We start from the raw sequence: 72,089 nt of genomic DNA on the forward strand, positions 1-72,089 counted from the left end.
TGAATGGAGGACGATGCTAGACAACTGAATGGACAACCGGTGGAAACTAGGGTCGTATGCGGACAGAGAAGGGGGCACTCATGCGAAGGCTGAAGTGTAAACTCTCCGCCTGCAGGACAGTTCTCTGCACAGCAGAGGGTCCAAAGCCTCTAAAGGAGATGGTTGTAATAGCTGTTATCCATGGCTATTATGTAAAAATTTGAATTGATAAACCCCTAATCCAAGGTGTGACGCGACCCGTGCCGAGGGATGAATGGTGGAGGGGGTTCAATAAATTCTCTCGCCGCAACGGAGCCTGTGGAGTACCAGGGCGTCCTCCACAGCAATTTGCCCTTGCTGCATCAAGCCGGTCACTGATGCAGTGGACGATTTCTTACCATGCAAGCTCATTCTGCCGAAAAACAAAGAAACGAATGAGGTGGAGAGTAGAGTAGGGGAGGAGCAGGACTTGAACGATGCGCTAGTAGAGGTTCAGTCCTGATCCTTGTCTATCCTCAACACGCCGACTCGTTGTGAGTTGACAAACGAAGATGTGGCTCCAACTCTCTACTCACGGGTCGAGTTCACTCTGCCTGATCTTTGACTGTGTGCTTGAGGGTGGGCTGAAACGAAAGGAGAGCCGAACAGTTATGGCTGTACAATCGCTCAAACAATCTATAAAAAGAATATATAACGCCGAGTACCTACCCCTAGGTTACTCAAAAGTTGCCGAGTCTCAATAAGAGAGATCTCAGCAAGCTTACCGGTCTTGCGATAGGACATTATCCGAGTAAATATCATCTTCGGAATCTCAGTTTCGTACAAGATGATATTTAACCTCGGAACACTTGCTCTGCTATCGTGGAGCACAAATAGTACGCAGACTGCAGTATCTCAAAAAGGGGAGATCTGGTCGGCGTCGCCGATCAGGATACTAGGTTCATAATCCTAGTCATCCCTGACTGGCACATGTCTCTCACCTGCTATCAGCCTGTCACTTCCTCAATAAGTGATAAGGTAAGGTAAGCTTGAAGCGTACAGTAAAATAATAAAACGGGGCATACCACAATAGTTCAAAATAATGGACGCACTAGTAAGAGTACCCATCAGAGGAGAAGAACCCGCGATTTTATCAGCTTTTTCCCGATTTTGTCAGCCTATAAATTTTGTTTAACTTTTGTGCTTTTAAACATGATTTATAAAACTTTGTAGCTTGCTTGAAACTATTCTGATTCTCTAGGGAGAGTTTTTGAATAAAATAATGCCTTCTTGCGAGTAATTCTGGATCAAAATTAGGGTATTTTTATAGTAAAAATTCTATAGTTCCTAAACAAGCAAAGATAGAGCAAACAAGCAAACCATATTCAGCAATTTTGTGTATTTTTACTAATTGTACAACTTTGTAAAACAAGAAAAAGTCATACAACTACTACAAAAACAGCTAAAAAAGAAAAACTGATTTTAACGATTTTCATTGATGAGAAATAGGGGTTTTCTAAGAGATAGAAGGTTTCTGCCTTCAGTAAAATTTCTTGTAATAATATACTGTAAAACTTTGCAGAACACTTCAATGTGTTATATGGAAACTGAAGAAAAATAAATTTTTTATTGCACTTTTATGGGGATTAATCAAAATTTGAATTCCACTGGACGATACAACTTTTAATTTTAAGAAATTCTTCCAAAGGTTCCATAAACCTAAAACCAAATTTCCCCACTCATAGCTAATGCGCACCAAAAAAGGTTCTGGACACAGTTTTGTGTTTTTTTTGAAAAAAAATTTCCCCATTTTGTCAGCCCAAAATCAAAAACATTCCATTAAGAAGACTGGCATCTCTTCCTCGCGCCCATAAAAAATGATAACACAGGTCTGTATAAAAAAACTGCATAGGATTTATCAACTGATTTTTATAGATTTTTGTCCACTGAATTCAGAAAAAATATAAAAATTGTCCATCACGTCATGTCTTCATGCAATACTTGTTGATTTATCTTGAAAGTTGGTTTTAGACATAAAGCAGTAGAAATATTACCCCAATGTAATTTAAATTAAAAAAATAATTTTTACATCAGAATTTTTTTTTTTAATGTAAACCCTCCATGTTTTGGAAGAAACCCGTATATGGTGGAGAAACTACGGAGAATATTATTTTAAAGATTTGGTGCGCTCAAATACACCCACTTGCGCGCAGTCGACTGCATTGCCTTATAGAAGCAAATTCGGTAAAAGTCATGTATGAAACATTTGTAGAGCTGAATGCTATTTACAGCCTTTCTGAATTGCGTACTTCACTATTTTTTGTATTTACGCAGTGATAGTGTTGCAACTTTATCCTTAGCGCAAACAAACGTTCAAAAAACAAGCTTTAAAGGCCGTTTCTATTATAAATGGAACAAATAATGCACTACTCTGTTTATCAAAATTCTAGATTAGATCTAGATTAGATTCTAGATTCTAGATTTGTAGAGTTGAATACAAATGCTTCATATATGTTTTTTACAGATTTTGCTTCTGTAAGGCACTGCAGTTGAATGTGCGTAAGTGAGTGTACCTGAGTACAGTAACCCTATGTTGAAGAGAAAAATAAATAGTAAAGATGAATTATTTCAGCCTAGTAGTATTTTTCCTGTATTTTAGGTAAAAAATTACAAAAATAATTAAAAAAGATCTTACTTAGGCTTTTTATGACGAACCTGTGATAATAATTTTTCCATCTAATTGTGACTTTTCCATATAAGAAGCACAATTTGCAAAAAATCTGTACGTGATGGAGAAAAACGGAGATAAGTTTTGGATTCAGCACTCCAAAAAACATATAATTTACCTAAAATATCTCATGCATCTGAAATTTTTTTTGTAGACCTGTGTAATTAACAGAAGCAACAGTGCACCACTCCCGACGAAAGTTGAAGCTGTGTGTACATGTATTAGTGGGAAAAGATGTGTGCGAGCGTGGCAATACATTGCGTACGTGTTTGTGTACATCCATATTCCAACATGTATACACACACTAGTATGTGATAGTTCAACTTTAACTCGGCAAACAGCATTGTTACTGTCTTGTTACTGTCCCTCGACTTTTGGCAGAGTTGCCAGTCTTCTTGATGGGGTGTTTTTGCCAAAATTCAACATGGGGCTGACAAAATCGGAACATTACTGTAACACAAAAATCACATAAAACAACCCAAAAAAAATACCAGGAAAAATAATACGAAAATAGTTGAAAAAATGACATTTAAATAATATAAAAACTAAAATGAAAACGACACTAAAAATGAACGAAATAAACATAAAAAATAAACCCGAAAAATAACACAAAAGATGACATGAAATATGGCACAAAAATGACAAAAAAATGACACCAAAATAAAGAACATAAAGAGTAAAACAAAAAATAACACAGAAAATGACACGAAAATGAATACAAAATGACAAGAAAACGCAAAATACAGTACAAAATGGAAGGAAAATGACACAAATGACATAAAAAATAAAACTAAAAATGACACAAAAAAGGACACAAAAATTACATGAAAAATGGCATCAGAAATAACACAAAAAATATCATAAAAATTACAAAAACGAAAAAGATGGCATGAAAAATAGTACAAAAATGGCAAAAAAGGAACACTAAAGTGACATAAAAAGTTAAACGAAAAATTGCTTCATTCACTAAAAATGGCACAAAAAATAACGCAAAAAATGATACAAAACATGGCATAAAACACAAAACAAGAAATGAAAAATAACACAAAAACAGCATAAAAATGGCAGAACGGGGTCAATCCCGGTGTAGCAGAGGTTGGAGAACTCGCAAACTGAATATATACACCAAGCATCGGCAAGCAATTTTATCACTCGAGTATTGACGAAAAAGAACGGTTCAATTCGCCACAGGGAATGAGCCGATATATTCACGCTTCATCCCGAGCAGGAGTGTAGAGCAAAATAATATAAAAACAATATTAAACTGTGTTATAATGCTATATTTTGTTATTGAATAGATATGGAGATACATTGATAACACATTTTGTTATTGAGTAGATATTTAAAACAGCGGTTGTAAGATGAGTTTAATAACTGATTTTGTTATTATATCTTATTTTGACCTTAAAATGACATTCGAAATATTTCATTATTTTTTTTTTAATGATTAAAGAAATTTTTGGATTATAAATAGGTACTTTAATTTTGATATTATTTTTTGTTATTTTACCAACTATGTCAGTCAAAACAAGATCAAATTTAGACATGAGTTATTCGATTTCCATAACACATTTTGATATTATTTTGCTCTTCGCTCCTGCTCGTGCAAAAGTGCGAAATAAAACATTTTGTTGCTTCAAACGTAACTAACACTACTTTAAACTATTCTCTACTCACGGTAATACTATTTAGGACACTTTCTGGCATTCCCCGGTATATTATATCCATTAAATCGGCCGCGTTCAAAGTTCAACATTATTCAACAGTCTTCAGAGAAAAGGTATATATAGGGTGTTAGGTAGCTTAGTGCAGATATTTCAGAGGGTGCTAGAGGTGCCACATTTGACGAAAAAAATCCTTCTACGCATATGGTGGAATCTCAATCGTTACAGAGTTATTGAACATTTGTAGTTTTCGATTCTGTTTGTCTTAAATTATCTAGTACAAAAACAATGCTAGATAGCTCGATTTTATTTCTTTCGTTCGAAAGCTGAGAAAATTTTGTACTGAAAATTGCTTTTAATCCGCCTACTTCATGAAATTTAGTAACTTTTTAGCAGCAAAAAGCTTTGAAATCAGTGTTTCTCTAGGCGTTTTTATCAAATTTTTCCCAAAACGCGTGATAAAACTGATTGCTTTTATTGACCAATTTGAAGCTCTGGTACCGTTTTACAATTCATTCTTGGACGTGAAACGCCTATCTCTTTTCGTTTCGTTGTAAATTCATTTCAAACGTATGGTTTTGGGTGTTGAATTACTATCCGAAAACTGCACGAACTCATACATCACGCATAGGACACTTAATTACCGCATGTGACAAAAACAATTTGACACGTCTGTAAAACAACAACGGCTCCAACAATGGTTTTCATAAATTTAGGGTTCGCGTCCACTTTTGCCTGCATAATCCAGCAAACCTCAAGCCGCCAATTTGCCGGTCTACTCAAAATTCGGTGCTGAGGCAGATTATTTGGTTCTTGAACGAGCTGTTATTTGGAAATTCCTAAAAAAAACAGAATAACATTATGGGTTTCTGCAGGTTCTGACGAAACATGCTACCTTAAACTTTTATCGACTACTAGTTCTGATGAAACTAGAAAGATTGATATCATATTTCTTCCTGCTACATATTGCAGCGCTGTCCTATTTTTCTATGCCCATTTACGATTGTCTTAAACACAGAAAGATCAACAGAACCACAATGCCCGAAATGTGACCTTGCCATTTGTTTCGTTTTCTATACGTGATAAAATCATTGCTCCACAGGATCACACACATCGTAAGCATACGCAGGCAGGCAGGTTTCCGATTGCGCATCTGACACGACGATCTGGTCTGGCCAGACTGCACGTCGCTCCTTCCACATTGTATTCTGTATTCTGATCACAAAGTGGAACAATGCGAACAAAAGGTAAAGTTTTCCAAAATTGTACAATTTAGTCTATTTTGAGAAAAACACTGCGGAACGCAAGGTAACTCTCAGGTAGACAAAAGGGAGAACTTCACGTACGTACAAAGGTGCGAACGAACAAAAGGTCCAGCTGACATCGAGCTGAACTACAGCAGGGACGATTGGATGCCATGCTCAGGCTAGGTTGTAAGAAGAAAACGGCACTTCCCTGAATGTACAACATCGCTTTTCAACTGACAAATAAAACTGGCGAAAAGGGATACACAAACTATATAGGTTGGAAGGATGATTCTGAATACCTGATTTCACGCTAAATCTAGTCTGAATAGGAAATGGACAGAATGTTGCAAATCCAGAACGCGCAGGGATATCGCACGCTGAGATGAAAATGCCGGAGAACAAAAGCGTTTGGGCTAAATCCTAATATATTCGTGATCATGTAGTAGAGGTTAGGATCTAGGCGAGTAGCAACAAAATCGCGATTGCTAGAGGAAGTTTTAAAGCTTTTCCAATCAGGCAATTCGTAGAAATTTTTGATAATCTATAACAGACTAATCGAAATGATTGTCAACCAGCACCACTGCTACTCAGCGGTCTCAACTGTATCGCGTATTTCACCGGAACAACATTCCCCCATTCTGGTTTGGTCGTTTCGATTGTTGATACTAGTCCGGCTTTTGTTATTCGCGAGCATTCATAAACTTGCGCCAAGGTGTGTACCGAACACAGAAACTGTTTAGTATGAAGCATTTATGTTGTATCATTTTTAGGTAATGTTTGCTTTTGTGATGCGAACAATGCACTGGAAGTTGATGCTTTTGTCGAGGGTCATCCCTCCTGATGTGCCCATTTGGACAAACAAATAAATTAGATGGATGGTAATAATAACAATTGCAATGTGTGCCGTTCTGCATTGTTGCGCGGGTTGCTCGTAATTGCTCGTGAAATCAACCTGAATTTAATCCGGAAACTTGCTGGGCCCAAACATGTTTGGATATCCACGTAGAATGAACTCAAATTGCCTGCCAGGCGGTTGACAGTTCGTTTAATTTATCTCGATTACTGGCGGGAGCAGCAGCAGCAGCAGCAGCAGCATCAGAATGCAAAGAAAAAAGAAATCGGCGGCTTGTTCTTCTGCATGCAGTCCATTTATTTTTTTTCGGGAATAAATCTCAAACTGAAATCCAACACGAATCGCACCAAACCAATCATCGGCAATTAGCAGGAAAATTGCACTGCCGAGCTCGGGTTCTTGTGAGCCCTCCCCGAACAGTGGTTTATTTTGGCATGCCACTAAATCACCGCTAAAGTCCGTGAAACGTGTTCCGAACCGCCGAAGTGGAATGCATGCATATACAGAAACACTCGCAAACTGTCAGGAAAGGGTAGCCGTGGATCACACGCGGTGCCAGCAAGGAAATGATTCAAAATGTGTGTATTCAAATGAAAGGATAAATCTTACTTGCTGCTGCTTGATCGTGGTTTGGAAAGCGAAAGACGGTCGGAGTTTGGGCAGTAAGTATTAGTAGCGCAACTTTACTTTTTTGGGTTGACCTGGACTAGCGAATAATCCGTTGGCTTCAGTTGTAATAAAAGAAAAATACAAATGTACGTAGCCAATAATAAAACTTTTACAATTAAAAGCAACTAAATTCAACTACAACGTTTGAACTGCTAATTGGTTTATGAAATAAGACGAAAAAAATCATTAGAAATAATGTTTTGCCTTTCTACTATATAAATATATAGTATAAAGGTATAGAAATCACTTGGAAAACCGGAAATGGAAAGAAGGTCCTGCGGGCCGAATGTTATATATCATTCGATTCAGTTTCGAAAACTGAGCATTTTCTGTGTGTGTGTATGTATGTGTGTGTGTGTGTGTGTGTATGTGTGTGTGTGTGTGTGTGTATGTGACGCTTTTAATCTCACTCACTTTTCTCGGAGATGGCTGGACCGATTTTAATGTTCTTAGTGTCAAATGAAAGGTCTAGATGTCCCATTGGTCGCTATTGAATTTCATACTGATCGGACTTTTAGTTCAAAAGTTATGTATAAAAATACGAAAAATATGGGACTCCATTATCTCATAGGTTCCTTAACCGATTTGAACAAAATTGATTGCATATGAAAGAGGAGCCTTGCAAACCCTTAACTTCCAAATTTCATGATGATTGGACTTGTAGTTTGAAAGTTACATAAAGAAATGTGAAAAAATAGTATTTAAAACATATTTTTGAAACATATAAACATTAATTCAATGAAAAACATCACACATTTTATTATTATTTGAAAATTACTGCTGAGATCTATCAAACGAAACCGAGTTATTTAAAATCGGACGGTTCATTCAAAAGTTATTCAAACTTTAACACTTAAGCACCGTATATTGAACCGTTAAAACGTGTGAAATCAAATCATATCAATCAAATGTTGGTTGTATTCAATGTGTGTGATGTATGTATGTGTGTATGTATGTATGTATGTATGTATGTATGTATGTATGTATGTATGTACGTATGTATGTATGTGTGTATGTATGTGTGCAAGTGATTACTATTTTCAATTTTTAAATTTGCATTGAAATTCAAGAAAAGTGAGAAACAGGTCAATTGTCTGAAGTTTTTGAAGCCTCTTAGTGGAATACGAACTCTGAAATTAAAGAAAAGAAAAAACTTTTACCGACTAAATTCCACTATTTATTATTTATTCGCGACAGATACGTATACGCTTTGAAATAAGACACTGATGAAGCCTGCACATCGTAGGCGAACTACGTATCTGTTGCAAATAAATATTAAGTAGCGGGATTCAATTGAAAAGTTTTTTCTTTTCTTTGCTTTCAGATTTCAATTGTCATTTTCTTCACTTGATTTTACTCACAATTGTACAAGAAAAGCAAAAAGCATGTAGGTCTAGTGGTGTATAGGATTAAAAATACTAGTGAGTTGATTTTTCCAAACAAAATTATACAAACTTCAAACAAATTTTCCGCATCAATAGAAGCTCTTTTCTATCAATAGATACTAGAGTTTGGGCATGTTATATGAAAAATAGGAAGTAAACGTTGCACGGTAATAATTTTATAAGATTTGTTTTCGTTAGTGACATTTTCAAGGATAGATGTCTTATGTCATGTATCATGTTTTAATAAATAAATAAAAAATGACAAGCACTTGAAATCATATCGATCATATTTCCCATTCTCAAGCATGTTTATGGCGCAGCTTTTGCACTATTTTTTTTATCTCATCTTGTTTCCCTGTCCCTCTTATGGGATACATTGTAAAAGCGATGCGACCAAGCTAATGACTATCTTTTCATGAAAGTACATTCAAAAGAAGCTTAAGTTTTGATTTTCATGCAAAAATAAATATTTGAAAGAGCGCCAGCTAATAAAAATTTCACTTTCTCTTTTATATCTAATGCTCTATTCAGTTATTTTTTCTAATTCAGATACCTATATTGCAAAATTGAAGCCAAGCCAACTAATAGTAAAATTTTGAGATGAATCATTTTGTTGTAGATATCCTTTTTCTTCAAAAGCGAAGTATAATGATAATTTTTCTGAACTTTTGTTTTTCAAAGATGCTAACTTTTGAACGCATGGTATTAATATCAAAATATCAAAAAATCTGCTAAGAACACATATTTCATATTGTCAATTCGAAACATGTTTCGTATGTGGCTCTGAAGCCCGAAAGTTAAGGCCGTCTGTAGATCCGTTAGAGGGTTAATTTCTAATTTTCTATATATGTTCATTCAAGTCTACAAACATTATATTTTTTTTATAAATCACGTAAAAATTATAAAACTAAATAAGGTGTTCATCAAGTAACATAAATGACGCTTGCAACTATTTACGCACCCAAGGAAAGAAAATATAATTATTCTACGTATTGGACGTTGTGAATTTTACTGGCAAATAAGGATTTTGAGGAATACAGAACGGATATTTAAAAATAGAGTCAAGTTAATTATAGATGCTCCTGAGAAACTAAATAATGATTATTGTGGCAGTAGAAAGGCTAGGTCACGCCGCTAGGTGGATTAATTCGGGTTTTTTTCATTTATATTAACTTTAACAAACCTATATGTTGCTAGGGATGATTACTTAAGTTAAATAGATCTGCATACCTTCACTGGGCTGAGTGATTGTACGAGTGTGGGGCACTCACTGTTGTTTGGAAGTTATTGAGCACTTGAGAACCCACAGAAATGAGCCGCGCATGTTCTTATGCTTCGCTCGAGGTAAGGTAGATTTGAGTAAGCATGTGAAGTTTTTATTTGGTTATAATTCGAACATTTAATACACCTAAATCGTATTACAATATCTAACTAACGTTTCGTCGGGCATTCTGAACACGTGGCCAGCCCACCGTAGCTACCTTCACTGTATTAGAATATTTGTATACACTCCATTTTTGATTTTGCCACCAAGTATTGGTCGCCGAATTTTACTCTTAAAAACCTCAAGCGCTCGTTGATCAGCTTCCTTTAGCGTCCATGATTCGTGAACCCGGATTAAAGTCCTGAATAGTGTTCGGTAGAGTGCCAGTTTTGTACGTATTTACAAACTAGAGGATTCAGCTGGCTACGTAATCAGTAGAAAACCCGATTCGCGGCTGCAATTCGTCGTTTTACTTCGCAGCTTACAATGTACTCACGTGATTAGGGATGGAAGATCAGTGATTTTAATAAAGTCTGTGATAATGACAAGCAGTGAATCTTTAGCGTTGATCACAAGATCTTGTTCTCTGAACAGTCTCAGCAGTTGATCACAGTGCTACATCTTACCTAGCTGCGAGAAAAAAGGTCACAGATGTTGTTTGTATTGTGATTCATACGATGCACACAACCAATCGTCTTTATCTGTTATATTTCTCAACGCAATCATGCAATGAACATGATCTGACATGAGGTTTGTCATAATCTATACGGATCGCGACAAAGTGTTTGTCGCTTACAAGTAGTGATGTCAATGAATCTGAATCTGATCGCTCCTATGATCTTGATCGCTAGAAGCGATTTTTTTTCATCCCTGTATGTGATACGAATATATCAAGGTATATGAATTCCTCTTCCAGCTCCATCTCGGCAATAACACCATTTGGACTCTCACCCCAGATAGTATTTTTATATGTAGATAAAAGTTACAAATTAGCTATACGTACAGATATGGCATATCCGTACTATTTCGGAGGCGATTTACGTAACTAGTTGAGCCCGAATGGTCTGGGCTGGTCTGATTTAACACCGAGCATATGATATCGCGACAAGCAATCGAGTTGAGCAGGCGAGTCGAGCAGTAAAACCATGCTGTTTATTCAAGCAGTCCGGTTGAGTAGCTGAGTCGAGCAGTTGAGCCGAGCAGTCGAGTCGAGCAGTTGAATCGAGTGGCCGAGTCGAGCAGTCAAGTCGAGCAGTTAAATCGAGCAGTTGAATCGAGTAGTCTAGTCGAGCAGTCGAATCGAATGGTTTAGTCAAGCAGTCGGGTCAAGCGGTTAAGTCGAACAGTTGAATCGAGCAGTTCATTCGAGCAGTTGAGTCGAGCATTTCATTTGAGAAGTCGAGTCGTGCAGTCGAGTCGAGCAATCGACTCGAGCAGTTGAGTCGAGTAGTCCAGTCAAACAGTTTATTCGAGCAGTGGAGTCGAGTAGTCCAGTTGAGCAGCTAAGTCGAGCAGTCGAGTCGAGCAGTCGAATTGAGCAGTCCAGTCGAGCAGTTGAGTCGAGTAGTCCAGTAGAGCAGTTGAGTCGAGCAGTTCAGTCGAGCAGTTCAGTCGAGCTGTCTAATCAAACAGAAGTCAAGCGGTTGAGTCAAGTAGTTTAATCTTGGAGTCCAGTCGAGTAGTTTAATCAAGCAGTTAAGTTGAGTAGTCCAGTCGAGCAGTTGAATCGAGTAGTCTAGTCGAGCAGTTGAGTCGAGCACTCGAATCGAACAGTTTAGTCAAGCAGTCCAGTCGAGCAGTTGGGTCAAGCGGTTCAGTCGAGCAGTTAAATCGAGCAGTTCAGTCGATTAGCCCAGTCGAGCAGTTGAATCGAGTAGTTAAGTCGAGCTGTCGAATCAAATAGTTAAGTCAAGCAGCTGAGTCGAGCATTCGGATTGGGTGGCTAAGTCGAGCTGTTGAATCAAGCTGTCAGTTGAGTCGAGCAATCAAATCGAGCAGTCCAATCAAGTAGTTGAGTCAAGCAGTCGAGTCGAGCAGTTAAGTCGAGCGTCGAATCGAACAGTTGAGTCAAGCAGTCCAGTCGAGCAATCAAATCGAGCAGTCTAATCGACCAGTCTAGTCGAGCAGTCGAGTCGAGCAGTCAACCAGTTAAGCAATCGAGCAGTCCAGCAGTCGACCAATTAGGTGGACTTGACAGGGACCTGTTTTTAGTTACCGATAAACCTCTTATGACGTCCTGTCAGAGACCTGGTTTTTGGTACAGACATAAGCGTCTTATATAAATATATTATATAAATAGATTATAAAAATAGATGAGGAATAATTACACGCGATACATCTATTAACCCTTTATAAGGCAGTGGCAACTATATTGCCACCAACAAACATTTTTTATTATGCTTCTATAATTATATTGATGTCATTATAGACGCAAAATAAATATTTTTCGTTGGTGGCAAAATAATTGCCACGGCCTTATAAAGGGTTAAGTATTATAAGTATTATATATCCGATTAAGCGTGACTCGCTCTGTACCGCCATACAATTCTGTGTTGAAAATCGTATGTGTGCCAGTTATTATCATGATATACGATTGAATATCAGCGTGGGTGCACTTTATTAACGCTTAGTTGCGATTCCGAACTTGTTAAGAGTTATTTACGGTAATTTTCAAGTATTCCCCTGAATTCTCAACACACATATAAGGTCTTCTACGAACCTTCATCAGTTAAACAGGTTGCTTTAATTTTTCCACCGCTACCACCAACTCCAGGTTCTGCCTTTCTACCGACCCTGTAGTACTTGTGGCACTTGAAAGAAGTGCCTGCAATAGAATCTTCACGGAACTTCCTTTCTCCGAAGTTTGGTCACCAAACCAAGCGATCTCCACTCCGAGTCGATATAGCTCTCGAGCGAGCAAGCCAGCTCGTGCCGTCAGTATACTTCCTTACCAGGGTCGCTAAGATAGGTCTACCTTTTTATACATAGCTTGCGGAATACAGCATTTCATATTCAGCTACTCGATTTGAGACAGACGCTGTTTGAGCCGCCCCTCGTCCGTGGAATCTGCTGTTGTTGCTACACAATTAGCGAAACCATAGCATAGGGTGCTATGGCTATGGCATCGGTGCCTGCGATACATCATTCGTGCCTGGTGGCCTGATAACTGGATATCCAATGAGGAACTCCATCGTCGGTGTCATCAACGGCCGATAGCCACCGAAATTCGTGAACGTAGGTGGAAGTGGATCGGACACACCTTGAGGAAAGGAGCGAACGAGGTTTGCAGAGAAGCACTAGACTGGAATCCACAAGGACAGCGTAGAAGAGGCAGACCCAGAGGCTCATGGCGACGGAGCTTAGCCTACGACATCCAGGCTGTAGACGAGAACCTGTCCTGGCGACAGGTAAAAGCCATGGCGGGTAACCGTCAGCAGTGGAGATCTCTGATTTCATCCCTTTGTTCTGCCGGACCGGCGGACATGAACACGTAAATAAGTAAAGTAATAGCATAGGGAGCGAGTTCTTCCGGAGAATACATTTTAATACTGCAACCATTTTCAGTAGGACGTTTCTCAAGAGACTCAAGAAGTCTGTTTCGTTATTATTTCCCACACGCGTCAGAAACTGTGTTCGTCGCACGCGGTAATCTAGTGTGCTATGCGTGATGTATGCAGTTTCCCGATACTAATTCAACACCAAACACGATATGCTTAAGATTAAATTGCAACGGAACTAAAAGTGATAGGCGATTAACATCAAAGAATGAATTGCAGAACGGTACCAAGTAATCAGTTTCATCACACCTTTTTAGAAGAAATTTCATAATAACGCCTTTAGAAACACTTATTTCCAAGCTTTTTGCTTCTAAAAAGTTACTAAATTTTTTGAAGTAGGAGGTTTAAAAGCAATTTTCAGTATAAAAACTTCTCAGCTATTGAATGAATGTAGCAGAATTGAGCAGAAAGTAGCAGAACAGAACTTATTGTATAGTAAAATTTAGTCGCATACATTATTTGAGCATTTGGTTCTAACTATCTCTTATAGTATGGAGGATGGTGGTCCTATGTAATTATTAGTAAGGTTTTTCATTGATTTGTTATAGCCGTTTATGTTTATGAGACTTAACAGAAGGTTTAAAAGTATGGCCAATATTGATATCGATTCAAAACGATAATCAAAGTCTAGGAGTCTCGTTATACTTATTTAGAACTCAGTTAAATCCTTTATTGAAGGTTTTCACTGGGTTCAAACAATGAGTTTTAATATGCTCGTAAATACCCATACTAAACTAGATTGTATTTTATATTCCATAGGAGCTTATCGAAAGAGTCTGACAAGATCGTACAAAACCTTTTCAATATATTTTAATCGTCAATTTGTATGTTGCTGTCTAAAAACAAAAAGGTTTACTATCTACGGTTTTATAGCATAGAAATTATTCCTTGGGAAGAAATATGAGAAGAACAGTTAAAGTTTTGCATTCAGATTATCCCGATCTGTTTGGTTCATAACGTCCATAAGAAGATTTTCGAAAGAATAAATAATAAATTTTCAGTAGATTCCGTAGTTGTGCAGCATATGCGCAATAAATTTTATCATGCATATTGATTGGTGATAGGTGGTTAAAATCAAAACCATCCTAGTTGCATTTTGTGACATAAAAATAGATTAATAACAACTTCTTTTCTGCTCACAGTTTGCTTTGATACATTTTTGTTTGTATTTTGTGTATTTTTTCGACTCTAAATAATAGCCATGACTGCTTTGCAAATTTCTCGGGACTTGTCTAGGCCAACTATACTCCGTCAATTAACAAAAGAACCAGCAAACCACCCAGCCCGGGGACTTGCAACAGTTAATAGCAGCACAACAATGGACGACACGTGCAGGGAAAAGAATTGCCATTATTTAGCGTAAAACCTGAAGACTATCCCATCTTTCTCAGCAGTTTTCGACAATCTACCACTACTTGCAAACGGCTGCACATAACCGCATTCGCATTCAGAAGTGACTACGTGGACGAATTCTAGAGCCGGTCTAGACTTGCTGCTACTATGATCAGGACCGGTGCTTCCCTTAAGCAAAACAAGCAGCTGCTTGGAGCCCCAATTCGAGGAGGCGCCATTTCGCCTACAACTAAAAAAACTGCAGCATTAAATAAATAAGTGGTTAATATAAAACTTTCTTCCTTCATACAACCGGGATGACAAGTGGTGTATCTAGAGTTACTCTCCGCTGTATTGGGTCCTGGGCTATTCGTTGAGGATCTCGACACAAGCAAATAGGCATCAACCTGCTCGAGTGATCTAGTAAGCTGGGTCTTTCTATTCCCAAAGGCCCTCATACACGTACGAACATGTTGTCCGAAAATGTTGATGAATTCATGTTCGGTCAACACTCTCGCCTGTGTATGAGCGCCATGAACCAAGCAGGCAGAAAAAGATGTTGGGCTTGTCGCTCGACCTGAATGACCCGCCAACATTTTATTCGTTTCCAACCCAACATATGCGCACGTGCATGGGGCCCTTAAGGCCGATGAAGGTCTAGAAGAGAGCAGATTCACTGTACGGTCATCCGGTATCCGGACGTGATCGACCCATCGTACTCTCTCAAATTTCGACAAGTGTACTTTGAGAATCATACCAAGTAGTGCCTGCAGTGCATGATTCATACGCCTACGTCATTCTCCGCTTTCCGTTTGCACTCCACCGCCTCCTGATGAAAATCTATTCGCAACAAAACACAACAATCAAAACACTCAGATAAACGTGGTGGAAAGTGGCATTAATGATATTAAATTATTTAGAAACTTTTCGGGAGAGACTTTCGAATCTCTTCAGTATCCTCAATCAGCAGATTCATCTTCGATGAAGTAGCAAGGTATGAGGACGAAGTTTCTGAAGTAACAGGAAATATAAACCGAACTTTTTCGTTTTTGAAGGTTTATCATTTTAATTCAAGAAACCGACAATTATTCAAAAGAAATAGCGGTTGACTGTGATCAGTGTTGCGAATCCCACACTTGTGTGGGCTAATTTTCTTACACACGCGTACTCGTTCTAATGAACACGCCGGCATAAGCATTCCTTTCCTCTTGTATATTCATGCACTGCAACGATTTTTGCGAGTGTGTATTTAGCTAAAAGCCACGGGCGTCACTCTCGCACGTCATTGCAGCCTGAGCAACTGATACCGATCACTCGCGAGAACTCGCACTCCCACCCGCGTGTAGATGTAGAACCGAGAGGGTAAGATGAAGAAGAAAACAAAAAGTAATGCAAAATCTGTATCCCAGTGTACAACTAGTTCTCACGGGCAGCTGGTTGCTCACGAGTTGTTTGCCTTGTGAGTGGTTATGCAGAAAGACGCTAGGAGACTGTACGTTTGGGAGTGTGTAGGTAGTAAAAAGGCTGCTCACAGTAACCCCGGCTGTTTTCGTTTGTTCTGGGGGCGCCATTTGAAGAAATTGCGTGGAGTGACAAATTGGCTAGCGCCGGCCCTTATCATGATGCAAGCGTTAATCGACATGTTTCTTCATGTGTCGGCGCCTAGGCATGACCAACTCGATTAGATCAATCTTCCGAATTTGGTTGTGATGTGGGAACCCGTCGAAAAGCGTTCGGGTACGATGCCGCATGATTGGGTCGCTTAAAAAAGTCGTTTTCAGACAGCAAATTTCTGAGACATTCGGCATTTTAATGCCAGGACTGGTGAATGCAGCCATTAAAGTTGCGTTTGACTTCCCCGGGTCTGGTAGATTTTTTCAAAGCTGGGCAAGAGGAATGAAAAAGAGATAGAGTCCTTGCACGCTTAGGAGTTCACAAATGGAGTTTGTGTTCATCAACGAGGGTTCACTGTTGGAAAACTCCGTCACCAACAGACTTAAGGCCCACGAGTGCACTTGTGAGTTGTCGTGTAAAGCTTGAAGCATACAAATGCAATTGCTGGCTCCGGCTGCTCCGGAGGAAGAATACCAATTTATTATACTGGATTGATTGGCTGACTTGAACCGATGCTCTCGGAACAACAATCACCAAGTGGTGGATCAAAAAGTGTACACAAGTACTGAAAATGACGTTTCAAAGACATAGAACTTTGATTGAAAGATCCCCACTAATTATTACATTTAGCAATAATTTTTATAACAACATTTCTCATCCTAAAACCTGACAAGAATCCTTCCTCGACATGCAGCTAGTACCAAATATCCTTAACAAATTGTCTTTCTAAATCGCTTAAAAGAATTGTAAACAAAAGGTTGTGAAGAATGAATAATGGTAATCTCCAACTTGCGAATGCCCTCTATCACCACAGAAATACATTCAACTTGTTTTCATGAGAACAGAAATTGTCTTAATGATTGCTCAGAAATGGTTTTCCGAAAACAATTGAACTGTGTGCTTAGATTCATCTCATAATTTCACCTTAATGATTAATCAATATATCACGGAATGATTTTAGATTATCAACGGTAAGAATCAAAAAGTTCGATGGGAAACAATATTTAGCCCTCCACTATGAGTCTCGCTCAGAGGGTCGCCTTTCAAAGTGACTTTTATACCTCTTCACAAAAAAAAAACGACAAACCGATTAAACCTCTGGGCTAATAAAATGGACCCAACGGCTACACAGCAATATGCCTTTTATTTTATATCGCATCCCATTCTAACTGCAAGTCCACCCCCCGAACCTGGTCACCCCACCGCACCCTCAGTCCCACGCGCGGGTTTTGGGATGCCTCCTCCCTCCACTCGCAGTCGGTCACCCGCGATGATCGCTTCCCTCGATCAGGCGTCGCAAACGGACGGACATCATGTAGCGATTTAAATTGCTACTGAAATGCCTGTTTTGCTCTTCGGGTGCTCCGCGCAGTGTATTATCGTTTTATTTTTTAATTTCTCGGAGGCACCAATAAAATGGAATCCCGTCGGACACAAACGATTCTGCTGCTGCCGGATTGTTGTTTTGGTAGCTTAGGTTGTGGAGAATTGTTTTTTTTTATTTTCTTCCTCAGTTTTCGCGCACCAGCTCTGCATGCAATTTTCTGTTTTGGCTTCTTCTCGGGAACCAGCAAGGGGTCTTTCTCGACTCGAAAAAGGCGAAATTTTCCTGTTTAATATCATTAGTTCTGACTGCGAAGGCTTCTTGCCTTCATCTTTGATACCGCTGGTGGTAACTGGAACGACTTGTACGACTTCTTCCTCACATACTCAGGCGCTCAGGATCCTCCAACCCACTGGCGATGGTGATGGAAGAGCACCGTAATTAGAAACCTAGAAGCCCACTCGAGAAGCGCCATTTTCCAGCACGATGGAGTTAAAAGAGAAATTATACAATTATGCGCTGTTTATAGCGCTCATTATAATTACACACCTCGTGCTTTTATGTTTTTAATGTTGTGAGTTTATTTTTCGCCCGCTATTTGTCGACATAACCAGCCAACATCATCGCCTCTCTAACCTCCAGCACGCAGGCAGGAAGCCTTACGGTTCCATCGAGCTCAGCACGAGCTGCTGGCTATTTTTCCCCCCAGAGCTCATAAGTGGTGCCTTTTATCTGGAGGTATTTAGCAGTGCATTACAGAACCAACCAGAACCGACCGAACAGTGTGATGTTTTGTGCAACGGCGTGATGCAGGAGAAATCACCCTAGCTGTGAAAGCAGGTGCTTTGAACGTGTTCTATTGCATCTACTGACTGGTTATGCGGTTAGTAGTCTGATTGATGCTATAATGAAATGAAATCAAATAAAAAAGGAAAACCCATGAGCAAGCTCAGCCCAAGTCAGCTTGTTGGATGCGTAAATTAAATTTACCAATGATATGATGATGATGATGTTACATGATACGAACGCCTCTCGAAGTACTAACAACTTAGTAAACTCGCGGTGTCACCCAATTTGTGTCAGAAGTAACACCGCGGCGCGGCAGCAGCAGCAGCATCATTCAGAATTTCCACGATTCGCATCGGTGGGCTCTTTGACGCGATGAGTATTCATTAAAAAAATATCACACCATCATCAAACCTCGTCATATCTCTCGTCGATAAAACGCACTCTGGTGTAAAAAGTGGCGACAAGAAAGAAAGAACGGAAAAAAATCCGCGGCGTTCGACGTCCCATCGAGAGAATCTGTCTGCGTGGTGTCGGTCGCGGTGGATGCACTTGTGCAGCCACCGAGCGAAAATGCTCCACTAATTGGCATTCACGAGAGGCGACAAATTTCAGGTTTTGGTTGCGTGCTTGCCATGCGGAAACGGGTATAAAGTTACACACACACACACACACACACAGGCAGTTTAGTTCTTTCCGAGAGACCTTAGGAACACTAATCGGGTTGGTCAATCACTTCTTAAAGAGTACAGGTAGTCAATATCTCAAATTAGTTAAGACCAAACCGTTTTCCATTAAGAATTTTTTAACCAACCTTTTTAGTATCAGGACATTAAAAAAATCTCACGGTATAGATTTTTATTCAATATTATTTGGGTATGAAATGTAGAGAGTTACCTGGAAACATAGCTCTGGTTCTCTCAAGCTCCTACCTAACGCCTCCACTCAGATCTAAGTCAAATGATGACAGTCGCAAGGTCTTACCCGGAAATGCTTCATGTACTTACTGGAGGAGCTAAGCTAGGAGGTGCGAACTAGAGCGCCTGTTCTCCAGGTGAGGGGCGGCTCACACAGTGTCTGTCTCGGAACGGGCAGCTGAATATGAAAAGCTGTATCCCGCAAGCTATAATCTAATATGGCAGACCCATCAGCGGGATACAGCTATTGCGATCCCGGCCACATCTTTAACAGTGGCGGTAAAAAAGCAGAACATGGAGTCGGTTTCGTAGTGTTGGGAAAATAAAAGCAACGAGTTACCCGGTGGAGGCCCGTAGGTGACCGTATATGCGTGTTGAGGATTAAGGGCAAATTCTTCAACTACAGCCTAATCAACTTATACGCACCGACAAATGGTAAATTCGATGATGCTAAGGACGAGTTTTACGACAGTCTTGAGAGGACCTATGGAGAGTGCCCAAAACACGACATGAAAATCATCATCGGAGATGCAAATGCGCGCAGATCGGGAGGGAGGGATTCTTCCGTCCAGTCATTGGAAGACATAGCCTTCATCTGTCGACCAATGATAACCAATGATGGACGGATCCAAATCATGTGTTAAAATAGCGGGTGAGATCTCAGCTGCTTTCGTGACGTTGGATGAACTGCAGCAAGGCGATGCACTCTCTAACCTGCTATTCAACATTGCCTTGGAAGGTGCATTACGAAGGACAAACGTGGAAGGGAATGGAACTATCATCACGAAATGTCACATGCTTCTTGGTTTTGCGGATGACGTCAATATCATCGGAATCAATCGTAGAGCAGTGGAAGAGGCCTTCAGGCCTTTTAAAAGGGAAGCGGCGAGATTAGGACTGACCATTAACACCGCCATAACAAAGTACATGGTTGCAGGTAGGGAGCGTGGGAGCCCAAGTGGTGTTGGTGCCGAAGTGGAGTTATTAGATGGGGAACGATATGAAGTAGTGGAGGAATTTATATACCTTGGTACACTCGTGACATGTGACAATGACATAAGCCGCGAAGTGAAACGACGAGTTGCGGCCGCGAATCGGGATTTCTACGGATTACGTAACCAGCTGAAGTCTCGTAGTTTGTAAATTCGCACAAAACTGGCGCTCTACAGAACACTAATCCTCCCGGTGGCCCTTTACGGACACGAATCAGGGACGCTAAAGGAAGCTGATCGATGCTTTGGGTTTTTGAGCGTAAAATTCTACGACCTGTACTTGGTGGCAAAATGGAAAATGGAGTGTGGCGCAGACGCATGAATCACGAGCTGTACCAAGTATACAAATATGCTGATATAGTGAAGGTAGTGCAATGTGGCAGGCTACGGTGGGCTGGACACGTGGCCAGAATGCCCGACGAAAGAGTAGCCAAAACTATTTTCAGCAGAGACCAGGAAGAGACCGTAGACTCCGAGCAGACCCCGCACCCGGTAGGTGTATGCTGTCGAAGACGATGCACGTTCAGCTGGTGTTCGTGGGGATTGGAGAACGACAGCCCAGGACCGACGGAACTGGAGAATCATAATTCGTTCGGCGCAGGATCGGTAACGGACCGTTGCCACTAAAGTAAAGTAAGTATTATTTTCAAATTTTGAAATATATTTCTTTGATGATAGAATCTAGTCTAATTTCACACTAACGCAGCCAATTCTCGAAGGCATCGTGGAAAATGAGGATTACTTGAATCAATCATTTTTCTTGTCAACGGGCAGGCCAACTGCGCAGCCTGTACCGCAGAGAGAATTCCAAGGAATCAAGTGGAACCAGAAAAAATACCCAATTCCATTAAACTCCTTGAAATCAAGGGGAAGAAAGAAAGCGTGGACCTCCCGTACCAAACGCTTCCTATATACAAAGATAATGATTTATTTACAGTCGTTGGGAGTATCTTTGCTAACACAGGTTAAGAGATACTCCGGACTCTCAGGGTTGAACTAATGGCATTTAGACCAGAAGCCAGGCCGCAATTGAACAAGGATATAGCGCCTTATTTCGCTCTCTGAAAATAGATTAATTTGCCAAAAATATTAGTTTAAATCATATAATAGAGTAGGGCGGGGCATAAGTGCGATGTTTGAAATTGTCATCAATTTTCGTGAGATATAAAGAAGGACAACGTCAAAATATATTTTATAGTGATGCAGTAACTCAATGTCTTCACATTGAACTATAAATCACCTGGAATAATAGTGTTATGCAAAATAAATTCTTCATTCTTCTGATCAAGTGCCGATTCGCATGTACTTTTACCCCACTAGCGGGGCAACAGTGCGAATACCGCGGGGCAAAAGTGCGAAGCTCGAATCCATGAAATTAGCACAGCAGTAGCTAACAAAACCATATTACCTTCAATCTGCGGTATGCTTCGGTAAGGAATATTCTCAATTTGCACCTTTCCTATCTTGCGCTGATGTACTGCAGCCTCCGTCAGATCGAAACTTTTCCAAACGTTATTATTTTGTTTCATCAGCGGAAAAACATTGTTTTCCTTCGGCCAACATCTGTAGAGCACACAATTTTCTGCAGATCTCTGCTCTGCTCTTGTACTCTGCTTCCAGTCCTTCGCTTCGCAACCAGGAACCGTACAACCGCACAGAACCCCAACATATTCACTGCTACTACCAAAATGTGGGTGGCATGAACATGAGTGCTGTTGACTATCTGCTCGCCTGCTCCGACAGTCCGTACGAGATAATCGTATTGACCGAAACCTGGCTTGACAATCGTACGTGCTCTCGGCAGATATTTGGGCCTAATTATGAGGTGTTCCGTTGCGACCGCAGCATACACAATAGTCGCAAAAGCACAGGAGGTGGCGTCTCGATAGCAGTCCATCACCAGTTCAAAGCGTCTATCGTCGAAAATGACAACTGGCTGCCCGTCGAGCAAGTGTGGGTGACGGTAAAGCTTGCAGACCGGAGGCTGTTCTTGTGTGCACTATATCTGCCTCCTGATCGCATCCGTGAACCCGTTATTTTGAATGCTCATATGAATTCAGTTACTGCAATAGCTTCAATGGCGTCTCCAGTAGACGAGATAATAGTTATGGGCGATTTCAAACTGCCTGGGTTAAAGTGGCGCGGACGAGGCAATGGTTTCATGTACGTTGACTCTATCTCGTCGTCTCTATCCCCACTCACTAACGAGTTACTCGACTGCTACAGCACTGCCACCATGCAACAAGTTAACAACATTGCTAACGAAAACGGTCGCTTTCTCGATTTATGCTTTGCTAGTGTGCAAGTTCAGGCTCCCGAAATAGCGATGGCTCCTTCCCCTCTAGTTAAGGACGTTCCACATCATCCACCCTTGCTGGTTACTATCCGTCAACAAATACATCTTGACGTGACTAGTGCACCACCGATCGTCTACTATGATTTCGCCCGTGCGGACTTCAGGGAAATCCAAAGAACCCTGACTAGCATCAATTGGGATGCAGTTTTGGACAAGGATGATGTTAATTCTGCCGCAATGACTTTCTCCAACATCCTGAACTACGCTATCGATCGACATGTCCCAAAAAGAACCATGCCCGCTCTGAAGCAGATACCCTGGGTAAACGCTATATTACGACGTCTGAAATCCGAGAGAAAGATCGCTCTCAAGAAATTTTCAAAATATCGAACATTGCCACTCCGTAACCACTACTTGTCGATCAACACGCGTTACAAACGATTGAGTCGCTCCTGTTTCCGGAATTACCTGAGCAACATCGAACGTAGACTGAAAAGGAATCCCAAATCCTTTTGGAAGCACGTCAACGAGCAGCGGAAGGACAACGGGCTTCCTTCGGTAATGTTCCTGGGTAGTGAAACTGCCAGTAACACAGAACAGATTTCCCAACTATTCGCGCGGAAATTCTCCAGCGTATTTACTGACGAAAGATTGACAAGAGAAGAAATTTCCGCAGCCATCCAGTGCGTCCCCGTACTTAGCAATTGCTTAACTCACCTTTCCATCGACGACGCGATGGTCATATCAGCCGCCGCGAAGCTAAAATCCTCTCGTTCTTCTGGACCGGATGGTATTCCGTCTGTTCTGCTGAAACAGTGTATCAACGCCTTGGCTGCTCCGATGAACCACCTGTTCAGTTTATCAATCAGTACAGGTGTCTTCCCAACAATATGGAAATCGGCATACATGTTTCCTGTTCATAAAAAGGGAAATAGGAGAAATGTGAATAACTATCGCGGCATCTCTGCACTAAACTCAATATCAAAACTGTTCGAGCTTGTTGTGTATGCACCTGTATTTGCATTCTTTAAGCAATATGTCGTAGACGATCAACACGGCTTTATGCCCCAGCGGTCCACGACAACCAATTTTCTAACTCTTACGTCCGACGTGATAAAAAGTTTCGACGACCGGTCGTAGACGGACGTTAGTTACACGGACCTTTCCGCTGCTTTCGACAAATTGAACCATCGAATCGCCATCGCCAAACTGGACAAACTCGGAATCGGAGGCTCGTTGCTACGATGGTTTAATTCCTACCTCTCCGATCGCCACCTAGAAGTTAGTATCGACAGGTTCATCTCCAGACCTTTCACTGCTAGTTCTGGAATTCCACAAGGTAGCCATCTCGGACCTTTGGTTTTCCTCATCTACTTCAACGATGTCAACTTCCTGCTTAAATACCCGCGACTCTCTTTTGCCGACGATCTGAAGCTGTATGCTAAAGTCGATAGTCCGTCCGACGCCGCGTTCCTGCAAGAGCAGCTGCTGATTTTTGCAAAATGGTGCACAGACAACCGCATCATGCTGCTAAATTCCGACAAATGTGAAATAATTACATTCTCAAGGAAATTGAACCCTCTCGTTTTCGACTACACTCTATCAGACGTGCATCTACGCCGCGAAAATTGTTGTAAGGACTTGGGAATACTGCTTGACTCTAAGCTCGACTTCAAACAGCACATCGCATATATTGTCGATAAGGCCTGCAGTAATCTGGGATTTATCATGCGGATCGCCAAGAACTTCAACGACATCTACTGCCTCAAAGCTCTCTACTGTGCTCTTGTCCGGTCCAACCTTGAGTACTGTGCTCCTGTGTGGAGTCCGTACTACCAAAATGGAGTTGACCGAATCGAGTCAGTGCAGCGCCGATTCATACGTTTTGCACTTCGAAGATTGCCCTGGAACGACCCCTTTCAACTGCCCTGCTATGAACAACGCTGCAGACTCATCGATCTTGACCCGTTGAACACTCGTCGCGACGTGATCAGAGCAATGGCAGTCGCCGACATGCTGACCTCGAGAGTGGATTGCCCATGTCTACTCGCGAACCTCAACATATACGCCCAAAGTCGTGTTCTACGCAACGGTCCATTTCTGCGTGTACTAGAGATGGTCGGGTATGAAAATTTGAATACCCAGACCCGACCCGTACCCGATCAAGAAAAAAATTTAAAACCCGTACCCGACCCGAACCCGCAAATTTATTATTTTTGATACCCGAACCCGACCGCAACCCGTCGGGTACGGGACGGGCCCCGGGTACCCGACCATCTTTAGTGTTAAATGTGGTCAATAGAGATACCCGACCCGACCCACACTCGGTTTCAAAAACAAAATTAAGAACCCGCACCCGACCCGAACCCGCAAATTATTTTTTTTCAATACCCGAACCCGACCCGAACACGGCGGGTACGGGTACGGGTGCGGGTTTCGGGCAAATTTTCCGCTACCCGACCATCTCTAGCGTGTACCGCATCGGCGAACCAACTATAGCACATTTAGCACAATCATCGGTCTGCAACGCCATTTCAATCGATTCACACAAAGCTTCGACTTAAACGTCAGCCGCGAGGTACTGAAAACTCGTTTCCTGGCACTAGCACGTAGATTCTAGTTTAAGTGTATCAGTAGGGCCAGTAGGCCTGTTGATATTTTTTATACAAATAAACAAATAAACAGATCTTCCATTGATAGTATCTGTAATATAGTGCCTAAAGCTGTATATAATTAGCTATACATTTTTGCCTCGTCCATGAATCGCACTTTTGTCCCGTCCTTGGAACGCACTTTTACCCCGTTAGGCGCTTGACGGGGTTTGATTAAATTATGGAAAAGAGAAATATATTTTGTAAATTCTTTTCACCGTATTTTCAAAACAGATTTGTGAGTGATGTAACAAATTTTCAACAAGTAATATCCTCCTGTTGATATCGTATTTGCCGCATAACGAGAAATTACAATTTGGCGAGTTTGAGCCCGCCCTAAAATAACATTTGCACATAACTCAGCAACTGTGCTTCGTAAGCAACCAAAGTTTACGTTTGATTCAAGTTGTCAAAGTAATCACCCATCCATGCCAATGTAGTCAATTCACTCGGAATCGGCACCGATAAATCATTGAATCGCACTTGTACCCCCATCGCACTTTTGCCCCTTTTTACTCTACTTGAAAATAAAGTCGTGTGGTTTAATGATTGCCTAAAACTACATTTGTAAGGTTAGGAACTGAAAACCGCATGACCCCGCACCTCCTAGCTTGGCTACTCAATCATACAAATTGAAGTATTTCCAGGTATGGCTACGTGGAGGCGCTAGGTAGCAGCTTGGGATGGCTAGAGCTATGTTGGGCGCTTTTTCCTAGTTGCCTTCCCCATTTTATACCCTTATAATATATTTATTTGATGATAGAACTAGAAAAACATAAATTGCTCTCAGAAAATCCTACCTACTGAAATTTAGGTTTCGTATGATCAGAATAATTGATTATTGAACCTAGAATCAACCATGATTAGTGATGTGCCCGGATTACACTCTTAAATGATTCTACTTGTAAATAGGTCGGAAATACTTAAAGTTAGGTTGAAACTACTCAAAATGCCCTTAAAGTGTACAAACTCAGATTTTGAGTAGTTTTTCAACCAAAAAATTGGTAATAGGAACATAAAAGTGCGTTATTTGTCATAGAAAATAATTTAATTATGGGTAGCAACTAGCCAAAATTGGTTGAAATTTTTACCCAAAGTTTGAGTTTGTACGCTTTAAGGGCATTTTGAGTAGTTTCAACCTAGCTTTAACTAAGTCCGACCTATTTACAGCTAGAATCATTTGAGAGTGTGGAGCATGAAAGGCACGTGTTCCACCTTCCCTGTTAAATTTAATTTGAAACAGAACAATTTCTGCTACCAAGAAGTCCGCAATTTCTATTTAAACGACCACCATTTTTGCGATAAGTAAATTAATTACGTAAAAATAATTTCAGATTTAAGTTCAGTTATAAATTAAGTTTCCATATTACAAATTCAATACATACAGCTGGTAAAACATACAGTTTCCGCTCCCTGTACATAAAAAAAATCTGCTGAACTGAACTCAGCATTAGATTACATTGAACGAATAATTCTCTAATTGACACATTTCGTCTGACATGTTACCCAACAGAGGTTAAAGAAAACTCACCAGCTGTTTGGAACGCTTAATTTTCTTCAATTCATCCAAGAAATTTCCAATTTATTCATAAACATTTGCCATTGTTGACGTTAAAAGGGCCAAACTGCTGTCAATGCAATAGCCAAGCTTGTGACCATTTACCCAATTATTGTGCAAACAAATCCATTGTCCTTGCTCGCAGGAGGGCTTAGAAATGGTCAATTGATGAACTGATTCGAAATAAAAAGCAGCAACAAAAATTTGAATGTCCTTTTCACAGTCTGAAGCTGTTTGAAATTCCAAAAAAGGGTCTCCACTATAGGAAGGAAGAAACAAAGCGTCTTCGAGGCCATCGTCACGACCACCAACCCAACAACGCAACGGAAGAGGAGTGGTGCTGAAAGCTGCAATCTGGGACCTCCCTGATGTCTACATTTTCAAACCAGATGTGCAGCTGGTAAATGTGAGGTGATATTGTTGCTCATTAGGCATAATGGAAGAGATTATAGTATTGAACCAAATTCCATTGAAAATGTTTTGGTTTTCAAAAAACTGACCGAAAACTTTCGTTTCTCTAAACTAGATCGATTATTTTTGCAACATTAATAAAGACGTCACCAACCAACGGGTGACATTTTATTGCAGTCACTGGCGAGACATCGCCAACAAAGCTGCAAATTGCGGTAAAGTGCTTCCGAAATCCGGTGGACGGATTGTGCAGCGTGAGCTCGGCTCGATTCAGCCAGCAGCAGGGGTGTGTCATCTTGCGCCATTCGCCCACCCTATGGTGATGCTGCTGATGCTGCTGTTCGCGGCTTAAAAGAGCCACTACAACGGTTGGATACAACAAAAACCCAACAGACAAACAAACCAACAAACAAACAGACAGACAGACAGACGCTCAAACAGACGGAGGCACTTTTGAGGGTGCTTGAAATTTAATGGATATTTTGCTTCAATTAAATCCGATAAATAGAGTCCCATTGTTCGGGGTTGGCTTCCCTACGGGTTTGTCATACCGGATTCGGTGGGCCTACGGATTTTTTTTCTCGCTCCGAATGGGCGCCTCTGCTTTTCAGTGAGCGACTTCTAGCGACTGAATCGAAGGAGTGCCGTGAATAAATGTTACCCACCACACGACAATGCAAATTTCGAATGATAGAACTGCTATGCGATGGATGCGAGAGCACGTGGGTTGATAAGCCATATAAATACGTTAATTGAATGGAATCTTCGCTATGGTTCTATGTAGTCAGGCAGCTGTCCAAATCGAAGTTCTTTTATGACACTCATCAGTTATATTACCTTATCACGGTCACTAGCGTGCCCAGACATAAACATAAGGGGAATTAAGCACCCGACCTTTCAGAAGATTGTTTTGAGGTGAAAAAATCAAGTAACCATTGGATGGTGAATGTGTTAATACTTATCAAAAAAATATCGACCGACTAGGTTGAAAACTCCAGACTTCCGAGTTGAACTGGATTTAATTTTCAGTCGCCTTTTCCTCTAATTTTTTGTTATTTTCTTTCCGATCTTCGTTTTTTCGCCTTCGAATTTCTAAAACTCCAGACTTCCGAGTGGAACTGGATTTAAATTCAAAGTTGAAATTGGACTATAAATTAGACTTGGAACTGAACTAGAGTTGAAGTTGAATGGTTAGAGTTGAAATTGGACTCGACATAGGACATTAAATTAGAATTGAATTTGGACTTGTCGCTTGATGCTCTGCACAGAACTGTTAATTGGACTTGGAATTTACATTTGAAATTGAACTTAAATTGGAGAGGGAGTTTTAGTTAGAATTAGCATAGCATAGCTGATGGCTGATATGGTGTACTCATAAGTACACCACGCACCTGGCCATGTCTTTACACGCAAAATAATCCACACGTCCTTTCCACGTGAAAAATCACGTGAATTTCTCTGCAGAGTGTTACGTGACTTTCAGTTGAATATTATTGGAAAATCCAATAACACTGATTTCTACGTAAATGCACGCATACTAATGCAAACTACGTAATTCACGTAATTTCGTTCCATCAGAGTTTAAATTTAACTTAACTTAAAACTGAAGTCAACCTGCAATCGAAATAAGACGTAAAATCGGTCATGAAAGGACTTGAAGCTGAACATGTCATTGAGCATTAAATTAGACTTGAATTTGGATTAATTTGAACTTTCAGTTTTATATATTAGACGAAATTAGACAGAATGTTTTACTTGAAATTAGTATTGTCATTTTTTGTCTTATTTTCTTATATGTTTTACCTTCAGTTTTGTCTTTCTCCCAGTCATGTTTTTCCATTTTTGTTACATTTGTTTTCTTTTCTGTACCGGCTTCCTGGTTTTTGCTTTCTTCGTTCTTCTTTTTCTATTGTTTTTTTTCTGTTTTGTGTTTCCTGCTTCAAAGATTCGTTTTTCTTCGGTTCTTGTACCATTTTTTTCAATTTTCAGTCGCCTTTTCCTCTAATTTTTTGTTATTTTCTTTCCGATCTTCGTTTTTTCGCTTTCTAATTTCTAAAACTTTTGATCTCTTTTCCAACTTGGTTTTTCTCCTTTTCCGTCACGTTTATTCTTTTTTCGGTTTTTTTTCTATTATTCTCCAAATTTCTTTTAGTGTTTCCCGTTTTCCGTCTTTTATTCTCTCGTTTTACTTTTTTCATTGGTCCGTTTTTCCTTCTTCTTTTACTGTTCCATTTTATCCATTTTTTGTCCTAACTTCTCTCTTTTTTCCATTTGCTTCTTGACTTCTCTTTCTTTCTTTCTTTCTTTCTCTCTCTCTCTCTCGCGACACACACACCACACTCTCACACACACACACACACACACACACACACACACACACACACACACACACACACACACACACACACACACACACACACACACACACACACACACACACACACACACACACACACACACACACACACACACACACAATTCTTCTGGTTTCTGTTGGTTTCTCTTGTTTTCTGTTCCGTCTTCCCTTTCTTGTTTGTCCTCTTTCTTTGTTCCGTTTCTTTTCATTTATCGTACTGTTTTTCATCCTTTCCAATCCAGATTTTCTTGTTTTTTCCTCGCTACTGTGCGTGATTTGTTTTTCCTCATTTTCATGCCCGTTTTGCCTCTTTTCTAGTCTCGTTTTTTGTTATTTTTTGTTCTGTTTATATTTCTCTTTTCTTCGATCCTGGTTTGCATCTTTTTCTTTATTTTGACTCCTCTTCTATCCCGTTTTTCATTTGGTCTGTTCTGTTCTTCCACTTATTCCGCTTGTCCTCATTTTCTGTCACGTTTTTTTTCTCTTCCGTGTTATCCCATTTGTTTTTCGTTTTAATTGTTGTCGCGTCATGTTTGTTTTTCAATTTCGTTTTTCCTCTCTCTCTGTGGATACTCTAATTTCTTGTTCTAATTTCTCTAATTGCGGATACTCTAATTTCTTGCTTCCGAATTTTCGTTTTTGCTTTTTCTTCTTTTCTCTACCGTGTTTTTCCTCTTTTGTCTTATATTCCGACCTTTTTGAGCAGTTTGTCCTCATTTTGTTACTCGTTTTCGTTTTGTGCATAATTTTAACTTCTTTTCTTTCCCATTCTCCTCTACAAGTCTCGTTTCTTCTTTTCATCTTCGGTATCCTTCCTTTTCTCTTCAGGGTTTTAGGAATTTCATGCAGCCAGTGTTCCACTCACGCGTTTGTTATCCCGTTTTCCAGCTTTTGTCACGTTTTCCCCCGTGCTCTCTTCCATTTTTTGTCTTTCTGTTCCATTTCCATTTTACGTGTTTTATACTATCACAAAGGTTTAGAAATAGGTCGAAAAATACGAAACTGTGTGTGTGTGTGTGTGTGTGTGTGTGTGTGTGTGTGTGTGTGTGTGTGTGTGTGTGTGTGTGTGTGTGTGTGTGTGTGTGTGTGTGTGTGTGTGTGTGTGTGTGTGTGTGTGTGTGTGTGTGTGTGTGTGTGTGTGTGTGTGTGTGTGTGTGTGTATGTGTATGTGTGTAGCTTATTTTTAATCATCGTCGTGGAGTATGGATACGACGTTAGAGATAAAGTTTTACTTAAAATTAAGATTGAAATATTTCGTCTTATTCTGTTACATGTTTTTCCACTTTTTGTTCCATTTTTTCTTCTTTTCTGTACCGTTTTCTTGATTTTTGCTGTCACCTTGGATATTGCCGTTTTTCTGTTTTTTGTCTCGTTTTTATTTTTCTGTTGTTCACAAAACACAGTTTCTTGTTTCGTTTTCCTTCGTTTTTTGCACCATTTTTTCTTATTTTCAAACCGTTTTTTCTTTTGTTTCTTACTCTTTTTTTTTTGTAACTTTCTTTCGCTCATCGTTTTTTATCTTTCCTCTCTCTTTTTTCATTTTTCATTTTTCGTTTCCAGTTTTCGTCTTTCCTAGCTTTTTTCATCTCTTTTTTTGTTGTTCATTGCGCCGTTTTTTTGCTGTCACGTTTATTCCGTTTTTTTTTCTCTATTTTTCCCTTTGCTCATCAGCTTTCCTTTTTAATCTCCTAATTTTCGTCTTGGTCTCACCCGTTTGACCATTACCTTTGGTCTGTTTCTCTCCTTCTTTTTCTGTCCCATGTTTTCTATCCCATGGGAATGGGATTCGTCCCATTTTTCTCCTTTTATGTATACAGTAATGTTCCGATTTTGTCAGCCCCATGTTGAATTTTGGGCTGACAAAATGGGGAATCTGACAAAATCGGGATTTTTTTTTGTCGAAGTTTTTTGCAAAAGTTAAGACCTTGCAATATAAAGGACTTCCTCTAAAAAATTAATTTTAACCCTCAATTGATCAACCGAGAGCTCAACGCAATCTACTCAACCGGGCACAACACACTAGTCCAGAACCTTTTTTGGTGCGCATTCGAGTTTTGAGCGGGAAAACTTGGTTTTAGGTTTATAGAATCACTGGAAGAGTTCCATGAAATTAAAAGTTCTCTCATGTAGCGGAATTCAAATTTTCATTAGTCCACCTAAAAGTGCAATAAAAAGTTTATTTTTCTTCAGTTTTAATATAACACATTGATGTGTTCTGCAAAGTTTTAGAGCATTTTATTACAAGAAATTTTGCGAAGACAGTAATCTTCTATCTCTTCAGCAAAGATAGACAATCTTATTTCTCAAATATGAATAATCGGTAAAATCAGTTTTTCTATATTAGCTGTTTTTGTAGTTATTGTCTGACTTTTTTATGTTTTACAAAGTTATACAAATAATAAAAATACACAACATTGCTAAATATAGCATACCTCTATCTTTACTTGTTTAGGAACTGTAGAACTTTTAATATAAAAATACCCTAAAAAAGGCGGCATCATTTCAAAAAGGCATCATTTTCTTCATTTTTTATAATAATTCATCATTTTATAACTGATTCCGTTTGACTATTCTTTCGCGTTTTCTACGTCTCTTGTATCGTTTTTTCAATTTCTCTCCCACTATATGTCTTTTCCCTTTCTCCTATTTTCTGTTCTATTTTCCCATTCTTGTCTCGTTTTCTCACGTTTTATTACTCGTAATCCCTCCTTTTCTATAACGTCTTCCCTCTGTTTGTCTCAGTTTTCCTCCTGTTCTCTGTTATATTTCCTTTTCTCTGCTCGTTGTTTGCCATTTCTCCACTTTTATTGTCCCGTTTTTCGCCCTAGGCTGAGCCTTTCAAATTGTTATCTTTTTTTGTACCGTTTCTCGTCTCTTTTCTCTCTTCTTCTCTTTCAATTTCAGTTTTTTTCCTTCTTTACAGTTTTGTTTTTTGTTTTCTGTCCCATTAAGGCCATTTCAAGTTATTTTCAAAGTTTTTGTCTCCCCGCCCCTCAAAATTGGCTCTAAAAATCGGGAGACAAAAAAAAATTGTTAAACTTGAGTAAAAATTTGTTGTATAAAATCAGTTATCTGTGGGTTTTACAGCTTAAAGAACTCGAAAAAAGCGTGTACGGAGTGTTAACGCTTCTAGCACGGAACAAAACTAGAAGTACAAATAATGTAGCTTCCGGAAACCAACAAAAAATTTTTTTTTCGGTTTGACTTTATTTTGGAAGATTTTTGCATAGAAAATAACAACGTATACAGTAATGACCCGATTTTGTCACCCCCATGATGAATTTAGGGGTGACAAAAACGGGACAGTGACAAAATCGGGTATTTTTTCAATTTTTATTTTTTGCAGATAACTTAGAACGAACTACATATATTTCATTCTGATCACTTTAAGGACCATTCGCACTTCCTTCTACCTTTCTAGACACGTCACGTGTTCACAGTACAGGTCCCACAGGTATGAAAACACGCGCTTTTTAATTACGCCGAAATGGTTGATTATACTGGTTAACTATGTTCAGAGTAATTTCACAGCGTAAAAAGCACTATCTTACGGTAAGAACGATTCTTTAATTAACCCCCCTAAAAGTAAGATAGAAAATTTATTTTTCAAGCAGTGAGAGATAGAACAAAACAATGTTCTACAAAATTTTTGATAGGATTATTATAAAGAACTTTGCCAAAGAAAGTGACCTTCTAGCTATTATTGTTGTGGAGATAAGCAACTGCTTTTGTGGAAACCACGATAATCAACACAGTTCTTTTCACAGTATTTTAACACATTTGACATGTTTAAAAATGATTTTCAAACTAAGCTTTCGATAAATCAAAACGGATGACAAAAACGGGGAGTGACAAAATCGGGGAGTGACAAAATCGGGGAGTGACAAAATCGGGTTACCACTGTATATCAAAAGCAAGAATAAATTCGGATTTCACGATTAAACTTCAAGCAAAAATTCTTAAAAATCTTAATTTTTTTTTGTGTGATTAAAAAATCTCTTTGTTTTTTTTTCGCCCCCTCCCTCCACTATTTCCACTAAGGAACGTATCCCGGATGGTACCACGAGGAGGTCGAGATAGAAGTTGCTGAATAAGAGGCTGTGGAATCTCATGGTGATTCTGGAGCGCATTATTCAGCCATTTACCATCCAAAATCCAAAATCGGGGGTTGACAAAATCGGAACATTACTGTATTTTTAATATTGTTTTTCATGCTATTTTTGTGTCATTTTGTGTCATTTTTGCGTCATTTTTCGTCTTATTTTATGTCATTCTTGCGTAATTTTTTCTGAAATTTTTATCCTTTTTCTTGACATTTTTTGTGCTTTTATCGGGTGTCTATTTGAGTTAGTTTTTATGTTATTTTTCTATTTATCGTGTTGTTTTTTGCGTCAAATTTCGTATCATTTTTTGTAGTACTGTTATGTCATTTGTGTTATTTTTCTTCTGATTTTTGGTCATTTTTCATGCTCTTTATGTGTTTTTTTTTTCATGTCGTTTGTGTTATTTTTCGTGTCATTTTTCATCTTAAAATTAAAGAAAAGAATGAAACTTTTTCCAAATTAAGTTATACTTTTTTTTCAATTTTAGGTTTCGTATTCTACTAAGATGCTCCAAAAACTTCTGTCATTTTTCATGTTTTCTTGGTTTTTTGTTTCATGTCATTTGTGTGTAGTTTCTTGTATTATTTTTCCGACCATTTTTAAGCTGTAAGTTTTATGTCATCTTTTTGTGTTACTTTGTGTGTCATGTTTTGTTATTTTTCGTGTACTTTTATCTACACAGTTTAATGTTTTTATTGTGCCACTTTTAGTGTAACTTTTTGAGTCTGCTTTTATGCCATTTTTGTGCTCTTTTACTTTTCGCATTTTTTTGTCATTTTTGTGTTGCATTTACTCTACGTATTTATATATATATATATATATATATATATATATATATATATATATATATATTATTTAAATGATACAAAAAATGTTACAAACAATAACAGAAAAATGAAAAGAAAAAATATATTTATATTATTTATATATATTTATATTTATATCATGTTTTGCGTGTTCTATTCTGTATCACATTTTCAATGTAATCCTTCACGACTTGTGTCGTGCGTGCGTGCGTGTGCGTGTGCGTGTGTGTGTGTGGTGTGTGTGTGTGTGTGCGTGTGTGCGTGTGTGCGTGTGTGCGTGTGTGCGTGTGTGCGTGTGTGCGTGTGTGCGTGAGGTTCTCGGAGATGCCTGAACCGATTTATGGTGAAATTAGCCATCATAAATTCTGTAAATTTCAAGCAGTTTTTTGTTTGAAACAAAAATTTTGCCCTTAAAATACATTCGCTGTGTTCGGATTGGCAAGAAGAATGCAGTGAATATATTTTTAAAACTGTTTTGAGCCCAAAAATCCGAAATTGGCCTTTTCGACGAAAACTTACTGACTGCTAATTTCCCGTTAAGCAGTACTGAATTGAATCTCGTTCCGACGTTTACCTTTTAATTTATAAGCCAAAATGTGAAAATCGCGTAACACGTATAAATATCAAAATTTATACTAAATCGTGTTTTTAAACCATTTTTTAAACCAATGATTGGCGTGATTCCAAATGGCTTATAATTAAAAAAAACTATTAGTCGAAAATGCGACTACATCGGCACTACCATTTCAAAAGGAAGTTACTGCAAAATGTAAACAAACCGAGAGAAAGTTTCAGCTGGATTATCATCCTGATCGTGTCCCCTACGTTAATTGAAATTCCGTTATAAAAACTTAATTATTTACCTGACCTCATTAACAGGTCAAGACAAAAATACGAGCTTGGTCTAATACAATCTTATTATTACAAAGTGAGTGATTTAAATGGTTTTTGTCATTAAAGAATTCCTACCAGCCAAATTTCCTACGTTTTTTCGTGCGACGAAGAAGAAAATGTCGACTAATCGTTTCAATTTTCGTCATTCATAAATGAAAATAACTCACGCAACGCATTGTCGATATTCTACAGCCGGGAAAATTTGGATAACCAGCAGATATTCTCGCAGAATTTTTCTCCGGTTGGGTATTTGGCGGTTCACAACATAAAAATCGACTTTTAGGTTACCATTTAGGTTACAAGATTACAATATTTTACTAACCTGTACTCAATCTTTCGCTTCTGATTCCTAGTTCCAAAGCGTATTCAAACGTATATGTGAAATCTCTTTATTTTAGTGTAATAGTCTTTGGAAAGAAGTAAAATTTTACAAACAATACATCACACGCAGACGTTTGCTCAAGTCAAATAGCGCCTGCCCAAAAATAGTGAAACATATCAACAATGTGCTGGCGCCAGGTCAAAACTGCATAGTTATCTTCACTTCAAACAATCCAAGTTTCGAAATTCATGCACTGTTTTCGTAACATAACAGCCAACTCCTCAACCGCTTCAAGGTTCAAATTGCTAGACAAAGAAAGGGTATCACGCGGTGCATTGAGATCAGCACGGAACGAAACACCTCGGTGGACAAATAGACACCCGAAAGACAACAGGACCAACTACTTGACTTAAGCTGAAACGGCTTAAGTAAAAGTGCATCAAGCAACAGTAAAGGGCAAACATCGTGGTGCCAGCATACATCGTTACATCGTCTTATTATTTCCAGAGCAGCAAATCGACGGTGCTAATTGCTTGTCTTAACAAGCTGCACGGAGATTTTTCGACTCATTGGCTTCCAGTAATTGAAACTATCAACAAAAGGATTCCTCGGCGTGGACGATGCCGAACGCTACTGTCTACAGCTCGATTGGAAAACAAACCTCGTCGTATAGCTCTAAATAACAAACAATTGTAAGCTCTACCACACAGCACAGGTACTGACTAAGCAGCAAAAAGAGACAGATTGTATTTTAGCAAGTTGCTTCCAGTCAAACACCGCCTGCGCGCGGTTACAATCCTAATTGTAGCCGCAAACAAAACACATCAATTAACAGGTTTGTTTTCCAGCGGTGGATCTAGGTACGTGCAAGAAAACGGTGAGATGATCTTGGCTGTAGTTTCTTTTTCCGTTGCGAAACAAAGGTGGTCAGAAGGATATGGCTTAGTTGTGACCATGATTCATGATCGCCAACATCGTCATAAAAACGGCTCTACTATGTTGTCTTGCTTCAACAGAAATTGAAAATGTTCTACAGATGAAATTTAAAATCATAAAACTTTGGAAAGAGCTACCACAGTTAGGGTAAATTTTAGAACATTTCCTGAATGTTTCCTAAATATGTTTTGGGCGTTAAGTTGAGTCTTTATTTTATACAGGATCATTCAAATTGAGAGTGATAACACAACTAACATGCTGATAACTTTAATAGTTATTATTACTAACAAGCAGTATCAAGTAAAATTCTTAGTTTGAATACTCAAACAGTCATTTGTTCTATTACTAACAGCATAGTTTAAATGACATTTCTAAAGAATGCAACAGAACAGAAGGAGCACAGCTGTCATCACAATCAACGGGGCGCTGCCATCAATTCCGAAGAAAAAGGGGACGTATGGTTATTCTTCGATTTGTAATATCGACTGAATAAAAATGTTTCTGGAGCATCACACAAAATTATGGCTTTCGTTAGAGGCCAAAAAACACGAAAATTGTATCTTTAATCTCCCCGGAATTCGCTTCAAAGAAAAAGTTCCATTAAATTGACTAGTGTTATCGTAATGTTCTTTCATAATAACTTCTCTTTTCAAATCCCACGTTTAAATAAAAATGTCAATCATTTTTCAACAAAATAAATTATTTCAATTTTTTGCATAAATTTGACACTTACGACTTTATACAAAGACATCAGTTTTGGTATATAAATATGATCAGTAAAGTTATTCTGGAGCATCTAATTAGAATCTCAAATAGAGCAAAGGAGGAATTTTTCCATTCAATTCTATTACTATACTCTAGTAGTAGAATCGGATGGGAAAATTTTCATTCGTAATATTAATTTCCAACCGAATTCGTTAAGAGCTAAGCTTTTACAAGCGGTTCGGCACTTCCCAGCACATCTATACTGCATCGATCGACCTTCTCATTAGCTGCGACCTTCGGGTCAACAGCCCGATTGACCTGAACAAACTGACAGTTGGCAGTGATCCCGCACCCAGCCCTTCCAGACATTGCACTGCATTGGCACAAAGTGCGACAACGACGATTGCGATGTCGATGTCGACGAACGGCGGCGACGGCTGCAGCAGCAACGGCAAGCAGCGGAACTGCCACACAGCCGCGTCACTAATTGACGGTGTCTCGATCTCATGTTTGCACATTTTTATCCCGATATTATTGCACTCCCCTAGCCGGTCCAACCGGATGCGTAATCATTGCATGCGCTGGTAAGTCTGGCTGGCGGGAATGGAAGGAAATGAGACATGAGACAATAGTGATTTATGTGGTGCAAATATTTACGGTTTGGCAGTGCCCGGTAAGACCATAATAGTGAACAATGCTGCCAATACTGTAACAAATCGCGCACTCAAATAGACAGCTTTCCAATCGAACCATTGTCCGACCCTCGGTCGAAGCATTGTTTGACGTTGTTAGATTATTGAATAGCTCTAAACGTATTGTTACTCGATTGTTTCCCGAACGTGGCTGGCACTCCCGGTATGGCGCTTTGCGTCTCCGAAACCCCTCCGATCATAATGCGCTGAATGATGATGATACGAAATTCTACTTCAAAATTCACCTTTTCAATACTCTGCTGCTGCTGGTGCTGCTGCAGAAATCACGTGATGCGTGACAGCCACTTCAATTGAAATTACGTAACCTTCGGAGGTTGAAACAGTGAATTTCGATGGTCATTCAATGATGTGTCTTTCAATTAAATCTGAGGTAGCTGCTGCTGCTTAACCAGACAGCTTAAAATGGAAGAAACAATCTTCAGTTGAAAGCATACGTCTAATTATGAGATTCTGACCGCGATTGGTTCTCCATCGAACGAGCATCGACGGGCAAATTTGCTGACCGTAGAACGAGTTAGGTTTGATACTGAAGCGATACAGCACCAGGACCAGCACCCTGCTGTTGGATTGCGTATAAAAATATAATTCCAACGTGTTGGGGAAGAACAAATGCTTAATGCGAGAAATGTAGATTCAGGCAAACTGAAAATTCTTGATATTAGGTCAAAAATATAGACTTAGCGAAGGTGAGAGTCGAACTCACAGCTCCCAATCTCTAATTGAGCGTGTTGTTTAACCAATTACACCACTAAGCCGTCTATAAGTCCAACTTCAAGCGCCATGAACCAATGCTGAATGAGATAGGTACTGCCAGAATAATTTATAACTAAATCTTCCAGGTACTCGATAACTCCTAGGACTAATTTTGTGTTTCCTGATATTCGGATTTGGAGTCTTTGACTGAACTGGCACAAATTTTATGAAAGCAAAAGCATTTTAATTCTCATTCCAATGAGTCATTATTTCAATGGATATTATATATGGTGTTTTGAACGCTATGTTGGATCGCGTTAACGTGGACAGTTGAAAGAGTGGATAGATCGTGCATTAAATTTCGGAATTTTTGGTATTCATTTGAAAGCACGAGATGTCTGTATTAGAAACCAGTCCGTTATTTGCTTTCACCACCTATAGCTACATTGTATGTTATCATTGTATGAAATCATAAATATCTTAAGTAGATAAATCGTCTCATCCAAACCATTGTACAGGTATGAGGTGGAATCATTATCATCATCATCATAAATTGAAATGAACAGGATTAGTTTTTATCTAATTGGCAAATGGCATGAAAGACTACGGTAAGACTATTTATCACCATGCCTGTGAATTGGTGCAGCTCGAGAAAGCATTTCGCAGAATTTATTAAAACAAACATTGTTATCGAAAAAGACATACATCGTTAATGGGACCTGATTATTCCCCTAGTAAGCAGTTTGCTTGCTGATTTAATTCCAGTTCCGAAAGTCTACAGCTATATATTTCGAATCTCTAAGCTAGGTCTTGTTATTGTGTTGTCCACTTGTGAAGCGCAGAGATGTGGACAATATTAGTTTTGGCGTTTCTGCTTGGCTCAGATGTCAATTGCTTGGATTTCGATCCGAATTTTAAAGAATCGATATACGTTATGTCGCATATGAAGGTTTTATATTATTATTCAGTAAAATGGTGACAAAGTGTAATTTGGATTCTTTTCAGGCCAATTGGTTTTATGCTCAAGAATATTGTAACTCACTCGACATGCAGCTAGCCGTGCTTGACAGTATTAGAAAACACACGATAGCAATGGAAGCGATACGGAATGCTTGGACATCGACACCGGAAGTGTGGATTGGTGGCAGCAATCTAAGAGAGAAAAAAGAATTTTTCTGGCAGCCCACGGGAAAAAAATTTGATCTGACATATTGGGGCAAAGGAGAGCCAAATAATGATAAAGGTGTTGAAAATTGTGTTCAGATTAAGTACTCTGCGGCTAAAGGTTGGTATTGGAATGATATCCAATGTACTAGGTATTGCTATTTTCTATGCGAGAGTACCTACCGCAGCAGAGCAGTTTCTTATGTTTGGAGTACATTTTTCGGAGGTGAAAATCCATCTTATGAGCGTCAAATCGCAAAGTCGCAAAATTCGAATGTAAATGATTCTGTAACTGCAACAACAACGATTCAGTAAGGCCCGCGATATTTTTTTTAAATAATAAAAATCATTATTCAAAAAAAATAACGCATGGCATCTCTTGAACTTCTTTTCGCATAACTTTGTAAGGTTATTACATTAATTTGATACAATTTTTGAAAATGTACTTTATTAAAAATTAATTAGGCCATTACAAATTTGCTTATAAAGTTTTTCTTCTTCCGAACTCTGCTTTACCCTTCACAAAACCTTCAGTTCATGTTCCGCAGCAGCGATGAACTACAAAGGGGACGCCGATGATGAACCATTACTAATATACTTGATATTATACCAGGCAACAGTTGAGATACGGTACCCAACCATTTCACAAATGGTTCTAGATTGGAAGATAGAGGATAATACTTATGGTTAGAGTATGGCTCCAATTAATGCGGGGGCTACTACCGCTGAAAGACGAATCATCGCCGTCTGTGTTTCGCCGTAGGCCTTCCAGCCGGATTACCGTCGGTACGTCGCCCAATTCGCACCGGGCCTTTAACGCTCTTCTTAACTCCTGTACTGTCGTGATCTCGTCCAGATCCTTACCCTCTATCACGGTTTCTTGGGAAAGCGCTTTTACATTCGCTTCTCGTGTTTTGGCAACAAGCTTCTGCAGTTCTGCACTCTTAACTGGGGAATTCCTGAAGAGTTCGCCTGGTCCGTATCACTTTCTCTCCAAACTCCTTCAGGTCCGGAGCTTCTCGGACTTTTCGGAGGACCGCTGCGTAAGAAACGTTTGCTTCAGCAAATAAGGCAGCACGCTTATTTTTTTCGTGCCGAGACCTACACTTATTTTGCTCTTCTTTCTTCTCTTCTGCTGCTGCTTGACCGTCTGACTTACGACAGTATGCCAACTGCTGCATTCTCCCTGGCTCGGATCCTCTGCTGCGTTGTCCTTGATGGCCTCCTTCGCTCCTCTTCTTCCCCAGACGTATCCCTATTCCTTTTATCCGTACGCGCATTCAGATCTGGAAGTCATCTAAGCGTCTCCAGTACTCCGGATGTGGTCTTCTTCATAGCTTCACGTAGTGTAGCCCTCAGATGCTTCTGATCACGTTCAGCTGTGATCATAGCTAATTTGATGCTTGTGACCAGCTTCGTTGCGTGTGAGCGTTATGTCCTTCCTTGACACTCGTAGGGCTCATCCACCTTCTCCTTTATCTCCATCACGAAGGCCTGTCAGGTTTTAATAAGACGGAGACAACCGTGGCACTTGTAGTGTGTGTGTTTTTTTTAACGTGAGGAAACGCTCAATGGCACACTAATGATGTATTGCCTCATCACGTGGCATAGTGTGGGACTCTAACCCACTAAAAACCTCACGGGAGTCTGACCTTACCCCCCCCCCCCCTTGCCGTTTACGTATTAGTTCGGGGGAAGGCTTCATAGGCACCCTCGCAGGGATCTGTCATTCTTGATACTGCTTTCCTTGCACCTGTCGAGACATGTACCGATCCAGATATGGCGACCGTCATGACTTCCATCTCCTCACGGCCACCCTCGCAGGGTTTCTTGTTAGGCTCAGGGCTGCTCCGTCGAGTTCGCCACTGCACTTCCACTTCACCTGTCGAGGCGCGAACCGGTCCAGGGATAGCGGCCAACATAACATCCATCCTCTCACGGTCGCCCTTGTAGTGTCTGTTCAAGCTTGGTTTGCTCCGTCACGCTCGTCACTCCACCGATGCGTCTGTCAAGATTGTCTGCTAATCGGGATTGGTAGTTCGCTGGTCGTTTCTCCACTGTCGTTGCAGTTGCAACATAATCTGTGCTACAACGCCGATGACGGCATTCCATGCGCTCTCTTCCCGACACATTTCGCCCACTATGTTCTCCAGCGTCAGGGGCGGCATCTCCCTTCGTATCGCGGCAAATCGAGGACATTCAAAAACCACATACTGTGGTGTTTGCACCGTCTCTCGCATTCCGGGCAGACTGGTGTCGCAGCATTCAGAAACCGGTACAGGTATTGCCTGAAACAACCTTGACCCGAGAGAAACTACGTCAAGTGGAACCCGACTTCTCCATGTTTCCTGTTCAACCAGGTTGACAGAACCGGTATAAGTTGGTACATCCATCTACCATTCTCGACCGTATCCCACTCTTGTTGCCATTTGCTCAGCGCTCTTTTCTCGCCAGCTTCCAGGCTCCCCTGGTGTTTCTTCGTCCGTAGCAGTCGTTATCTTCCACGAGCATGATGCTAATGGGTACATTCCAGCTCTAACACATACTGCCTCCGACGATATTGTTCTATACGCACTGGCGACTCTTACAGTCATGCGTCGGAAGGTACTATTCAGCTTCACGCAATTCCGCTTCGATCGTAGTGCTGCGATCCAGGCTGGACCTCCATACCGCAGTAACGATGAGGGCACACTAGCCTGCAGTCTCCGCTTGCTTCTACTCGACTCGTAACAATTCGGCATGATTCTGGCTATCGCATTGATAGCCTTCGCCGCCTTCTCGCAAGCGTAGTCGACGTGGCAGTTGAAGTTCAACCGGTCGGCTCCCAGATGCTTGACTGCGCGTGTTGAAGTAATAATGTGCTCTCCGACGGCGACGACTGCATGTTGTACGGCTTTACAGTTGCTAACCAGCAGAACCTCCGTTTTATGGTGGGCGATTTGTAGCTTTACACCAGCTTTACCTCCTCCAGTGACACGCCTGTCACCGATAACACGATGTCATTGACAAAGTCGACGATCACCGCGCCTCTAGGCAGCTTCAGAGACAGTACACCGTTGTACATTCCGTTCCAGAGCGTTGGGCCAAGGATGGAGCCTTATGGGACTTCAGACGTAATGTTCATCGTCTTGCGCCCCTCGGCGGTCTCGTAAACAAGCGTCCGATTCCTGAAGTAACTCCTCAGCATTCTGCATAGATATCCCGGGACATGCATTCTATGCAGCGACTCGGCAATGGCCTCCCAACTGGCGCTGTTAAAGGCGTTTTTTACGTCGATCGTTACAACGGCGTAAACTTCGCCTCCTCTACGCCTCTGTTTGGACGCCTTCTCGGCTCGCTCGATCACTATCCGAATTGCACCCACCGTGGGCTTCCCTTTCCGGAACCCAAACTGCATGTTCGACAGACCATGTTCACATTCTGTATGCCTCGTAAGCCTATTCAGGATTATCCTCTCCACAAGTTTTCCGCATGTATCCAGTAGACCTATCGGCCTGTATGATGCTGGATGCCCCGCAGGCTTGCCTGGCTTCGGCAACAGCACTAGCTTCTGGATCTTCCATCTGTCCGGGAAGCTACCATCTTCTAAGCATTTCTGCAGCACGGTCCTGAACAAATCCGGGAACACTTGTATTGCTGCCTTAAGAGCCACGTTAGGAATCCCATCAGGACCAGAGGCCTTCTTCATATTAGCTGACATAGCTGTCTTTCCACTGTTACTATTTCATCGATGGAGACTTGCAGACCGTCGGCGCTAGCCCTCTCTTCTGGACCGTACGGTATTGTTGGCCACATCGTAGGGGCGTGCGTCGGAAAAAGTCCCTCCACGATGGACTTCAGCTTATTTGGATACAACTCGCTAATTTTCACAAGACCTTTTACTGTCGCCATAACGATTCGATACGCGTCACCCCAGGGGTTGGTGTCAGTTTCTCGGCACAGCTCCTTGAAGCAGTTGCGTTTACTTTGTTTTATCTCCCGCAATGTTGCTATTCATCGATAAAAGTACTGATTCGGTTCGAAACACACTCAAAGGTGATTCCATTCTCTGGCAATGCTTTTCAGGCTGAGCATTATTTAATGAGAATGAGAGAAAAGCGACTCATCACTCACTCTTTTTCATTCATGATTTGATCGCTATCAATGCCAATCAAACACGAATAGCTCGCATTTGGCTCATCACGATGAGTAGCGATGATTTATCAATTTTTGAAAACAGGCAAAAGCGCTTTCGGATATTGAATTACACCGTCAAAAAAACTTGTACCTAAAACTTATGTTGGTTTTTCAGTTCGACTATTAGCACCTGAGATACTTGGAATATACATTTTTGCGACATAATACATAAATGCACTTCAAAACATCAGTGTTCTTCTACACCCAGAAGACTTTTAATCTCTTAAAATTATTTTAACATGCTATTCATAATTTTTCAACATTCACGTTAAGTGCAGCATAAATCTTTTTTTTTTTCGTGACAATAACAAGCACCAGCAACGTTTGCAAATGTTAACAAGTGATTTTTCAGACATGTTGGCAGGATCAAATTTTGTACAGTGGCCGACGATATTTTTATTATCAGCCTTCATCGTTAGTCACACAAGAAGTTGTATTATTTTTCATAGCTTCGGACCTTCGAGGCATCAATTAATAATAATAATATTGCACCAGGTTTACATTTCATTGAAACTAAATCTTGAAACCATTCTATTTGTCCGTGTGCCGCTTGAAGTTACTGGTTGTGTATGGCGTCGCAAGTATATGTTGATGTTTGACAAGTTCATAATTTTATGTGATACGAATAACGTTTTATATATGAATAAGCAATATTTTTACCTTTGTTATACTATATAACAAAGGTTTAGAAATTGGTCGAAAAACACGAAATTGATCGAAGGCCCGGAGGGCCGAGTCACATGTACCAATCGATAGGGTTCGACGAACTGAGCAATGTCTGTGTGTGTGTGTGTGTATGTATGTGTGTATGTGTGTATGTGTGTATGTGTGTTCGCTCCGAATTTTCTATTGCCTGTTACTCGGCGATGGCTGAACCGATTCGACCGCTATTACTTTTGTTTGAAAGGTATTATTGCCTAGTATATCACTATTAAATGGTTTCGTAGTCTGACTTTTCGTTTGAAAGTTATAAGCAAAAATGTGAAAACTACATGACACGGTTTTCTCCGGAACCACGCAACCATTTTTAACGATATTAGTACCAAACGAAAGCTCTTACTATTACTAAACATTTTGCTAAGTTTTATTGAAAACGGACAAGCAATTTAAAAGTTAGCCTTGAAAAACTTGTTTTGACTAGGTACAAATGAACGCCTGTTTCTCAGAGATGGCCAAACCGATTTACACGCTGTTAGTTTCGTTTGGCAGGTAATATAGCCGGATAGATCACTATTGAATGGTTTTCTGATTGGACGTTTAAGTTGAAAGTTATGAGCAATCGAATGCACCACACCAAAATTGACAATAATTTATAATGATTTTAACCAAGATAATTTATCTAATTTCAATTATTTTAATATCAAACGAGAGGTTTTCACACTACGAATACATATGCGAAATTACATAAGAATTGGTTTAACCGGTCAAAAGATATTAACCCTCGAACACTCGCGCCAACTTTTATAACCGGTTACTTGCGCGCACAATAGCCCAAAACCAAAGAAAACGTGCGCACTGGAGTTTTGAGTAGGAAAACTTGGTTTTAAGTTTATCGAACCTTTGGAAGAGTTTCTTAAAATTGAAAGCTCTATCGTCTGGTGGAATTTGAATTTTGATTAATCCCCCTAAAAGTGAAATAAAAAAATTATTTTCCTTCAGTTTCAATACAACACATTGATGTGTTCTGCAAACTTTTAGAGCATATTATTACAAGAAATTTTGCTGAAAACAGTAACCTTCTATCTCTTCAGTGAAGGTAGAAAAATATTATTTATTGTATATGAATTTGTAAAATCAGTTTTTCTATTCTAACTCTTCTTGTAATTGTTGTATGACTTTTCCATGTATTACAAAGTTGTACAAATAATAAAAATACGCAACTTTGTTGAATTTAGTATACCTCTATGTTTGCTTGTTTAGGAACTGTAGAACTTTAATTGTAAAAAATAACCTGATTTTGAGCCCGAATTACTCGATTGCAAACAGACGGATACATCTTAAACACTTTACGTTTGCTGGTAGTTTTGCTGCATACAAACACCATTTTTCCATATGAAGAAACGAGAGAAAATTCCAGTTGGGGTCAATTGCGGTACACTTCACATGCTACTTGCTTCGTTTCTGTGATGTCGGTTTATGCTAATCTTGTTTCCTAACAATTTAAAGTATTAATGCATTGAATAATTCTGACATTTTGCTCATAACAAGTTTACTGAAGAATATACGTTAGTATATACGTAATATACGATTTGTAACTTTATAACAATATGGCATTCAAAAATCTACACATGTTGTACAAAATACAACAGCGTGAGTAACCGAAAGTTAATAAAAATTGATGAAATTTATTCAAGAAAACTTTATTGTTGTGAACCAAATAGAATGGCATTACAGGAAATTATGCATAGTTCAAAAACTTATAAACTAGACCTTTACTACGCAATGCATATGATAAAGAATAATATTTCATCTTACAACTTACTTTTACTTGGACTTACCCTCATTAGTAGCAACTTACTCAGCAATTTCATGAGAAAAGGAACTATCAAAATTTATAAGTGTTTCTATTTGGTTCAAATTTTGTAAACTTATTCAATTTCCAAAAATTTCATGTCAACCACACGTGTCGATTTCTATCTCAAATAGCAAGTAAGATCGTATAACAAAGGTTCCTTTCACCACTAGGTGGATTAAATCAGGTTTTTTTTTTGTAATTTGCCAAAAAATATGCTTGTTTACGTTTCATCGCAAAATACATTCTTGGTTGGATGACAGCGATTAACGATGATTAGCGATGAGTGTGAGACAGAGATACCGAGCGAGTATTTGCGAGCGTAATCAATTCACCCAGCTAGCACCAACTCGTATATCAATGTACGAAAACTATTGTAAATATCTCCTAACAAACTCGCAACTAAAGCTGGATAAAGTGGGATCAAGTTGATTTTTTGTCGTATATAATGATAATAACTGACATACATACGATTTTCAAAATCGCAGAATAGTACGGAGCGACTCGCGCTTAATCGGATATTATCGTATATAAATACTTATAAAGTCGTAACGCTCAAAATTATTCGAAATCACGTATATCGCCTCCAAAATAGTACGGATATGCCAATTTTGCGCATGAAATACGATTTATTTAGCATGTATATCTGTACGTAATGCTGATTTTTACCGTTTTTATACATATGAAAATGCTAGCTGGGCATATTTTGCTCACCAGTTTTTGCGTCGGTGATTCATCGCGAGCAAACAGGATACGATAGAGTTGCCAGTTGATGAAATTCAAATCGCTGACGAGCAGGTGATGAACCTTCATCGAGATGAGAATTTGCAACATTGATCTCCCGTTTCAATGCAGCCCTGGCCACTCTAAACGCCGCGCTACGTTCTTCCCGATCTGCTACAGTTATTGCTCTTTGCACGCGTCTGCTGGCTCTGAGACAACTGGCACGATGGTTGCTAATTGCTGCATTCCACCAATAAGCCGATCGCCGCTCTTTTCTCGGTTCCTTCTTCTGGGCATGGTAGCATCACATTCCCTGACCAATATATCTGTCAACTCGTTCTCATTCAAGATCGATCTTCCACCGTCCAGCCGGAGTGCCTCGACAAAAAGATCCCTGTCAAAGGCCGTCGTCTTCCACTTCCGCTCGTGGGTTCTAGCTGTCTGTCTAATCACCGGATTTCTAACAGACTGTACCCTCTGGTGTTGGTGCATCTGCTCCCCCACTTCACAGCCCAAGCGTTAAAGTCTCCCGTGTTGAGTTTTTCGGTCAGCGCGTCCAGCATCTGGTGGAACTGCTCCACCACAACGACTCCGTTGTCCATCCTGTCCTCCATCACTGCAGACCTGCCTTCGCCTTTTTATACGCTGGGCATTGGAAGCCTCCCATCGTGTGGTTATTTCTCTCTGAATTCCTGCAGAGCATACACCTCGGTGCCTTTGCGCAGTCGCATGCAAAATGGTCATTCTTGCCGCATTTCCGACACGATCTGGATCTATCCGGACCTTCACAGACCTCTGTGTGTGTGTGTGTGTGTGTGTGTGTGTGTGTGTGTGTGTGTGTGTGTGTGTGTGTGTGTGTGTGTGTGTGTGTGTGTGTGTGTGTGTGTGTGTGTGTGTGTGTGTGTGTGTGTGTGTGTGTGTGTGTGTGTGTGTGTGTGTGTGTGTGTGTGTGTGTGTGTGTGTGTGTGTGTGTGTGTGTGTGTGTGTGTGTGTGTGTGTGTGTGTGTGTGTGTGTGTGTGTGTGTGTGTGTGTGTGTGTGTGTGTGTGTGTGTGTGTGTGTGTGTGTGTGTGTGTGTGTGTGTGTGTGTGTGTGTGTGTGTGTGTGTGTGTGTGTGTGTGTGTGTGTGTGTGTGTGTGTGTGTGTGTGTGTGTGTGTGTGTGTGTGTGTGTGTGTGTGTGTGTGTGTGTGTGTGTGTGTGTGTGTGTGAGTGAGAGAGAGAGAGAAAGTCATTTGTTTCCCGGAGATTCTGGCTGATGGCCAGGGTTGCCAGCCAGTTTATCGAAAAAAGGAAAATTGAGAATAAAAATTTCTGGAAAAAATTTGTCAGTCATTTGGTCTAATGAAAGACATTTTTTTGAGAAACACATTTTTTTGTCTGGGTGGGCATCGAAAAGTCTGGAAAATACAGCCAAATCTGGAAGATTTGCAACACTGCTGATACTGCCGGCAGGCTTGGCATACACTTTTCGCTTCGATTTTGCTCTTTTGATTACTGCATCTCAGCCAAGCAAAATTTGGAAAAATGATGTATGGGGCGTTTGTAGAATTTGTTATTGTCTACAATATTGCTGAAGTAAGCATTACTGTGCATTTTGTATTTATGACGCTATAAGGCTGCTACCCTCTTGGTAGCAAAAAGAGCGCTCTTTTTGCTACCAATGGTATTACTACCCTACATCACCGTAAATACTAAAGATAAAACTTTACTTTCTTCAGCAATATTATAGTTAATAACTTGTTCTACAAATGCTCCATACACCCCTTTTTCAATTTCTGCTTGGCTGGGGAGCAGTAATCCAAAGAGCAAAATCAAAGCGAAAAGTGTATGCCAAGTCTGACTGCCGGATGAACTGATTCATGCTGATGTATGATGGATGAACATTTTTAGCACTTTGGCCAACTATGATCCAGACAACTGTGAATTTTCTAGGTGTTTGTGCAAGTTTTTTTGAGATCCATTGTGTGCTGCTCCGCGGTAGAATATTTTGCCGAATCTTGCATCGGTTGTTCTTCACAAACATGTAAACCAAGTTATGTCAAATGGTTTCAGTTCCTACCACAAGAGGCGGCACGCCGCCGGTGATGCACGAGGGGCGTCCAGATTTACTTTTAATCAAACTTTAGTTAAAATGTTAACCAATCACACCAAACTCACTCCTCGTGACGGTTCATTATTACAGAAACACCTAACGACATTCAGTAGGTTCAAACGTGGCAAAGACCATACCACTCGTACAGAGCAAAACGGATAATTACCTCCTCCAACGAATCTGTCCTCCGTCCGAGCACCCGTTTCTATTCGGACCCCATGATTGCTGACCACTGCGTACATACATTTAGTTCAATCATGAATGAAGTACTTAATAGAGCTCCACTTGAGATGTAAATTTTGACGTAGCTGCCAGTCAGCATCAATGAGCGCGTGTTATAAGGAGCTGTATGGAAAATTGTGCCTGCCAAACAATAGCATCCATTCAGCTCAGGAGAGCGCTCGGCCGGCCACGAGGCACCAGCCACAACAACAACAGCTATGAAAAGTAATAATTAGCCTTTGTTCTGCAAAGGTAGCCGATGGTCCGGACAGCAGAGCGACAGACAGTTGATCTTCACGGTGAGGTCGTTAGCGCTCGCTCCTTCAAGTGTCCATCCGGTTGCGCCGGACTACCTACTGCTGGGGGATTTGTAACTGATTCACCTGTCCGATAAGGCAACGGTAGCCTTTTTCTTTTTGGTTGCTGATTTTTCGATGGCTCTAAACACAAAGCACATGTAGACAGAGAAGTGTTTTTGTTCAGGAGTGTTACAATGGCATTGATTTAATAATTTGTTAGCTGATACGATAAAGTACGTGAGCACTTTTTATTTCTCTATCAACAGTTTGTAGAGCTTAATTTATGATTAATTTTAGTCAGCTTTTTAATTGACCAATTTCATGCTATCGTATCTATGAATTGATCGATCTTATAGATTACTCAACCCGAATGAACTTTGACAACAATTATAGAAACTAAGCGCTGAGCAACAGAATCTTTTATTACCCATTGCTAAATCGTTAAAGCTTGTAACTTCAATGAAACTTCAATACCAGTCAAACCTGCACATCAGGATGCTCGGAGGAACATCAGTGGAGGGTCCAATAATCGCTGCTGAACAACTTCCTCTGCATCCCTCTACCGCGCGGCACGGTTGAGTCATCCTGCTACATCCTCGCTGTTGTGTGTACCCGGGAATAGGTATTTGTTTATTCATTGTTATGCAAATGATTCACTTTCGTGGAAAAAAATCAAATAAAATTATTACAATACACAATCGAGAAGCGGCAGCCAGCCTTCCATCCAGTCGTGGTGGACCAGTTCTAGCGAGCGACGACCCTTCTTCCTTCTGCCCGGCTGGCTAGTTAACGTTGCCGCACAGATAACTACACAATTGTTTGGGAATAATGGGAGGATACGGTGATAAAAACAAATTACCATATGTTTGTAAAGACTTGGTTTTACAATAATGGTAAAGAGCACAGTGCGACTTGTGGCAACGGGGAAGAAACTATTGCAACCTGGGAAGGATTATAATTATTAGGATGTGAAACGCCGAGAAATGCCCATGGCGAAAGAGAGAGAGGATTAAAAGGATCTGAGCACTCATCAAAAATCAATTAAAGGGTGCTCGCACTTGAAGGTTGGAGGAATAGAAAGTGAACGATATTTAATGTGGTTTGTACGTGTGAAATTTGTTTGTTCTAGCGATAGTGTTGAATTTACATCAAGAAAGTTGTTGTTGTTTTCTTTGTTGTAAATCCAACAAAAATTTTCAATATTCGTGAAATCTTACGCTTTATTTTGTTATAATAATTTTGCCACCTTTCTGAGAACGGACATTGTTGGAGCCCAACGCATATAAAGCTTTATTCAATTCAATCAGCAGAAGTTAACATTCAATTAGAAGTCAATTCAAACTCCCTGGTACTACGAAGTTCGAACAACAACCGCTCATGTGGTTACAAAATTGGGTACGGTACAAAGCATTTTCAAATTTCATTACAAAATATTAGAACAATTGGCTTCAAAAACCGCCACAATACAACCCACACACTCAGGCTCAGCTTTTCGCTTTCGGTACATGTCTAACGCACCATCCACCGAACCCTGAAACGATGAAAAGTAATTAAAAAGGATAAAAGCCATATGACGACGCCTCCATTATTGTCGCACCCGCCATCCCGACCGGTAGAGCCAAGTCGCGTACCCAACCAAAACCGTAGAACCTAGCACACAAGCCAACACACAAGGCACGGGGCGGCGAGGACATCGATATGGTTTCATGTCGTACATCAACGCCGTCGTCCGCCCGTACGGAACTACGGGTTGACATCGGCCAAGCACGGCGAATGAGCGAGCACAGTTTTGCAATGAAGAGAAAAAAAACGGCAAAAAGCCATGAAAGTGAAAAATTAAATAAAAGCCATTCGGCACTCGATCTTTTGTATCAGCCGGTGGCTGTTTTTTACTCACGGGTAGTAGCTACACGTGACGGAGATGACAGCCCCGCGGGTGCGGCCACCTGTGAGGAAAGATGCGGACGACTGCCGCCGGATGATGGTGTTGCCGGTGACGACGACGACGACGACGACGACGACGACTACGACCGAGCACGGCAGCGGCATTTCACATAATGAACAATCAAATTTTTGTAATCAACCCCCTGTGGCGTTATTTATAAACTGCTTCTTTGTGAGGACTGTTCCGTCCTTGCTTTGTGTGCTGTGTGCTGTATTATGGATGCGAATGCAGTTTTGCACATGACACCAAGAGCGCACCGCACCGGTTGTTCGACGTACCGAATGCGAAGGGTCTGACGAAAAGACCTCATTTCGATTCTAAATCTATCAGCGCAGACCGTCTATCGTCGCATTCGATCAGGTGCTATTGCAGCAACATTAGATGCAAATAAAAATTTCAAACTTGAGAAATACTCCTATTTCTTAAACATTTCAAATAATTTGCCGAAATGTTATTGTCTCCCATACAGATGCATTCAAAACGTATTTTAGAGTCCTTTTCATAATTAAAATTTACGGTATTTACGCCACAATTCACAAAAAAAATTGTCAAAAAAATCGCCTGAAAAGTGATTTTCGTGCACACAATCTGAACCACAATTTCACGCCATCATAACTCACCACTTGTTTAGACCAACCCAGAAAAATAACGTCCAACTCCCACTCGTACCTATCACGAATAACCACTGTACCGAACAAAACATGCAATTCGACCAGCTGTAATAAATCAAGTGGCAAAATATTTACTGTTTGCAAGTGGAATTGCAGCCAAAATCGAAATATGTATTGCCATAGGTAGCTCCGGTAATAATACGAGCGAATTCACGTTCGGTTGACTTCATTCAGATTCCGGATTCAGATGGACTCAAAAATGGGAGTTTTGATTTTTCTGGACCGGTGACCTTTCAGCGCGGCGCGGCGGTTTGATTTGGCCAAAACAGGCCAAAAAAATCGTTTGTCTGTCGTGGTATAAAGCTGTTGTCCGAAAAAAATCGGACGCATCGAAAACTAGTGAAAGTGTATGACAAAATTCGTCGAAACGGAAGTGAAAAAAAAAATTATTTTGTTTTTGTTTGTTTCGAAACAATATTTTTTACTTCAATTTAAAACAAAAAATAAAGGTGCTAAATATAAAGCAATAATCGACCTTGCATTATGGGTGTAGCCTAGGGGGAAGAAAGGCATTTGGAGGGGAAGGGAATCCAAATTTATAATCGGCAATGTCAAAATTGAATATTACCAATTTGTAGCATAATACGTTAATGCAAATGTAGCAAGCGTTAACGTACAAAAAGATTGCAATATAAACATGTCGTTCAGGCAAGAATGGAACATTCTTGATTTAGCATAGGCCGAAGAAGGTTTACGATACATCCTCTCGTCTCGTTGTTAGCTGTTCCTCGATGATCTTAGTTAGACCCCTCCTTTGGTAAATGGGCTTAGATACCGTTGCTTAGAAGGATAGAGATCGATCATCAATCAGCCCAAGATTAAGTCTAAGTCTAAATCCCAATTCAGCCCAAGATTAAGTCTAAGTCTAAATCCAAGCCCATGCTCAAGCCCGAGCTCAATCATATGCCCAAAAATCCAAGGCCCATGCCTAAATCCAAGTCGAAATCCAAATCCAAGTTTAAACCCAAAGAGCTCAAGCCCATGTTCAAGTCCAAATTCAAGTCCAAGCCCAAATCAAAGCCCAAGCCTTAGTCCAAATCCGAGTTTAAGCACAAGCCCAAGTCCGAAATCAATTCCTAGTCCTAGTCCAAGTCCAAGTCCTAGTGCAAGTCCAAGTTCTAGTACAAGTCTATGACTAAGCCTAAGCCCAAAAAGCCCAAGCCCAAGTCCAGATCCAATTCGAATACCAAATTAAAGACCAAGCCCAAATCAAAGCTCATTTCCAAGCCAATGTTTTAGTCAAAATTCAAATCCAAGTCCAAGCTCAAGTCCAAGTACAAGTCCCAGAAAACCCCAAACCCAAGTCTCATTTCAAATCCTAGTTCAAGTCCCAGTCCAAGTCCACGTTCTAGTCCAAGTCTAATACTAAACCTAAGCTCAAAAAGCCCCAGTCCAAGTTCTAGATCCAAATCCAAGTTCAAATTCAAGTTCAAGCCCAAATCAAATCTCAGCCCCAAGTCCAAATCTTAGTCCAAATCCAAGCCCAAGCCCAAGTCCAAACCCCAATCCAAATCCTTGTCTAAATCCAAATCCAAGTTCAAATCCAAAAAAAAACCCAAACCCAAGTCCAAGCTCAAGTCCAAGTTCTAGTTCAAATCCCAGTAAACACAAGCCCTAAGCCAAGCCCATATCCAAGTCCAATTCCGAATCCAAATTCAAATCTAAATCCAAATTCAAGCCCAACCAGTATTAGCCTAACGCGTTCAAGTCCAAGCTGAAAATTATAAATAACTAAATTCTATCAGCTTTTCCACATCCATCACCAACTATTCAACTCGATCTTGGTCCACTCATCGCCAATTTCCCAGGCACCTCAGAAGTTGCACATCACTTACTTACTTACTTAATTGGCCTAACGTCTTATGACAAGGCCTGCGCAGTATAATTTCTCCATCTGTTTCGGTCCATGGCAACTGATCTTCAGTTCCGCGGGCACCCAGTGCTCGCCAGATCTCGCTCCACCTGGTCTTGCTACCTCGCTCGCTGTGCCCCTCTTCGTCTTGTCCCTACCGGATTTGATGCGAAAACCATTTTTGCAGGATAGTTGTCCGGTATTCTAGCAACATGTCCTGCCCAACGTATCCGTCCAGCTTTAACCACTTTCTGAATACTTGGTTCGCCGTAGAGACGCGTGAGCTCGTGGTTCATTCTTCGCCTCCATACACCGTTCTCTTGTACTTCGGCAAAAATGGTTCTTAGCACGCGCCGTTCGAAAACTCCGAGTGCTCGTAGGTCCTCTTCTAGCAGTGTCCACGTTTCGTGCCCGTAGAGGACAACCGGTCTAATAAGCGTTTTGTACAGTGTGTACTTTGTACGGGGGCTCAAATTGTTCGACCGCAAGTGTTGGTGGAGTCCGTAGTCCGTAGGCCAGACTTTCGCTGATAATCCGTCTTTTAATCTCACGGCTGGTATTGTTGTCCTCTGTTGCCAGCGAGCCAAGGTATACGAACTCGTCGACTACCTCGAACTCATCCCCGTCGATTACCACGGTGCTGCCCAAGCGAGCCCTGTCGCGCTCGGTCCCGCCCGCCAGCATATACTTCGTTTTAGACGTATTTATCTTCAATCCAATCTTCTCTGCTTCGCGTTTCAGTCTGGTGTACTGATCTTCCACCGCCTCAAATGTTCTGCCGACAGCATCCACGTTGTCGGCAAAGCAGCGTTCGTCTTATAACACCTTCAAGCGCAATGTTGAGTAGCAGACTGGAAAGACCATCTCTTTGTCGAAGTTCCCCGCGTTCCGACAATCCACCCGAAATTCTCACACAGCACTAGATCCCATCCATCGTAGCCATGATAAGTCTAGCAAGCTTACCCGGAAAGCCGTTTTCGTCCAAAATTTTCCATAGCTCTTGTCGGTTTATGCTATCATATGCGGCTTTGAAATCGATGAACAGGTGGTGCGTGGGGACTCGGAATTCGCGGCACTTCTGGAGGATCTGCCGCAGGGTGAAGATTTGGTCCGTTGTAGACCGACCCTCCATGAAGCCGATCTGGTAACTTCCCACAAATCTATTGGCTATTGGCGATAGTCGATGAAAAATGACTTGGGACAGCACTTTGTAGGCGGCATTCAGGATACTGATTGTTCGGTAGTTCTCACAATCCAGCTTATCACCTTTTTTGTAGATAGGGCAGATAACCCCGTCTTTCCACTCCTCCGGTAGTCGTTCCGTATCCCAAATCTTGATAATCAGTTGATGCAGACAGCCGGCCAACTTGTCCGGGCCCATTTTAATAATGGGTTCCGCTCCAATGCCATCCTTTCACGCTGCTTTGTTGTTCTTCAGCCGCTGGATGGCTTCTTTAACTTCCCTTATCGATGGAGGTGGCACATCTTCCTAGCTTGCTACACCAATGTGGTCACTTCCTCCGCTATCATGGTCTTCCGCCTGCACGCCATTCAGGTGTTCATCGTAGTGCTGCTTCCACCTTTCGATCACCGCACGGTCATCAGTCAAGATACCTCCATCTTTATCTCTGCACATTTCGGCCCGCGGCACGAAACCCTTGCGAGATCCGTTGAGTCTCTGATAGAACTTGCGTGTGTCGTGAAAGCGGTACAACTGTTCGAGTTCTTCGCACTCCTTCTCCTCTTGGTGGCACTTCTCCCCTTGAAGAGTCGGGTTTGCTGCCTCCGCTGCCTGTTTGTATCGCTCCACATTCTGACGGGTGGCTCTACGTAGCAATTGTACCCGCGCTGCGTTCTTCTCAGCCAATATGTGCTGGCATTCCTCGTCAAACCATTCGTTACGTCGATTCGGTGCCACACGGCCTTGGACGTTCTCCGCTGCGCTGTTAATGGCTGTTTTCACGGCATTCCAACAGTCCTCAAGAGGGGCTTCATCCTGCTCACCCTCTTCCGGCAGCGCGGTTTCGAGAGATAACGCGTAGTTTTCGGCTACCTCCGGTTACTTTAGTCGCGCTAGATTATACAGTGGCGGGCGCCGGAAACGTATGCGTTGTCTACAATATAGTTTTTGACGTATCCTTACCATCACTAGGTAGTGATCCGAATCAATGTTAGCGCCCGGATAGGTTCTGACGTCGATAATGTATGAAAAGTGCCGACCGTCTATCAGAACGTGGTCGGTTTGTGATTCTGTCTGGTTGGGTGATGTCCAGGTGTACCGATGGTAGAGGTTATGCTGGAAGAAGGTACTACGTATGGCCATGTTCTTGGAGGCGGCGAAGTCGACAAGCCTTAGGCCGTTTTCGTACGGTTGCGGGTGTGCGCTGAACCGTCCAATCAGCGGTTTGAATTCCTCCTCCTGACCAACCTGAACATTACAGTCCCCGATGATAATTTTGACATCATGTCTTGGGCAGCGGTCGTATTCACGCTCCAACTGCACATAGAATTCGTCTTTGTGATCATCGGTACTTCCAAGGTGAGGGCTGTGCACGTTAATTATGCTTATATTGAAGAATCGGCCCTTGATTCTTAATCTGCACAAGCGGGGGTTGATCGCCCACTACCCGATCACCCGCTTCTGCATCTGGCCCATCACTATAAAAGCTGTGCCCAGGTCGTGTGTAATGCCGCAGCTCTGGTAGATGGTATGACCATCTCTATACGTACGTACCATCGTTCCTTTCCAGCATACCTCCTGCAGCGCTACGATGTCGAACTTGCGGCTCTTCACTTCTTTAGAAAGCACGTGGGTACTTCCGAGGTCAGCATACGACCTTGGTTTCCACTGGGGTTGGTTACCCGATCTCCACCGAGGTTGCTCGTATCCCGGCTGGTACCACGAGGAGGTAGGGGTAGGAGCTGCTAGGTAAGAGGCTGAGGGCCACTGTGGGGTCTATTTTATGCCCAGTGCATAGGGCACCGATGGTACGCATTACCAAGCCGTTTACCAGCCCAGTTGTACATCACTTTCGAACTGTTCGAGCGATCTTGTACGTTGAACCCTCTGTTCCTGGCGCCGGTGAGGTTGTTGAAGAGAACCGTTTTAGTTGCAGTTTTAGTCCGGCCCGCCGCACAGTAGGACGGATTTAAAAGAAGACGGACATCGATATTTGCGACGAAACTACCAAAGATATCAACTTACTGTCTTCTGCAATGTTTCTTCGATTTATGAGAACTTTATAATAGTATTGTAAAATTTGGGATTAAGGGGATAACACAATAGATAGAAAAAAATAACTTTTTAGTTTCAAGCTTACCGTCTTCGATTGGTGAGAAACATTTGTAGGTAATATTGTTTTGAGCAACTTCACTGAAGAAAGAAAGTGGCTATCTCTTAAGGGAAAAAAGTTACGGAGCGAAACTTGCGGGTACCCCCTTAATATTGGTATTCTCCACATAGCTCTTTTATTTCAACTCTTATAAACATGAAGTGTTCTGCAAAGTTGTAGACAATACTAATTTGGATATTTTTGTAAAATATGTGGAAACCCTCAGCTGTCAGCTGCTACATTCTGCTACTACTCAAGATACATCCCCTTAAAGCTTGCAATAAAAAAGCAAAAAAATTCAACAACTTGAAAACCGGCAATTGTAGAGTTTCCATACATTTTACAAAAATATGCAAATTAGCATTGTCTACAACTTTGCAGAACATTTCATGTTTATAAGAGTTGAAATAAAACAGCTATGTAAAAAAACCAATATTAAGGGGGTACCCGTAAGTTTCGCTCCGTAACTTTTTTCCCTTAAGAGATAGCCACTTTCTTTCTTCAGTGAACTTGCTTAAAATAATAATGTCTACAAATATACCTTACCAATCGAAGACGTTAAGCTTAAAACTAAAAAGTTATTTTTTCTATCTGCTGTGTTATCCCCTTTATCCCAAATTTTCCAACACCATAAAAAAGTTCTTATAAAGCAAAGAAACTTTGCAGAAGACATTAAGGTGATATCTTTAGTAGTTTCGTCACAAATATCGATGTCCGGGTTCTTTTTAATCCGTCCCACTGTGCGCCGTAGCCTACCGACTTTCGCCAGATGTACGATGGGAATCACTCCAAGCAGTGCATATAGTTCGTGATTCATACACCTCCGCCACTCGATCACGGCAAGAGCGCGTTGGTCCTCCGTGAGCAGCGTCACAGCTTGAAGTCCATAAAATACAACCAGTCTAATAAGAGTTTCGTGCATTGTCAACTTCGTACGGCGGCGTATGCTTCTTGATCATAGCGTTTTGAGAAGGGCAAAGCAGGCCCTATTTTCCGCTTGAATTCGCATGTTGATGTCCGTGGTCACCAGCAATTCCAATTTTGCGAACTCATCTAGGCTTCTGATTCCACGCCGTCAAAAGTTACCGTGCGTGGAAGCTACGCGTTTGTTTCCTTTGAGCCCCTTCCTTTTAGGTATTTGGTTCTCGACGCATTTATGTTTATCCCATCTTTGTTGTTAATCTTTGGCAACCGGTTTCTCGTTTGAGTTCTTGGAAATCAGGTGCCGAGACAGTACCATCTTCCTCGGACACTCCTAGGTTAACTTTCGTTTCATCTCCTTCTGCAATATCACCGTGAAGGCGTGAAGTCCTTGCGAGTTTAGTTTACCATTTCGTAAAATTTTAGCTTTACTCTGAGAACTGTACTACAATACCACAATAGATCTCAAATAATGGTCGCAGTGATTCATTGTCCTACAAAAAAAAGAACGGTCCATCCCCTTGTCTTAACCCTCAGCGCTAATCGAAAGAACTCGATAGTGCCCGCAAAACGCGAACGTAGCACTTCACTCGCTCCAGGGTAGCTTTGATGAGCCGCGTCAGTATGTCCGGAAAACCGTACTCTTACTTTTATCTGCCATAGCTGTACGCGTTCAACTGTATCGTATGCTGCCCTGAAATCCTCGAAAATATGGTGGGTGGGTATTGTACTCCCGACAGTTCTAGAGTACTGCTACCAAGTGGTCCGAGTCGATATCCAAACCCCGTAGAGAGCGTACGTTGGCGATGTTCGAGAAAAACCGGCCATCTATGAGAATATGAACAATTTGGTTCAAGGTTCGTGGGTCCATGTGACTTTGTGAATATTTTTGCGGGGAACGAAAATGCTTATGATCACCAGGCCTCGGGAAGCTGCAAACTTGCATCGTTGGCACGGGCGTAACCAGAAATGTTTCCTGAGGGGGAAGGGTTTACCACTGGTAGCCACGGACAACAGCGCAAATGAGGAGCGTATTCAAGCAGGACATCGAGCCTACTTTGCCGTTCGCAAAACGCTTCGATCAACAGGCATAAGCCGCCGGACGAACCTGACAATGATACAAATCTCCTATTAGACCGATAGTTTTTATGAATTTGACAATGCTCATGGACGACGTATGCGCCTTTGCAGACGATATTTGACGGAGTACAAGCTGAAAGCGAAGAGTAGCGGGGGTGCATGTATCAAGGGCAACAGACACTGCTTGGGGAGATCACCAACGTACATTTGGCAAAAGTCGGTAAGCTACGGTGAATTGGACAGGACAGGTAAGGAAGGCGGTTGTCACCGGCATCCAGAACAAAGGGACTCACCGTGCGAGATGGCTCTTTCAGGTCCAAAGTGACATTTTTATTTTCATTAATAAAAAGCTGCGACTTCAGAGACAACTGGGAAATGGACGACGAGTAACCCAGGAAATTTTTTTGTGTCGGGCGTTTCAACTCCTCCAACCCCCCTTTCCCTTCGCTACGTTTGTGCTTCGATTCTATCTGTGCTGTGTATGTAAAGTTGGGTAAAAAGCAATTCTAGTATTTTCCAAATCTCTCCGGCATTCCACAGGGCAGCAATTTAGGACCATTGCTTTTTAAGCTGTTTATTAACAACATAGAAAAAAATAACGGAGATTCAAAAAAACTACAGCTACCTAATATAGCGGGCGGCATTAGTTTAGTTAGTAAAGCATTCGGATATTCGTTTACGTTTATTCGTAATTGCAAATTTTACTAAAAAAGTTCAAAATAAAACACAAAGGGGTCAAAATCAATAAACATACTTCTCTGCCTTAGTGCCTTAATTCTAATACTGCTCGGTCCGATTTCTCGGGTTGAAAATATTCCTGAAATTAAGTGCTATTTCTAGTGTACTATACTGTGATATTTTTAAGAAATTATTCAGGATTTAGAAAAAGAAAATTGAAAGAGCATTGCATTAAGCATTGCCAAATGACAAACTCTCTGCAAGATAGAACGTTGCATTCCTGCAACATACTCAAAACATTTCAGCAAGCAGTCAATCTATTCCAAATCGTCCAAATTCAGTCGGGAACTAACTTTGACAATGCACGTGCATCGTATCCGTATGTTTCAGTAGGCAACCAATATTCAGTCATTATTCGCGTGGAGGACCTACAGCAGATTCCGACAGATTATGCATAAGCATAACCAATTCAAGCGCGTTTACGGTTTTCTCCCCTTCACAGTGTACCGTCCAGGCTCTAGTAGTATGGTTTAGCTTCTATGAACGTATGGAAAGCACTCGAACAGTTTTTTTTTTATTTTCGTTCCAAACTCACTCATTCACCCGACAACCGGAGACTGAATTGCCGGGATCACGTGAAGTACCGAAGTCGCGTTTAAAAAATAGGTTCACAAGCAGCGTGTGTGTACGAGAAGGACCACACCGTTTCGAACCGGCGACTGTTGTTGGCCCGGTGGCGGTGCAAAAAAAAAGGTTTATACAAAGTTCTCAATGGCCACTCGTGCCCTCGACAGTTTGAAAAGTTTTTCGACCAAATTGAAATTAATACGAGTTTATTAAATGTTTCAATTATACCATCTACCTACCGTACACCGACCGGTTCCCGTTGGAGTGCATGAACTGAAGATTGACTCAAGCGTGTCTTTAAAACGACTCGGGAAAATTTCTTAAATGAATCTCCACCGATTGCACCGGTGTCACCCCCAAACCGGAGTTCTCACAACTCAAACTGAAGTAATTGGCATAATTCAATCTCACTAATCCTTCGTTCGCATCCCACAGCATGAATTCCCGTAAGCTGCCAAGTTTGGCACTCCGGCGTAAAATCCGTGCTCCGTCAATTGCGAAATAATGCTCCGATGCCTAATCCGACAATCGTTTAAAAATTTATTACCCCTCGCGACCGGACAGGCTTCGCAAGCTGGTTGCCACGGTCTCGGGTGTGTGTGTATACGCGCCCGAGCACCCAGCGGGACATCGTCGTCTATTAATTCATAAGCGTGTAATTTATACTGTCAAATCGGAAAAATCACGACCCGGCGGCGGTTCCCGGTGCGCCGTGGCGGTCTCGGGCGCTGGCGATGCGTGGAAAACAAACACCCTCTCGAGAGTGCGTTCGTTGCCGTGAGGGCTAGGGACGAATTGTCGAATCACGATCCTTCACCGGATCGGAGTGGTTCATCCGGAAATTAGCGCAAAGTTCTGGTAGGTTTCGCCAAAAAGGGGACGCGGGTGAACTGAAATCTGTAACAATGGGAAAGCATAATAAATTACCAATATTTTTAGTGTCTCTCACTAATAATGGTCCATCGTAACCGGAGCCGGCCGTTGCTTTCGAGGCTTTGTTCCTTTCCCCGCTGTTGTACGCGGGTGCGTAGGCGAAAGTGTGTGTGTGTCTGTTTTCTTCCTCCCTTTGTCGAAAGTCACGATTTGAGCCCGCAATCAGTTCACAATACGATAACAATAGCAAATGTTTTCCACCCGACTATCATTAATCATCAAAGCAATTTGTCTGTCTCCGGATGTTGACATTTGCGTATTTTGTAACGGAATATCTTTCTCATCACTCATTACTCATTATGACATACATAAATTGGTTTATAAGTTTTATGATCTAGAAAAATAATTTTATCGTAATGTCTTTTCCTTAAATCATCACTAAACCCAAGTTTCTAGAGTAAGAATTTATTTACTGAATAATTGTTCGTACTATTGCCACCACAAACGTTAATGATTTATAAGATATACAATACTACACACCTTAAGGAAGTAGCATAACAATTTTAACATTTTTCGTGAAAGTTATTATATTTTAAGGAAATTTAACAAAAAAAATTTATAATTTGCACGACAACAAAATAGGAAAAATTCGATACTTCATTTAATTACAGACATTTGATTAGAAAATTCCTGGCATAACATCCCGATCTCACTTTCTTCTGTTTCCGGTTCGTTCTTTCGGTTTCGATTTTGTTTACACTTACCACCGGGCATTTCCAGCGAAGCAGGCCGTACATACAACCTAGTCTTTTCTGAAAAACAAATCCAGCAAATAGTTTTTTTCAAAATAAATAATTATTATTAATATGTTCACCTACCAAGTTTCTTCAACTTCCCCGCATTAATTTTCTCCATCCTTCGATTCAACAGCATCGCCTCCGGGCCACAAACTGGGGGCGAAGGAATCCGATCGAACCGATTCTGTTCGATCGCCTTCAGAGCGACTAGGTCCGGATTGGACTTAAACTTACGCATCCGAAAGAATCCCTTAAAGTGGACAGTATCGGGTTGCTCCTTCAAAGGTTGAATCAAATCCGTTGAACGGAAATGTGACACAACAGGACTTTCGGCCATCAGTTTTACGTGAGGAAACAAATCAAATAAATTTGACAGGTGCTAACTAGTCAACTTCATCGGCAGATTGGCCTACTTCAACCGGGATTGCCGAACCTCACACACAAACGCATATAACTTTATTGTATTTTGTTTCATTGATGTTCAACCGCCAATTCAACTCAACAGTTGCTATCATAACTCAAGTACTCTCATCAGTAATTAGCTTTCCCACACGGTTTCCCGAACCCTCGACGCGTTTTCAATCTATCCTCTTTTTAAATTGTGGCATCCGATTCCACTTATGTGTCTTGTTGTTTTCCACTGCATCCTCTTTCTCTCGGCCGTGCAGCCCAACTGTATCCCTTATGTTTCCTATTATCTTTTTTTGCGAGCTAGCTATTATTCCTGCACCCGGATAATCGCTCTATCATCGTTGAAATCATTCACGCTTTATTAACACGAACCCAGCAAACGAGAACGCGACGGATGGGCGGAAGAGGGGTCATCGTAGCAGTGAAAAAAAAGCACTGTATCTATCTTGTTGAAGGATTTTCACCTTCCCTCCCCGGCCGGTGAACGTATCATTTCATTCCTTCCACCGCTCACAGTAGTGTCCCGAATAGTGCAGCGGTGAAACGGTTCCATTCCGTGACCGGCGCCGCGTTCGTTCCCTTGAGCTCGGAAATTCGGCCTCTGGAAAGCCTCTGCCAGAAGCAGACACAAAAAAAGTATACATCAAATCACACACGGTTGGATTAATCTCTGCTCAGGCCTATCTCGAGATTATAATCTTTTGATTCGATTCAATTAGGGGCGGAATCAGGAGTGTCCTAGCCGTTTTGTTTGCCGCTCCGGTTGGTCGGGCGAGTGTCATCTGTTGTTACCTACTTTTAGATCAAAGCTATCCTCTTTACTCGTTACATTAAAGTAATTGGTAACAATTACTTCGGAATTCTAATTTTACAATTTTCAAGTTTTCTTATATTCTACTCTACCAATCCGATGTTTAACAGTATCCGCTAAATTTTAAATTTTAAATCAATATTTCAGTATTATTTCAATTTTCTAATAGTCTGATAAACTAATTTTATTGTCAGTTTTGACATAATCATCTTCGATTCTATCCTGTTTTTTTATTTTGTCTCTTTTATTTTACATTTTGCCACAATTCATAGCTCCTTTTTGCTCTTGTAATGCTTAGTTTAGTAATGCTTGTAAGTGACCAAAGAAACTACAAAAATGCAAATAACTGTATTTGCTCGGATAGTCAAGCAGCATTGAATGTTTTAAAATCAAAAACTCACACTTCTAAACTGGTATGGGAACGCATAAAACTGTTGGAAAAACTTTCCTGTCGCAATATGGTCAACCTCTATTGGGTTCCTGGTCACTGCGGAATCAAAGGGAACGAAACTGCTGATCAATTGGCAAAGAAGGGGTCTTCCATGCAGTTTATAGAACCCGAACGCTTTTTTGGACTATCTTCATGTGCCCTTAAAATGGAACTTAGGAATTGGGAAAAACTAAAGGTACAGTCTAACTGGAATATTACCTCGAATGCCCGGCAATCAAAACGTTTTATAGAGCCAAATGCTCTTCAATCACAAAAACTATTAAACCTTTCTAAATCCGACTTGAGCACATACACCGGTTTGATAACAGGACATTGTCCTTGTAAGTACCACCTGAAACTCATCGGTAAACTTAATGAAACTAACTGTCGCTTTTGTAGTCATGAGCTTGAAAGCTCCGAACATTTGTTGTGCGACTGTGTTGCACTATATCATAAACGACGTAGATATCTTGATAAGAGGGTGACTCAGCCCTGTGATATTTGGAATGCTGCTCCTAGTCCTAACAAGGTGATAAATTTCGTACGAAGTACATCACTTGATTGGGATAAATTCCGACAGTAATTGAGGTGGCTCATCAACTTTGAAAGCTCACTGATACGACATGGCATAAATGAAAAGAGGACACACCACAATATATCAAAATAATGGTCGCGGCGGTAAGTCCCCAACACGGGGAAAAAAAGTGACCAGTTTACTACTTATACCCTTTTGTTACTCCACTGTGCTGATTCTAAAGGTGGGCAAAATGGCTCTTTTATGTGAGTGGCTTTGAACCGTCCATTTTCTGCCGCGAACCAATTCATATGGTCGATGTTAAGTCAGGCAGAACCAAGTGACAAAATTCGGACTTCGAGAAAAACGCATTCATAGTTTCCTGCTTTGTATGGTTTATAGCTATCAACCGTTCAAAATCATCTTGTAACTCTGGCTGTTTGCAACATTTATGTGGTCTGATGAGAGTAAATTGCTTAGAAAATTCTTAATTGTTTGCTGTCATTAGCTCATTTTTTAATATTTTGCGACTTGGTCCTGTCTGATTTAACACCGACCATATATCGCAACAAGCAATCGAGTTGAGCAGGCGACTCGAGCAGTCGACCAAGCTGTTCAGTCAAGCAGTCCAGTCGAGCAGTTGAGTCGTGCAGCTAAGTCGGGCAGTTTGATCCAGTAGTCCAGTCTAACAGTTTAATCGAGCAGTTGAGTCGAGTAGTCCAGTCGATCAGTTGAATCCAGTAGTCTAGCAGAGCAGTTGAATCGAACAATTGAGTCGAGCAGTAGAATCATACAGTTTAGTCAAGCAGTCTAGTCGAGCAGTCGGGTCAAATGGTTCAGTCAAGCAGCCGAGTCGAGTCGAGCAGTAGAATCGAACAGTTCAGTCGAATAGCCTAGTCTAGCAGTTGAATCGTGCAGTAGAATCGAACAGTGAAGTCAAGCAGTCGAATCGAGCAGTTAAGTCGAGTAGTCCACTCGAGCAGTTAAATCGAGCTATTCAGTCAAGCAATCAAGTCGATCTGTCCAATCAAGCAGTTGAGTCGAGCAGTCGATTCGAATAGTCCAATCGAGTAGTTGAGTCAAGCAGTTGAGTCGAGTAGTTGAGTCGAATCGAATAGCTGATTCGAGCAGTTGAGTCGAGTAATCCAGTAGAGCAGTTGAATCGTGCAGTCGAACCGAACAGTTAAGTCAAGCAGTCGAATCGAGCAGTTAAGTCGAGTAGTCCATTCGAGCAGTTAAATCGAGCTGTTCAGTCAAGCTATCAAGTCGATCTGTCCAATCAAGCAGTTGAGTCGAGCAGTCGAATTGAACAGTTCAGTCGAGCAGTTGAGTTGAGCAGTCCAGTCGAGCAATCAAATCGAGCAGTCTAATCGACCAGTTCAGTCGAGCAGTCTAGTAAACCAGTTGAGCAATCGAGCAGTCCAGCAGTCGAACAGTGAGATGACTGAGAATAGAACTACTCATTGCTACGAAAATATGACGTCTTGTCAGGGGTCTGTTTTTAATTATCGATAAGCTTCTTGTGACGTCCTGTCAGAGACCTGGTTTTGGCTACAGACAAGCCTCTTATATATATAGATTATCTCTCTCTCTCTCCCTAGGGGAATCGTGGACGTCACGATTGAATTACCGCTTCTCTGTTTTTCCGGTTGTTTACTTCTTCGCTTTTCACTTTCATGCTGCTGTTTTCCAAATTTTCAATTTTTCTTGTCTACTTTTTTGCCTGCCTTTCTGCAGAATTTCTGATTTTTAACTTTTCTGCTTTTGTAGTTTTCTACCATTTTCCTTTTCTGCTTGACTGCTTTCTTTAGATTTTTTGCTTTTCGGCTGCTGTTCTACTTTTTTACTTTTCAACTTATCTGAATTTCTGCTTTACTGCTGTTCAGCTACCCTGGATTTCTTTTTCATTGTGCTTTTATGCTTTAAAATCCTGTTTTCTTTTTTCTTTGTTTTTCTACTCTTCTCCTTTTAAACTCCTCTGCTTTTCTGCTGGCTGTTGTTCTGCTCTTCAATTTTTTTCTTTTCTCTTTTTCTGCTCTTTTACTTTCATACTGTTTTACTTGCCTTCTTTAATATATTCAGAATTACAACCTTTCTACTTTCGCAGTTTCCTGCCCTTTCCTTTTCTGCTTTTTTTTCTTTTCTGCTTGTCTGCTTTATTGAGATATTTTGCTTTTGTGTTTTTCGGCTGTTCTGCTTGTTTGCTTTTCAAATTTTCTACATTTCTGTTGTTCAACTTTTCTGGTTTTTGTTTTTTTGTGAATTTATGCTTTTTTACTTTTTTTTATGTTCGGCTGCCTTGCTTTGTCACTATTCACCTCTTCTTCTAAAGCTCCGTAAAGCGCTTCAGCTTTTCTGTTTTTCTATTTTTTTTTTTGCTTTTTTACTGTTCCTTTTACCATTTTTAAGCGATTCTGATTTTCATTTTTTCTACTTATGTGCTTTTCTGCTTGCTTTTCTTCTTTCTGTATTTCTGATTTCAACTTTTCTGCTTTTGTGTTAACTGTTCATTGCTTTTCTGCTTGTTTGCCTTTCTGCATTTCTTCTTTTTTTCTTTTCTGCTATATACTATTCTGCTCTTTTACATTTTTCAGTTTTCTGCTTCGCAGCGTACCTTTTTCTGTTTTTATGCTACTGTGCTGATCTTTTTTACTGCTTTTCTGATTTTTTGACTCTTCACTGTTTTCCAGCTTCCTTTCTGTTTGTATGATTTTCTACTGTTCTGCATTTTTGCTTTTTTCCTGTTTTCGTTGTGCTTTTCAGTTCTCCTGCCGCTCTACTGCTCTACTGTTCGACTATTTTGCTTTTACCTGATTTCCCTGCGAGGCTGATTTTTTGTGATTCTGATTTTCAACTTTTCTAGTTTCTGCTTTTCTGCTGTTAAATTGCTCTGCTATTCTGTTTTACTGCTGTTCTGCACTTTTACTGTTTTATTGCGTCTTTTCTGTTCGATAAAGTTTTTCCAGTTATGCTACTGTTCTAATTTTCTCCTCTTCTCCTTTTAAACTTTTCTGCTTTTCAGTTTTTCTGTTTTTCTGCTTCTCTGTTTTTCTGCTTTTCTGTTTTTATGGTTTTAACTGTTAAACTTTTTTAGCTTCTCTCCTTTTTGCCTTTTCTGCTTTTTTTGCTGTTCCTCCCGCCATTTTCAAGGTATTCTTATTTTCAACTATTCTGCTCTTGCTTTTCGTCTTTCTGTGTTTCTGATTTTCAAGTTTTTTGTTTTTGTGCTTTTCTGCTTTTTTATTTTTCTGCCTGTCTGATTTCTTTTGATTCTTTACTTTTTTGCTTTTCTGTATTAATATTTTTTTGAAACGGTGGTTTTACAATTGATGAAGGGACAGTAGGGTAAAGAAATGAAAATTTTTGGTGAAGGAGGGGAAAGAGCGGAAAGGTGATGAGAGGGGGGGCGGGTAGCTATACTTAACAAGTAGTCATTTTGACTCCTCCCTTTTATCCAACGCTGGAAGGCGCATGAGTCGCCAAAACTTCTCATTTGTTTCCCCTACCGTCCCTGTAGAATTGTAGATCGATTGTCAATTGTAGAACCACCGTTTCAAAAAAATACTAATATATATGTATGACCGCATTTCAAGGTCAAGACTAAAAACATAAGATTAGTCTATTTTCTGTATTACTGCTGTTCTATTTTTCTGATTTTCTTCTTTTGTACTTTTATGCTGTTCTACTGCTTTGCTTGTGTACTTTTGTTCTCTTCTCCCTTTAGACTCTTTCGCTTTTCAGGTACTCTGTTTTCTGCTTTTCACTTTTCTCCTTTTCCTCTTTTCGCCTTTTCTGCTTTTCTGCTTTTCTGCTTTTCTACTTCTCCGTTTTTTGCTTTTCTGCTTTCCTGCTGTTCGATTGTTCGGCTGTTTAACTTTTTTCGCTTTTTCTTTTCCTCTTTTGCTGCTTTTCAGATTTTTAGCTTTTTTTCCTCTTTTTTCTGCCATCTTTAAGCCATTCTGATTTTCAACTTTTCTGCTCTAGTGCTTTTCTGCCGTTTTTCCTTTTCTGCTTTTTTGCTTATCTACGTGTCTGCTTTCTTTTGATTTTTTGCTTTCGCTTTTCGGCTATTCTACTGTTCTGCTTTTTTTACTTTTCAGCTTTTCTGCTGTTCTGCTTTTCTGGTTTTCTTCTTTTGTGCTTTTATGCTTTTTAGCTGGTTGCTTTTTCTTGCATTTCTCCTTTGCTGCTTTTCTGCTTATCTGCTTCTCTACTGTTCTACTTTTCGGCTGTTCTGTTATTCTGCAGTTCAAGATTTTTAGTTTTCCATTTTTCTGTTTTTCTACTTTTTTCCTTTTTTTACTGTTTTCCTGCCTTCTTTAAGATATACTGATTTTCAACTTTGCTGCTTTTGAGCACTTCTGCTATTTTACTTTCCTGCTGTTTTGCTTTTCTGCTTGTCTACTTTCATTTGATTATTTGTATTTTTGCTTTTCGGCTTTTCTGCCTTTCTGCAGCTCTGCTGTTCTACTATTCTGCTCTTCAGTTTTTCCGATTTCCAACCGCGCTGCTTTTCAATTTTTCTGTTTTTTTGTTTTCGTTTTCTGCTATGCTGATTTTTTTGCTTTGCTGTTTTCCTGTCTCTTTTCTACTTGACTGATTCGTTGCTCTTCTGCTTTTCAACTTTGCTGCGTTTCTGATGTTCTGCTATACCGCTTTTTTCATTTTTACAGTTTTCGTGCGTCCTTTCTGCTTTTCCGATTTTGAACTTTCCTGGTTTGCTGGCTGCTTTTCTACTTTTATGGTTTTCTACTTTTCTGCAATTCTGCTCTTCTGCTTTTTTGTTGTTTTTCATGCATTCTGATTTTCAACTTTTCATATTTTCTGCATTTCTGTTGTTCTACTGTTTTGCCATACTGCTTTTATGCTATTGTACTGATTTCTGGTGACCTTTCTACTTTTCGGATTTACAAGTTTTTTACTTGCCAACTTTGCCGCTTTTCGACTGTTCTGCATTACAGCTTTTCTTTTTTAGTGCTTTTCTACAATAGTGTTTTATTGGTTTCCTGCAGAAACAAAATTTTTGTTGTTCAAATTTCCTGCTTTTCTGCTTTTGTGCCAAATTTTTACTTCTTAAATGTTCTACTTTTCTGCTGATCTACTATGCTGTATTTTTACTGTTGGGGAAGAATAAATGGTTAATGCGAGAAATGTAGATTCAGGCAAACTGAAAATTCTTGATATTAGGCCAAAAATATAGAGTTAGCGAAGGTGAGAGTCGAACTGTGTCTTCTGTTTTTCTGGTTTTCTGCTTTTGCGTTTCTTTCTGCTTTTCAATTTTCAGTTCTTAAATTTTTACATTTTTTTTTATTTTATTTTAATTGCAAGTATAAGCTTTTAAATGTTTTAATTCTCTGTTTTTCTACTGTTTTCCCTGATTATCTGATTTTCTAATATTCAAATCTTGTGCTATTGCAATCTTCTCGTACTCTATCTAACTTATTGGTTTTCTGAATTTCGAACATTCTTACATTCCGACTTTTCAACTTTTCGACTTTGATTCTCTGAATTGTTGCCCTTATAGTATTTTCTTTTTAACTTTCTGACGTGCTGCCTGCTTGATTTTCTTATTTTACTGGCTCTATTTTTTTATTTTAAATGTTGTTTAATTGTCTGTTGTCTACTTTTAAGATTCCTAAATCTGTTTTTCTGTTTCTTCGATTTTTTCATTTTTTGCGTTTCTGTTTTTCTTTTGTTCTATTTGATGATTTCTGATTTTTGATTTTTGATGTCTGATTTCTTCAGATTTTTAATCACGAATTTTTGAGTTTCAATATTTCGGTTTCAAATAATGCACAAATTCATTATTCAAACTCGTGGTAATGTGCAACTCATCTCAAATCCATTAAAATTCCGGCTCGCCAAATCCGAATCAAACAATAAGTGAACCAAAACGCTAACAGAACGAGGGTTCTGCTCAACGGCCCGCGAAGCATATTGTTACCATCATCATCGTTTGGCTATTATTTAGCATTAAATTTATAACTTCTTGTCTCCACGATAGACACTCGTTACCAATTCACCCCATCAGTGCATCATAATCCGCATTGCCGAAAGGGATTGAGTCTAACAAAAGCAAGGAAAAACAGGATAATAACATTATTCCCACTTTTCCACGTTGAGCAGCCAGAAAGTGGGAGGAATCGGGACCCCATTCGCAGTGACAGCATTTTTTTCTTTTCTGCTTTTTGGACCGATGAATAGAAACAAGCCACACATTAAAACATATGGATCAATGTTACGCAGAACAACGGCAACAGAATCAACAGCTCGATGGAGACGCATTACCGTTCAGCCATGACCACCCCCGCGTGTGTCTTCCAGCGTGCAAAACCGACGTAGACCAAGAGTGGAACAAATGGTATAATAAGGATAGGAAGTCGGAACCGGAAGCCGGATTCCCGGACAGCAGCAGCAGTAGCAGCAGCATTGCGACACCCGCAGGACTTTTCTGGCAGTCAACTCAGCTCTCGGTTAGTTCTCAGCGTCTCCGACCGTGGGGTAAGCCCTATAATGGATATACGGTCCATACGTCATCTCAGGGAGTCACCACCGCTCCAGGATAAAGTGCGGGTACTTATTACTTCTCATTTATTTATTTCCTTTTTATTCACTTCCCAGGGGCAGTTTCGGTTAGGCGATAGCGACGCTAGGACAAAGAGTCCCGCTGGTTTCGCAAATGTGCCGTAGCGGAAATGGAAGGGTACAGGCGGAAATACTTTATTTGCACAGAAGCGATTCATTATGGCCATTTAGGAATGCCGATTCAGTCGGAGCATAATGGTATGATTTTTTTCTCTGTTTTCGTGGTAAAAAACTGATTATTATAGTTCAATGGGAAATTTTGACATTTGATTTTTTGCGATAATTTTTTGTAAAACATTTCGACAAAGTCGTATTGGATTTACCAAATTCTAAAAACTCATCCAATATTTTTCTGCGATCATTTTTGGTTAACAAAGGAAATGAGACAGCGAATATTCGAACTCTACAGAACTGCGTACGCCCGGAAGGACCCGAAAGTTGCGACAGCCGTCGTCGACAAGGACAGCTAACTGTGCAGTGTCTTCCCGCCACCGCACCGCGCACCATCGCTAAATACTATAGACGATCCCAACAAAGGAAAAGAAACATGGCCAGAATAAAAGGGATAAAAATGGAAATTGTTATATTTTTATTGAGGCCAAATTTGCTGAACACGAACCCGGTACTGCTAGCATAAGTA

At 40.5% G+C, this 72,089-nt stretch overlaps 1 protein-coding gene across 1 annotated transcript; it reads left to right on the top strand.

Moving 5' to 3' along the window:
• Positions 1-21,995: 21,995 nt before the first annotated feature.
• On the top strand, positions 21,996-51,980 carry LOC128735187 (uncharacterized). Its single transcript, XM_053829682.1, has 2 exons — positions 21,996-23,454; positions 51,826-51,980. Exons 1-2 carry the CDS (start codon positions 21,996-21,998, stop codon positions 51,978-51,980), a joined length of 1,614 nt encoding a protein of 537 aa, XP_053685657.1.
• The last annotated feature ends 20,109 nt before the right edge of the window (positions 51,981-72,089 follow it).

This window comes from Sabethes cyaneus, chromosome 2, assembly GCF_943734655.1.
Source record: "Sabethes cyaneus chromosome 2, idSabCyanKW18_F2, whole genome shotgun sequence".
NCBI classification, from domain to species: domain Eukaryota; kingdom Metazoa; phylum Arthropoda; class Insecta; order Diptera; family Culicidae; genus Sabethes; species Sabethes cyaneus.

Excerpts from the sequence above, each read along its gene's own strand:
- LOC128735187 (XM_053829682.1), top strand. The coding sequence starts at position 21,996 with ATGAGTGCTGTTGACTATCTGCTCGCCTGCTCCGACAGTCCGTACGAG. Across the intron at positions 23,455-51,825 it reads CCTGTTCAGTTTATCAATCA|TAGCTACACGTGACGGAGAT; the intron begins GTACAGGTGTCT and ends ACTCACGGGTAG.